Here is a 72,089-nt window from a genome sequence, read left to right as displayed (position 1 = left end):
CTCTCAAATAATATTCTTCACATCTATGGCTTCTCTTGCTTCTTCAACAACCAAAATTTATTGTAACAAGATCCTTCCTGACATGTTTGATCATGGCAAACATGAATCTCATCTTGGATCAAAGTTGAAAAACAACGAAAAAAACAAGAAAAAATTGGACTTGAAATTGGTTACAAAGGTTGCTAGCCAATTGCCTGTAATAGTTCCACCACCAGATCAAGAGGTGATTAGTAAGGAGAAAAAGCTTGCTGCATGGACTAGCGTACGCCAAGAAAGATGGGAAGGAGAACTCGTCGTTGAAGGCGAGTTACCATTGTGGCTGGTATGTTATTGTTTGTGTATATAAGTTAAATATGAACGTTTCGTGTTACATCCATTTTTTTGTTTTAATGTGAAGTTTTTCTTTTTTGGAATCACTTATATATTATGATTTTTCTTCACCAAAAAGTATTGAGATCAAAGATGCATGTGTACCTAATACATGTTTTTCTCTCAAGAAAATATGAAGTATACATATTGAAAACAAAGGTTTATGAACTTAATTATTCTGCTATTTAGTACACTACTATAGACCCAAAGATTTTCCTCACTTGATAATCAGTCGGAAATTTTGTATTATAAAATATGATTTTCTGAGTCATTTTCGGCCGAGTTAGCTTACTGAAAAAAATGTGTGACGGAAAAGAGATTCTCACTAAAATATATAGTAGAAAAGTTCTAATATTTCTCCATGAAAACATTACTACTTTTTCTTTCTTATCAATTCAATTAGAAAAATCGACGAAAATAGTCGCTAAACATTTTCAAATAAGAAAATAATGATTTCTTTAATAGTGGGTATAAACACTCGTCAAGAAGCTAATTAATAAGAAGCAATTATATTCTTAGCAATAATCTTGTGATGATCTCACATTCAACAAAGGATATTCTCTTCTTTCAAGATGATAAATAATGTATAGTATTAAAACGACAAGAACTATTTAAGATCTGATTGAAGATTAAAAATAAATAAAACAATCTTTTTCCTTCGTATATAAAATATTTCTTTTGGAAAAATAAAATATTCCTTTATCTTTTGTCTGAATAAATTTAATAGGACGTAGTACATCAGCTTAACCTCATTCCACATCATGTCACATTCATTCCAAGTCCAAATTTGAGCACATAAAATTATTTTATTTCATTATTTTCTTTGTCTATGTAGAATGGCACGTACCTAAGAAATGGTCCAGGACAATGGCACATAGGTGACTACAATTTTCGTCACCTTTTCGATGGCTACGCTACCTTAGTCCGTCTTCATTTCGAAAATGGACGATTAATCATGGGTCATAGACAAATCGAATCGGACGCATATAAAGCAGCAAAAATCAGTAAGAAAATATGTTACAGAGAATTTTCAGAAGTACCTAAAGCAGACAATTTCTTATCCTACATAGGTGACATGGCAAAATTACTCTCCGGTGCATCCCTAACCGATAATGCTAACACTGGAGTCGTTAAACTTGGGGATGGACGCGTAGTCTGCTTAACTGAGACGATAAAAGGTTCCATTGTAATTGATCCGAACACCCTAGATACAATTGGGAAATTTGAATATAGTGACTCGTTAGGTGGATTGATTCATTCAGCTCATCCAGTGGTTACGGACAGTGAGTTCATAACGTTGATTCCGGATTTAATGAACCCGGGATATACGGTGGTGAGAATGGAGGCAGGGACAAATGAGAGGAAGTATATAGGGAGAGTGAGTTGTAGAGGAGGACCAGCACCAGGATGGGTTCATTCATTTCCTGTTACAGAAAATTATGTTATTGTGCCTGAGATGTCACTAAGGTATTGTGCAAAAAATTTGTTGAAGGCTGAGCCAACACCACTGTATAAGTTTGAGTGGCATCCTGATTCTAAAGCATTTGTACATGTTATGTGTAAAGCCAGTGGCAACATTGTAAGTCATTCCTTTCTCATCACTTAATTCTTTTATGATGTAAGAGTAATCTAATGGTGAGAGACTATCTATTCAAAAGGTGGCAAGTGTAGAAGTGCCATTATACGTGACATTCCACTTCATCAATGGATACGAAGAAAAAGACGAAGATGGAAGAGTTACCGCTGTGATTGCAGATTGCTGTGAGCATAGCGCAGACACCACCATCCTTGACAAGCTCCGCCTTGAGAATCTTCGTTCCTTCAACGGCAAGGATGTCTTACCTGATGCAAGGTACAATTGAAGGAAATGAGTATTACATCACTTCAAAAGTACATTATTAATGGTGTTTGGTGATATATAGGGTTGGAAGATTCAGAATACCATTAGATGGAAGTCCATATGGAGAATTAGAAGCAGCATTGGATCCAAATGAACATGGAAAAGGCATGGATATGTGCAGTATGAATCCTGCTTATTTAGGCAAGAAATACAGATATGCTTATGCTTGTGGTGCTAAGAGGCCTTGTAATTTCCCCAACACCCTCACCAAGGTCAGCTTCTTTTCCTTACAATGGTTATTGTTTCATCATCAAGTAATAACTGACAATATTTTGCAGATTGATTTATTTGATAAGAAGGCAAAGAATTGGTATGATGAAGGTGCTGTGCCTTCTGAACCATTCTTTGTGGCTCGACCCGGTGCAACAGAGGAAGATGATGGTAATTAGTTTACCAAAGGTCATTTGGCCCTGTTCTGAACAAGGTGTAACATTTTTGAACTATATATGCAGGTGTTGTAATCTCAATGATCAGTGACAAGAATGGAGAAGGATATGCTCTAATACTGGATGGATCAACATTTGAAGAAATTGCAAGAGCTAAATTTCCTTATGGTCTCCCCTATGGGCTACATGGTTGTTGGGTTCCAAAGATATAGTATCACCCCACATCCAAGACAATGTTATATCATATTAGCCTAATACAATCTACAAGTTATAATAAGATGATATTACTAAATTTTCCAGTTTTTGAAATAGCTATTAGTGTACTATTTTGTGTATATTTGCTCTCAGTAATAGAATGTGTTAAACCATATTAATAGTATGAATGCATATACTCTAAAATGAGTAATTGACATGAGATATCTATGTTAAAATATCAAAGATTCAACAAGGAAAAACCAAGAATGTTCCTGATAACTAAAAAGGTACTGAAAGATATAGTTGAGGTGCACGTAAGTTGACCTTGACTTCACCTTTATACAAACAAAATTGCCTGCTGGAATTGAGGAGTTGCAATCGCTTATGGTATTGAAGTATTCAAACTGTAAGAAACCTTTCCCTCCAAATATGTTCTTTCTAAAATCACCATTGTCGGTGAAGCTCAAGAACAGACTTAAGCTGGGCTTTCTATGGATAAATCATAAAACTTAATCATAAAGTTTTAGAGGTTTTCAACTAGAAAAAGGTATGGTGATCTTCATCTCTAGTTATCTTTTCATCTAGAGAGCCATTCTCAAATATTTTGAAAGAGAAAAATATGATCAAACACTTTTTTCTTCAATCTTCCATGGGTTTTCATTATCCACTAAGCCAGCATCAGTTCGAGTTGTTCTACAGATCCAAGTAATAAAAACTGACATGTTAATGCACTAAACCAGATGCTTCAAAACTTGCATTTCAAATACACATATGAGATCAACAAGAAACCCCACCTCTAGAAACAAGTTCCAAAAAGGAGATTCAGCAACATATTACATACTTCTGCAGCAGAAATTTTGGAAATATAACTTTAACTATAACATAGAAACATTAGTCTTTCTGACAAGTCCATGTGAAGAACCAAGAACTTCGGTAGATTCAATTGATCAAGTCATACATATACAAATAACTCTGAAACTTAGCTCTTAGCCTCTCACTTTACTAACTCAAGCTGAAGACGTTACAATGAGATTCATCATGCTAGCTGTTAAAGAGAAACAACAGTATTGTATTGCCAATATAACTTTAAACTTCAGATTGTATTTTTAAAGCACATTTGTTTTACAAACAAAAGGGAGGCAATATTATTGGGTTACCAAGCATCTAAAGATTCCTCCTATCAGTTGAAAGATCAAATCCTATGATAAAATTGGGCCAAACTGCAATGTGTTCCTAAGATGAGACGATCTGTAGATTCTTTGTAGAAGTAAAACAGCTAGATGACGCCATATATGATTGACTACAGGACTCTAATGAGCTGAATGTCGTTATCATCGTTCAACAGCCTCAACAACCAGCTGTTAGGTGTTCATGCCACTGTTAAGTGGAATAATAACCTAATACTTTTGATCTGTATACACAGCATCAACATCATCAAGTTCAAGTAATTTGGACATTAGTTCTTTGTTCAACTCCATAGCCTCATCATCTACCTGCAGCCCAAAACCAAAATACTAACTACAAACATAGATATGTGTAGTAATAATTGGAAAGATCAAATTCAGCTTTTAACATAAACTGATAAGTAAAGCATTGAACTGCGCTAATTTAAACTGAAAAAAAAACAAGTTGTGGATACAAGGTCCATGTAGTAATAAACCTAGAAAGAAGCTAAAGTAGGTGACCTTCAAAAGTTTGTAAGACATAAGAGAAAGAATGAACTACTCTATTTAAAGCTGATCAATTGCTTGCACGTTCATCCATCAGTCTCAAATGGTGAAAACCAGACAACCCAAGCCAAATACTTCATGGGCTCAGGTTGGCTTGACTAAAATCACTCTAGACTTGAGATATGCTTGAGCTCAACCAATACTGATAAGGCAACTACTAATCTTCTATTGAGAGATTTTAGTCTCAGTTCCCTAATTTCTTTTTTGGTACACACAGAAAAATCCCTGTTGTATAGACGACAGGGGTGGAGCTTGTAGAGAATAATAGCTTTTTGTAATTCTCCGCTTTTGCTATATCTCTCTTGTATATGGCTGTCTTGGCCATGTTTATTATCAAAAATACATTTACTAAGACAAAAAAGTAAATTTGAGACCTTCAATTTTTGGAGCTAAAACAATTGCTTTAGTTGTTGTGCCCCTGATTTGTCCTTGTTGAATATTATAATCAAATCATGTAAAAACAACTGGACTAAAACTTCTTTTTGTATAATAACAAAATGATCTTGGATGTTGAAGTTTGAATATTCACTACTAAATCTATGAGATTTTAGATATTCTTATGTTTTGCAATAAAGATTAGCCTTTTGAAGATTTAAGTTATCAGAAACACAACGCTACATGGTATGAAAAAGCTCATAACCACATCAATTAGTGGAATATGTTATGATTATATTTACATTACAAAAGGTCAACAATTCACACATCAATTATTAGATTTCTTTTCTAATTTCATGGTTAAAACATATTATCTTATCAAAAGATCAAAGATTAAACAAGTGCTGTCAAATAAGAAGAATAAAATTTTGATATGCTGTACTCACAAACCTCAATTGGAGTAGTAGGAAGTAGCTCAGATCCGTTGTCAGGTTTAAATTTTATTCCTTCCTCTTGTAATTTTGATAATATTACTGGATAGTTCTCCGCAGAAGACACGACTTTGTAAACCCTACTAAAGTAAACCAAATAAAAAAGAAAATAGTCAGATGTGCTGATATTAGTACATCCAGCATGACATTAGTTCATCAGCAGACAAGAGAAGGTTGTTTTAGTGGTAAGACTCCTCCACTTCCAACGAAGAGGTTGGAAGTTTGAGTCACCCGGGGGGGATGGAAAAACCACTATTGGCCCGTGGAAGAGAAGGTTTTGGGGTGATGTTTAGAAGATGAAAAGAATTCATTGGCAACCATGAAATTGCAATTGAAATAACATAGGTGTGCCAAATCAAGGCTGCAGTAGACTTGGCAATAGCAGTAACGGGTTGTTGGAGTTTATTTTCAGCAATGAAGAGAATCAACTTATGAATAACACCCAGAGAGGTTTCTTTGACTAAATGTATATGCCTGAAAGAACCATAAAAGTAAACTCTGGGTCCAATCGCAAGAAACTTTACTGCGGGATGAAGCAAATAAGAAGATAATCTTTACCAATTTATTTATCTGCAACAAAGCAGTTAGCATACGAACCTCTCAGATGAATCTGCTTCTGTATCATATTCATCCATTGAAGGTTCAATGATATCTTCAGCACCAGCATCCAAAGCAATTGTTAAGAGCTGGTCGCGGTCGACATCAGTGACTTTAACATTAGCAACCCGAGCACGTTGAAATTTGAACATAATGGATCCTGGATCTGCCATCTTCCCACCATTGTCCTTCACCACCTCTCGAACTGCTGCCACTGACCTATTTACTTTGTCTGTTAAGACCTCAATGATGATACCAACTCCACCATAACCATATACCTGAGTATAGAACAGGAGTTCATAGTTCACTGAATTGCAATAGTCAAGAGAGTTACCAAAAAGGTTTGTGTAAAAATTGTTGCTTATTAGGTAACAAATTCATACAAGTCTAAATGTTCAATACCTCATAGATCTTCTCAATAAAAGCCTCTTGTCCCTTTTCTGAAGCTCTCTTTACATTGCGGTCAACAATGTCTTTGGGTATATCAAGTTCCTTAACTTTCTCAATCAGAGCAGCGAGAACCGTATTAGATATTGGACTTGGACCACCTTTCTTAACCCTGGTCATTCAGGAAACAGTACTCATTCAGAAATGCAAGGTAAGGTTGAGTACAATAGGCCCTTGTGGTTGGGCCCTTCTCCAGACCCTACGCATAGCACGAGCTTTAGTGCATCAAACTGCCACCTTTACTTCTTTTTTTTAAATCATAACAATCACAAAAATAGACTTCTGGAAAAGGGTTCTAGCTGGCAACAAGATAGCGCTCAAAAGTTCCAATGGGACGTTAAGACCTCAAATAGAAGAGAAAAATTCCATTCATTTCAATATTGATTTAGACGAATGCCTACTTTTCATTTCCATAACTTACGCAGAAACAATTTCCTTCCCGATTTTTGAGTACAGCTTTGCCTTCTTAAGATCCTGAGCAGTCTGCATAAAAGAAACATTGACTTAAACAACATCCAAAATGCTAGAACTGTGCTAACTCCTGTTGCTGGACAACCATTTGAAATATAATGATACAATATACATTGCTGATCACCGTAATACGTCAGTATTGGCTACTTATTCCTTGATAAATTAAATTAATCAAGAAACACAACCACAATAATCACATATATTAGAACACCTATAATATTGTGAAATACACGAAAAGAAGGTGTGCACCTTTATCTGCCATAGCAACGCACAATTAAAGACAAACTAGGCTGAGTCTTCCTCACCTTCGGCTTGTGACAGCTGATACCTTATGGAAAAAAGTCTTAGCTTAACCCAGAAAAGGGGACCTAGCCTCATATTTGTAGACTTGAAACCTTAACCTAGTGTGCCTCCCCATTACAGGCTCACTAGTCTCCAACAGACCTACACTCTTTCCAGCCCACAACTATTACATGAAATGATACAGGTTCTTGGCATTAGAGAATGTTACATCGATAATGAACCTTATAAATTGTTCACGAGAGAGTAGTCCGTACTACTGAAATTATTTGTATCACAGTTAAATCTGAAACAAAGCTTGTTTTTCGGCTGTGGATCTGATTGTTGCGTATATGCACTACATTATTTTATTAAAATAATCCTAGTGAATTAAGTTCAAAGTTGATCTTGATTTTGGGATCTTAATTAGTAAGAGGTGTTCGTTTTAACACATATGTGCTTCCGCTAGTAACAACAATCAGATAAGAGTCATTTATAAATCCTCTATTAAACGAAGAGTTTATGAAATTAAAGATCTTGATCCAGGGTAGATAATAAATTATTTTATCTTTGAGACATTTGTGTCAGCGTGTGTGTTTTCAAATTGATAGTCTTCTTGGATCTTTTTTTTCTTTTGATAACCGAGAAATCTGTTTGTGACCAGCTCTTTGGACCACTCACAGCCTTCTAAACTCGATGGATAATGGGCCCGCCCGTCTATCCTTCTCCACTTAAGTATCGGGCTTCACATAATGTGGGGCTTGAACATGCGCTCTAAGCCACAAATCCTCCTTGGGGCGGATCATATTAACAAAGCGGGTCTAGATTTCTTAAATTTATTTATTGATATTTGTTGGCTTGACTAGAATCACTCTAGACTTGATGTATGCTTGAGCTCAACCAATATGGGTAAGGAAACTAGACATTACTCGACTATATTCTAACTTTCAACGCTAATCCATAACTTACGCAAAAATAATTTCAGTATTCTAGACTATCCGTCTCATGAACAATTAATAAGGTTCATAATCTATGTAACCTGCTCTAATGCCAAGTGTAGATTAATTGAGAAACATGATCACATAAAATCACGCAAAAAGAATGTATGCACCTTATCCACCATAGCAACGTAGAACTGAAGACAAACTAGCTGGCCTTCCTCTACTTTAGCTATTAACGACGGGCACCATATGAGAAAAGATCTTAGGTTTAAGCCCTGCGTCATAAGCCAAAGGAGAGGAAGACTCAGTGTAGTTTGTCTTAGTTGTGCATTGCTATTGTGGATAAAGGTACACATTTTTTGTGTATTTCACAATATCATAGGATTTCTTAATATATGTGATTATTGTGGTCGTGTTAATTTATACTTGGCATCAACACATATTACATAGATTATGAACCCTACAAATTGTTCATGCGATGAATAGTCAATTGTATCGCGATTAAATCTAAAATGAAGCGTATATGCACAACATTACTCGTTAGCAATTTTGTTTTAACACATATGAGCTTCCTCTAGTAACAACAATTTGTTAAGTGATAAAGAGTCATTTATGAATCCTCTGTTGAACGAAGATTTTATGAAATTAGAGATCTTGATCTACAGTTTTCAAATTTTGGTATATAATAAATTGTTTTATGTTTGAGATATTTTTGTTGGTGTGTGAGCTTTCAAATTAATAGTTTTTTTTTTTTGAGAAAAAAAAACAATTTATACATGGATCATATTGATAGTTTTCTTGGATCATATTAACAAAGTGGGTCTAGATTTCTTTAATTTATACATGGATTAGCTTGACTAAAATCACTCTAGACTTGAGGTATGCTTGAACTCAACCAAAACGGGTAAGGGAACTAGACATTGCTCGACTACATACTAACCTTCAACCCTAATCCATAACATACGCATAAAGGATTTCAATATTCTAGACTATTTGTCTTATGAACAATTAATAAGGTTCATAATTTATGTAACATGCTCTAATGCCATGTGTAAATTAATTGAGTAACACGATCACAACAACCATATAAAATGAAGAACACCTAAGATATTGTAAAATACGTGAAAAGAATGTGTGCACGTTCTTCCACCATAGCAATGTACAACAGAAGACAAACTAATTGAGTCTTCCTCTACTTTAGCTTATGATGGATGGCACCTTATGAGAAAAAATCTTAGGTTAAGTCATGCATCATAAGTCAAAGGAGAGGAAGACTCAGCATAGTTCGTCTTGAATTGTGCATTGTCATAGTGGATAAACGTGCGCACTTTTATCGTGTATTTCGCAATAATATCATCGGACTTCTTAATCTATGTGATTACTGTGGTCGTGTTAATTTACACTTGGCATCAAAATTACATAGATTATTGACCTTATTAATCGTTCATGCGATATGAATAGTTCGGTTTAATGAAATTAACGCAATTTGTATCGCGGGTAAATCTGAAATGAAGTTCGTTTATAGACTATGATTTTGTTTTGATTGTTGCGCATACCACAACATTATTCTATTAAAATAGTCTGGGTGAATCAAGTTCAAAGTTGATCTTGGCTTTGAGGTCTTAACTCGTTAGCAATTTTCTTTTAACACATATGTGCTTCAGTTAGTAACAACAATATGATAAGTGATAAGAGTCATTTATGAATTCTTTATTGAACAGTGAGTTATGAAATTAGATCTTGATCCACAGCTTTCGAATCTTCGTATATAATAAATTGTTTTATCTTTGAGATATTTTTGTCATGTGTGTTTTCAAATTAATAATCTTCTTGGATCTTATTAACAAAGTGGGTCTAGATTTCTTAAGTTTATTTATGAAAACTACCTATATCACTCAAAATGGATCTTAACCATCTTAAAATGTGTTGTTGAAGAAGGAAAAAATAGACAAGAGAATTCTTTTTTTCCCATGATTGCAAAGCAAGCTCGAGAAAGGGGACCTAGCCTCATATTTATTGGCTTAAAAGCCTTAACCTAGGTTGCCTCCTCATTATGGACTCACGGGTCTCCAACACCTACACTATTGTCAACCCACACCTTTTACATGAAATAATACATGCCCATGTGGAATCTACATAAATACATTATTTGTGTGCTGTCCACCAGCTATTAACATTCAGCCTGTTTTGCTAAAAACATAATAATACACTAATGTATAGTCTCCATTTAATAAATAAATTTAGTTTTCCTTCTGGGTCACACTGAGCTTGCCTAGTGCAGATTACTTCTCTGTGGTTTACAAGCTATTGCATAGGAGCAGGGCTTTTACCAAGTACGCACCCAAAGGGTGGCAACTGTGGGTTTCTCTTGTAATAAAAATCATTTAAAAAATAAGTCTAACCTAATGAACTATCTAATCTCAATAAATGCATCACTCTATTTCTACTACTACAGTCAAATAGCGTCAAACTTCATTACAGATTTCCAGGATGTTGACTCTACATAACAATGAAATCACAATGCTTCCGCAGATCATTACTACATATAAATTTATGAACACTTCAGAGTTAAGACATTGGGCTGAACATCCGCTCTACCTCTAAGGTAGTAGTAAGATCTGTGTAAACTCTCCCTCCAGACCCCATTTTGTGGGACAAGATTAGCTATGATGTTGTTATTGTTCAGAGTTAGGATGGACCAAAAGACTATTTTTCTTTGATAGATGAAATCAAGTTAGGAAGAAAGATTCTAATTTGTGGTAATCTCTAAGATCCCAATACATTTGAATAGTATTGAATCGGAGAGTTAACAATATTTGTATCAAAGAAAATACAACAATTAGAATTGTTTTAATTTTTTTGCTCAAAGGAAAAGAAACGAGAACTTTATGATTTAAATGTAAACAGCAAGAACATTTTATACCTTTCTACCAGCAATTTTGCAGGAGCGCCTGCCCATACAGAGAGGAGAGGAAGTCCAAATCTTTCTCACTGAATTGCTCGATTGAAGTTCTAAAGGCAAGACCTTTATATCAGACGATGAATACGATGAAGAAGACGAAAAATTCCCACTCAATAAAAAAATACCTACAATGAAAATAAACAATTTAGGAAAATAAGGTATAAAGATTTGATTTTTATTGATGTGTGGAAGTACTTACTTCTGAGAGTGCTAGAATGGTGGGGTTTAAGATAAACCCCATTTGAGATTCTGCAGAGAAGTGAACCAAAAGCTCGAATTGAAGAAGATGAATACACCATTGCTATTCTATAAACTTCTAATTGGGTTTCAGTGAATTTCTACTTTACCATCAGAATTCTAGTGGATGCATTTGTGCTGCTCAATCCTCAATACTAAACAATCTAGATACAATAAAGTTTTCTTGAATAACGGTGCCAGATGAAGAGGATGGAGCGCTATATAAGCAGCCGAGTTGAAACTAAAACCCCTGAAAAGGAAAATATTTTATGTTGAACCAGGGTACTAAAAGAAACCTATAAAACTTTCACCAAATTGAAAAAATTAAAAAAGAATTTACTTTATGTCTACAAATATTGGATATCCTCAAATAGAAACTATATATATAATGCATTTATTTATTTTTACTTTACAGAAATAATATGTGATTCTAACGTGGATCCGGAATAATGTGGTGACCTACGTGATGGACAAAAAAAGAGAAGTAAGATTGAGATAGTTTAAACATGTGAAGAGGAGATGCATAGATATACCAATGATGAGGTGTGGAAAGTTGGCTATAGGAGGCACGAGGAGAGACAAAAGTAGGCTGAAAAAATTTTGGGAAGAGGTGTTAAGAGGGGATACGATGCAACTTCAGATAACCAAGGATATGGTTCTATACAAGAGGATGTGGAGGACTCGCATTAGGGTAGAACGGTAGTAGGTGGTGTAGTATAGTGTTGTCTTACTTAAAGTTACTGGTGTTTGGATACTAGTGTATTATGGTAGTTTTTTACGTGTATCATTGTTGTTTATGGTTTGTCATTATCAGAGACTCATAGAATGTCATAAATAGTCCCTTAACTATAGGAGTAGGTCTAAAATGATCTCTTAACTATATTTTTTTATCGTATTTAGTCCTTTGATTATATAAAAACTTATTTGTTTTGGTCTATTAACTATACACTTACCGATTTTAATTTTTCAAGTATTCAAAAACTTATCAATTATGATCTTTTAAGTATACAATTATCAGTTTTAATTCTTTAAGTGTTCAAGAATTTATCAGTTTGGGTCTTTCTCCATTTGTCTTTATACAAATAGCTTAGTTATATTTATGGAACTCTCCGTGAAATGAAATCTTTAGCTCATTTTTTAAATTGTTTCTCTATCCCCGCTACTTTTCTTCAAATTGCTCTTATGAAAAGAATAATAACCACAATGAAGCAAAATAAAATTAATGAGGAATAAGATGTAAGTCTTAGTTTTATTCAATGGAGGATAGAATAAAGCAAATATTTGTTGTTAATGACTTAAATATGTTGTGTTCTCTTCTTCAGCGATCAACGGTTCATAATCGACACAAATTTTTTTAATTTTATTTTTCATTCAAAAAAATAAGAGATTTGATTTTATCACTTAAATTTCTCTACATAAAATAAAATGAATAGAATAATAAAGTCGTTGGAATACAAATTAGTAATAGCATGCTTCATTTTATCGTCTAAAATTATGATTTATATTTCTTTCCTTGTGAATTTTATTTTGAATAGTTAAGGTTAAGGTTCCTTACACAAGGGTAATTTGAAGTAAAAGTAGCGGGGGGAGAGAAACAACCCAAAAAAATGACTAAATGATTAATTTCTTGAGACATGAATTATGCTATATAAACCTAAGTAATTTATATAAAAATAGACGAGACCAAACCTGATAAGTTTTTAAATACTTAAAGACTAAAACTGATAAATACATAGTAAGAGATGAAAATCGACAAATGTATAGTTAAAAGATGAGATAAGTGTCAAAAACACACCTAAACTATACTTTTTTTTTGAGTTTCATACCTAAAACTATTGAAAGTTTGAGTTTTGTACTTAAACTATCACTTTTTAGTTTGAGAAACACACACCACTCTCTTTTATACCACTCTCATCATGGTATGTATAATACACTCTCTCTTTTATTTTAAAGAATTTCCACATTACACTCCACATGAACAAAATATTCAACCTTGACACAAAATAAATAAATTACTAGTATTAGCTAAAATTAAAAATTAAAAAAATATTATAAAAAATAATATTTTCTTTATAAAATAAAATGTAAAATATTTTTCTTACCCCACACCATTTTTTAAAGTTTTTTATTTTGTTTAAATTTCTTTATAAAAGATTTCATTTTTTACTTCATCTCCTCCTCCTCATTAATACTAATTTAGATATTATTTTATTTTTTAAAAAATAGAATTTTATCTACGGAAAAGGGTCTAAAATACCCTTGAAGTATTAAAAATGGTATAAAATTACCCTTCATCCACCTATTGACTCCAAAATGCCCTTTTAATCCACCTATTGACTCCAAAATACCCTTGTCATCCACCTTTGAGTTCAAAATTGACCACTTATTTAATAATTTTAAATTTAAACTATTTAAATATTTCTAAAATACTTGATGTTCAACTATTGGTTATAATTTAATTAATTTGTATTATTTATAAACCAACTCACTACCCACCCATTACTAACTAAACTCCACCCAATTAGTAATCCAACTATAATATCAAAATCGTCATAAACACTACTAAAAAACGGTGAAATTATAGATTAATGAAAATGACATCCAAAATTATTCGAGTCCGAATCGAAACCCCAATTAAATTTATGTTGAGCTGCTTAAGGAGGACACTTTCAATTTGATTCTCTTTCAAGATTGAATTAGAAATTTATGATTAAAGGTAAAGAAGTAATACATCCCGAATTAATTCATGCACTTTTTTAAAATATAATTTTATAAATATTTATGATTTGCTTTAGAACCTTTAATATATTATTTTGAAAAAAAGTTACCTATGAAGTAACATTACATAATTGGGACGTAAGAATAATTAAGATGAACATAGTCAGACTTTTGAGTTTATCGATAATTTTTATTTAGACACTTGAATGTATGATAATTTACTTCTATAGATATTTTCGTCTCAAATTTTTAAAAACACTCAATTGGCAGTAGCTTTTCTGTCGTTGCATTAATAATGTGAGTGATTTATTAATCCGGAGAGTTTAATTAGTAATGGGTGGGTAGTGGATTGATTTATAAATTATACTAATAAGTTAAATTATAACAAATAGTTGAGCGCCACGTATTTAAAAAAATATTTAAATAGTTTAAATATAAAACCGTTAAATAAATGGTCAATTTTGAACCAAAAGGTGGATGACAAGGGTATTTTGGACCCAATAGGTGGGTGGGAAGGGTATATTGAACCCAATAGGTGGATGGAGGGTAATTTTGTACAATTTCCAATACTTTGAGGGTATTTTAGACCATTTTCCGTTTTATCTATCCCACTTAACCCTCGGCTTTCAATTTTTTTTTCAGTGTTTAGATATGCATATCGAAAATATTTTTTACTTGCCACCACAAGACTTTTATATCTTTTAGTTGTTTATGTCATATTCGATACACTACTAGAAATTTTTTTTAAAAAAATATATGTACATGCATATCTAACACAAAATAAAAAAATGTAAAAAAAAAAAATAGGAGTGGAAAATTAAATAGGATGGGGTAGATTTTTTTTAAATAAAATAATATCAATTTCTGTCGGGAAAAGGCGAGGACGAAATTTGAAATTTTTAAAAATATTTTATAAATATTTTTTTTAAAAAAAAAGGATGGGGTTGTCGCGGGGGAGAGCGGTACGTGGAGGAAGTGGTGGAATGAGATAAAAAAAATAATTAATTTTTTATATGGATAATAATCTTTAATTTTTAATTAATATTAATTTTTATTTATTTTTTATCTATGTAGAATGTCATGTGTTAAAGGTTTTTCATATAAAAGAGAGAGTTCACTACATACACCACTCATATATGTTTCTCAAATTAAAAAGTGATAGTTTAGGCATGAAATTCACACTTTCAATAGTTTAGATATGAAACTCAAAAAAAGTGAATAGTCTAGGTATGAAACCTACACCTATTTGCTATATTCTCTACATTGTATCCTTTTCTATATCTAATTTGTTGCACTTGAGCAGAAGGTCATTCGAGAACAACCCTCTACCTTGACGAGATAGTGATAAAGACTGCATACATTCTACCCTTATCCAAACATCCCTTGTGAAATTTCACAAACAAAGCATATTATTGTTAAAGTTTCATAGATTTAAAAAAATAAATTAAACCACACATATAAGTAAGGCTGACAGTGGTACCGGAACCGGGAGAACCGGACCGGTAATTACCGGAATCGGTACTGTGTGTACCGATAACGTTCCGGAACCGGAATCGGACCGGTCCGAAAAACCGGTAAAATTAGTAATGTTCCGTCTCGGTCCGGAAGTGAACCGGTAGTATACCGGACCGGATCGGTACTTAAAAAAAAATTTAATTGAATCTAATTTTTATTATAATAATTAAGCAATTTAAAAATTTAAATTTCAAACTTTAAAGTTATAAATTTAAATTTTCAAACTTTAAATTCAAACTTTTAAAGTTTGAAAATTTTAAATTCAAATTTTAAAGTTAAATTTAAATTTCAAACTTTAAAATTATAAACTTTAAATTTCAAACTCTTAAATTTTGAAAATTTTAAATTCAAACTTTAAAGTTTTAATTTAAAATTTTCAAAATTTTAAAGTTTCAAATTTAATTTTTCAAACTTTAAATTCAAACTTTTAAAGTTTGAAAATTTTAAATTCAAATTTTAAAGTTATAAAATTTAAATTTCAAACTCTTAAAGTTTGAAATTTTTGAATTTAAACTTTAAAGTTATAAAATTTAAAATTGACTATATTAAAAATTAAATTTAATACAACAATATTAAAAAACAAATTAAGGCGAATAGCCTATATTTTTATTAATATATATTTGATATTACAATTACATCTACAAAAATATTAGTTTGAATTAAATCTCGAATTATCATACTTTTACTAATAGTTGGTGCCACCATATAAATCCCTTCGTAAATCATTCAACATTTCTTTAGTAACATGTTTGGGAATAGGTTGAATAGAAAGATCTTCCATTGGTTCAATCCCGTCGTCACTATAATCCTGCATTACTTCATCTACGTTATCTTAAAATTTGGTCGGTAGTGGTTCACGACCCAAATTTCTTCTCTCGGCATTAATCCAATCTCGAAATAATACCGATATCTCCAAGATGTCGGCTGCTAGTGAATGCCTATGTTCTCCAAGTTGAAACCTTGCTGCACTAAAGACGTCTTCCGAAGCTACCGACGACGCTTGCATTGCTAATATATCTCGAACCATCGGTACTAGTTTTGGAAATCCTTTGGTGCGATCTCTCCACCATTTGAGAACATCTTTAGTAGGTTCTGTAATTTGATTAATATATGCATCAAAACCATTTCTATTATCGTGAAAAAGTTCAAGATAATCCTCTAAATAATTATCAATATTATTTTCATCAAATCTAACCCTAGAGCTTTCAGGTTCATTTTCACTTGATAAATTTATATTAGCATTATATAAATCATACAATTTTCTAGCTTCAATTTTTATGCTATCTTTAACTTGTTGACAGCTAGGAATTTCTTATAATTCATCATTAATATCTAAGTTAAAATATATTTTTTCAACCATTCTTAATGAACCGAAATCTTTATACTTAGGGTGTAACAAACATGCAGTCAAATAAATTTGAGGAATAGGAATATAATATTTTTTTAAATTTTATAATCATTTTTTCAATGGTTTGTTGAAATCTTGGTTTATTTTTAAATTTATATAATTTAGAAGAAATCATACAAATACCAGGTAAAACCGTACAAATTGATGGACTATAAAGTACACAAATTCTTTTTGTAGTTAAGTAAAAAAACTTTTAGGAAATCTATAAGTTCATTTATATCACGCCAATCATTATCATCTATTCTATATGTCATATCAGAATTATGAGCATTTCAAACCATTTGTAAGGGTATTCGATATTCATAAGCGACTACAAGCATTTCATATAAAGTATTCCATCTAATAGCCACTGTTTTTGGAATTTTTCTAAGTGGAAGATTATTTTCAAAACAGCGATTTTGAAAATCTTTACGCCGAGACTTAACTTGACATTTAAATATAAAATGACATGCATTTTCAACTTTCGTACATCCGTTATCATACATATTTACACCATCTCTAACCATCAAATTATATATATGTGCAGTACACCTAATATGATAATTATCACCATAGAAAGGACAAAGTGTAGTTTTTAAATATTGAACAACAGAATTATTACTTGAAGCATTATCTAAGGTTATACTACTTATTTTATCACATATTCCATAACTTTGTAAAATATCTAAAATAGTTTGAGCAATATAACTACCGATTTTTTGCATTTGACAACATTTATAACCTAATTTTTTTTTTGCATATACCAATTTTCATCAATCCAATGTGCAGTAACAGTCAAATAATCGTTACCATACACACTACGACCCATATCAGAAGTAATAGTTATTTTACAAGTATTATAATAAAATAAACAACGAAGATATTGAAAATGTTGTGCATGATAATAAATATAGCCTTTTTTATTGTATTTCTAGCAAAACCTTTAAAATTTGGATTATATACAATTTGAATATAATGTATAAAACCGAGATTTTCAGCAAAACTAAATGGCAAACCCATAACACATATCATTTTAGCTAGTTCTTCAAGATCTTTTTCTCTACTATATGAAGGTAGTGAACTAGAGCCAGAAACATTAGACGGATTTAATTGTGTTTGTACCATTTTAGAGCCGCCTACTCCTACATTTTCAGGAAGGGGGGTACCGTTTTTTTTTAGCTTCCGCTACCGCTTTAGCATGCAAAAATTCATTTTTACAACAAAACATTATATGACTATTCAAATGTCCCGTCCCGCCAGATTTGCCAACAGTTTTATGATTTAATATACGTTTACATTTATTACAAATAACTTGTGTTTTATCTTCGTTTTGTGTCATAAATTGCCAAACAACCGATTTTTTAACACGTTGTACCTTAGGCCTAGGATGTACTGAGGGAACTGGGGCAGAACAACGAAAGGGAGCGGGACTGGGAGTATTAGTAGCCGCAGGTGGCTCAGTTTCATCATCATCATCATCAAAAGTAGGCGTATCAGTATAATTATCAATATCATTATCATTATCATTATCACTAGGCAAATCCTCATCAAAATTACCAAGGCGACGTTGTAAATGTTCATGATAAGGATCTAATCCTGAATTACTATCAATATTAAAAACCTTATCATCAACATGTGTATAATCATCCGTATTTATTCTTAATATAGTAGATTTTTTAGTTTTTGATTTAGAAGAACTACCGGTTTTTGCATTATCGGAGGATGTAAAGTTACAAATATTTCTTACACGCTCTAATGCACTTTTTTTCCCCTTTCCTTTTTGAACAATATTTTTGCCGAAATCCATATTAAAAAATTAAACGTGAGATTAAATATAATATGAAAAATGTTATGCAATTATGCAAATAATAAATCACAAATAAATAAATAATTATTTAAATATAAATGAAACGTAAAATAAAAGTTAGAACAAATGTACCGAACGTCTACTTAAAAAAGTAGACGTTTATGACCGCCGAACGTGAAAAGTTGAAAATTGAATTTTGAAGCTCCAAATCTAATTTCCAAAGACCAAGTAAGGCAACACCAGAATTTAAGATATTATATATTATAGAATTAGAGATTAGAGATAGAGAGTAGAGAGTTGAGAGAGTAGAAGATGAATAGATGATATTGTGATTTAAAAGAATGAAATTTAGGGGTATTTATAAGTAAAAAATGGGTTAAAGTGTACTTTTTAAAACTTTAGGGTATTAAAAAAGTTAGGAGTGGGATAGGGCCCTATTGGATGAATTTCTATTCAAACGTTGGGGGGGCCACTAGCCGTTACCCAACGGCTAGTAACGGCTATATTTTTTTTTAAAAAAATTTAATCGGACCGGACCGGTAATTACCGGAACCGGTAAATTCCGAAACTTACCGAATTCCGTCCCGGTACCTGTTCCGAAACCGGAAAATTCTGATCCTAATCGGTACTAACCGCTACCAAACCGGTACCGAACCAGACCGGACCGGAATCCGGTAGGTACCACTTCCGCTGCCACACTTAACTCTAACCTGAGTCACATATAATGAAAGATTCACTTTTTCAAAAATTTCGTGTCAAATTAAATATAATTTTAATATTGGATGGAATTTTGTCTTTAGCATTTCTTATTCAGTAAAGGTTTCTAGCTCTTAATTATAGTCAATCAGTTTTGATGTAAATATAAGATGCAAATAATTTATATCTTAATACTAAATTAATTTGAAATTTGAATATAAAAAATTTGCATATATAGTTAAATATTTCTATAACATGTTATAAAAATGCCAAAATATATTATCAAGTGCAGTATTAACAATATATTTATTTTTTTCTTATTTCATTTTACCTATTTCTTTTAAAAGTAGCTTTTTGTATTCAAAATTGAGTGGATTCCAACTGCAATTAGTCACAACCATAAAACACTACACACCTATCATTTCTCCATTAAGTTTAAATTTATAAATTATTATTCCACTAGTGAAGTAACTATCCAAACAAAACCAAAGGACAAAAAATTGGTCACCATTAATGATCGATTCAGAATTAAAAGATTGTGAATATATATCTATAAAGATATTATGTATCTTAATATTTTACGTCAAAGCAAAAATATCTATCAATCTTTTTATTTAATAGATACTTATTTACCATACAAATATACAAAGTTCGTATTTGAGTCAATGGATGATCGAGTAGTAATGGCGCAGCTAGCAACTTTGTGAATGGTGTGCAAATTTTTATGTTAGTTACGTTAAAAGCGTGCAAAATTAAATACAAATTCATAAGAGATAATTTAACCTCGATTAACTAAGACCTCAAGATGTTTAGTTAAATGAACGTTACTTGCTTACTTGCAGCATGAAGGGGATGTAGCTCAGATGGTAGAGCGCTCGCTTAGCATGCGAGAGGTACGGGGATCGATGCCCCGCATCTCCATTTCTATTTTTTCGGTAATATTCCATCATATTTGAATTTTGCTAAAACAGTATATTTATCTTTGTTTGGTAATATTTTATTATATTTGAATTTTGACGATATCTTCAGCCAACACCTTTGTGAATTCACTACCTTGTTTCAGATTGATTGTTAGTTTTCTATTTTTTTCAATCATGTTATACTCTGGACATGAACACTTAAGATATGTTAACCATTAAATTGGTGCTACTTTGACGATTGATATAGCCCGTTGGCATCAACACACGATAAATCTGCTATATATCAAAAACATTAGTGCACTCTAACAAAAATAGAAAGATAAAATAATGACATTACCAATTACCATACATACGTCCTATAGGAATCTAACCCTAAATTTAGAAATTACCAAAAAGAAATAATAATCATATTTCTACTAGGTTTAGAATTAGGTCAAATAAAATACCTAAAAATGTGTACTCTATCGTTAAGTTTCTAATATGTAAAAGGCAAAAGTGTTCTTACTTCTACATACTTTTTTTTTCCTTTTCTCTTTAGCTCAAAAATGGCAATATATGTTCCTACTGCCAACAATTGGCACTATGTCCATTTTCCCCTTTTTTGAATACGCAACTCATGTTCATCGTGTTCAACCTTGCAAAATTTTTTTGATATGGATCTTATACTCATGATCATGTTCAATCATAGTTAGACAGAGAGATGCACCTAGCTACATTAGTAGGCCATTCCCTCCGTCCGGATACATTAAGATCAACACAGGCATTGCAAGAGACGATAAGATTCGTGGGGTGATTAGGTATGGTAACAACGTCATGCCTCACGGCAGAACTGTGGATCATACATGGCGGACTGACCTTGGCGAATAAAAGCCCTGACCTATTTCTCTATGGAAAAGGAAACAGATTTAACAGACTCAAAAACATAATAGTTTCCAAAGCTTGGAAAAAGATACAGAAATATTACTGGTACATCTTACTCAAATCAGCAGGTAGTGAATATCGAGAAAGGAAAATGAAAAAAAGGGGCAATCACATTTTGGACAAGTTTTCACATAACCTAACAATATTTCATGCCTTTAGATGCATCAGTTTGGTATATCTCATTTTGACAGAGCCTATCATTTCATACGTTAATACATTACATTCACCATATCCTCAACTAAAACCTCTTTGCAGTAGTACGAGAGGACACAGTTAGGTCTAAAATGGACACAAAGATACATATCCATGAGCTGACTAAGAAAGTAGAGAAAAGAACCACTCATGAGCATGTACCAGACCAGACGAAGCTTATGCACATGGAAAATGAGCTCAAAAGTGCATCAATGCAACAGGTGTTCACGGTTTAATGAAAAACCAAACCAAACCAAACCAGTCCGATTAAGAAAACCAGCAGTTGGTTTGCTTTGGTTTTAAGCTTTAATTTACCTACTACATTTGGTTTTGTTATGGTTTTACTAAACTTTACTGAAAAAAATGACTGAACTGATAAATTCTATTCATAATTTTTCAAACTATTTGAATATATGATAAGAGTATTAGTTTTTCATTAATATTTACAAATATTACCTTTTAATCATTAGTTTGATTTTATTCTACTTATTTCACATGCATTACAACAGTTACAAATTTTATTCTTGAAAAATATGCCCGAACCCAACACGTCTAATTGTCTATATGTGGTGTGGTGTAATTGCCAGTCTTAAATTTTCTTTGCTTAGACATCCATCTACTCTTCAATGGCTTGCCCCTTTGACCATCCTATTTAAAAGTATATATTGCTTCTGAGGATGTTAGGACATGTAAAATGGAGTAAATCAAAAACCAATCAAAACATAAACATTAACAGCCCTAAATGCAAGCTCAATTTTCTCAGGAACGAGGTTCCAAGATATGTTTCTATTAACAGCCCAAAATGCAAGCTCAATATTCCTACCTGAGTTTAACCAGCTTTTCAAGAATTACAGAAATATCCTGATCATGTCAAGCATTACAAGAAAGCTATACCAGAACATAGTTCATGATACCGCAAGCCAATGGTATAAATTATTTCCTTTTCTAGAGAAGAATTACATTTATTCAGTGTACAACAGGTTAACTTATAAAACTGAAGCAGGCCACAGATTAGAAGTGGTCTTACTTTCAATAAAGCTTGGAAACTTCCGTTCATTTTTTTGCTTAGTTCCATTTAAGGAAGCAATTCTTGGATTACCCTTTCTCAAATTTTGGCTATATCAAGATCAAAATTGCAATGTCTATGCACAAGGTTAAGCATCCCATGGGCCATGACAATAGCAGAGTAGCAAAGTTAATTAAAAAGTACCCTGGACATTTGTTTTACTAATACAACTACTTCAACAATAAATAATGGGAGCTAGACAGGACATGCACCTGAGGTAATGATGGGGAACTGTGAAAGAAAGACCACGGGTATCCATAAACGAGAGAACACTGAAAACATATTAATCCATCCGAAACGAGACATTCAACTCCCCTTTCACCCGTTATTTCCAATCTATCCAACAGTGTTCTCTCATGATATTATCCTGCACTTCCATAGGTACCCACATCCTTAATCTTCTGTCAACCACAATGTATTCTAATGTTTGACATCCTAGTACTAACTCTTCCAAATCATATCCACTAAGCTTTTCACAACTAGTCAAAATGAGCTCTTTCAATGACCCATGCTTTGTCAAAGTACGGACGCCTTCACCAGTGACAAATTCACAGCCAGTTAAATTAAGAGCGTCCAGATTCTTGCAACCTTCAGCTAGAGCAATAACAGTAGCATCAGACACATTAACAAGCCATGACAAGTTCAACCTCTTTAAACTCTCACTTGACGCAATAGCCTCACCAGCTAAATCAGTCACATTCGGTCCACATTCTGCCAAATCCAATTCCTCCAAGCAACATAATTGCATCAAACTCAACACCCCACAGTCTGTAATCCTATCACATTCAGCAAGAATTAGTTTCTTTAAGGTCATCCTAAGAGGTCCTCCTGCTAATGATTTCAAACCTGCATCAGATATCAACCAACACCCATGTAGATTCAAGTTCTTCAAAGAGCTGACACTTCCAATAACTCTAAGTGCTTCATCACTAACCTTGTCACAAAAACTCAAGTCTAAATCTATCAACTTAGGCAAAAAGCTAACAAGAGAAACAACCCCAGCATTCCCAACTCCACTTCTCTTTCTCAAAGACACCGTATTGAGATGAGAACAACCCATTGCAATGAAACACAGACCATTTTCATCAAAATCATCCAAGGCTAGACTTTCATCCCTTTCATCGTAAAATCTGTTTTTTTTCTTGAAATTAAGGTTAAGAATTTGGATCCTGGGACATTTTTCAGCCAAAATTTCAAGATGGGCATTCGTGATTTTTTCAGATGTATCAAATTTTTGCAAATTTGGGAATCTTGGAAGGAAATTAAGCAAAAGATTGGGATCAAAAACACGTACAGATGATCGAGTTAAGCCTTCAATTCTGAGCCACTGCTTACAAACTTGAGAAATGGATCTTCTACTGGCAGAGTCATGAACCCTAATCATTATCGAAGCTAAAACATCATCTCCCAAATTCTCCATTTTTCAATTGTAGACACTGCAGATTACCAGCTTTATTTGTAGTGATCCTCTTTTTTCATTGTTCATTTGCATCATTTATAATATGCATATTAAATACACAAATATTGCATCAGCTTATATATGTTTTTTAATATTAGACGGGTATAAAATTAAATCAGTAACATATGTTACATGTATATCCCATATAAAATGCATGTTGCGTATTAACGTGTGTTTGGTATAAAAGAAAAATCTTTTTTATTAAAAATAAGTTAGTTTCTTGATTTGTAAATGAAAAATACATTAGAAAGCTTGGACATGACTTGGATTTGACATTAAAATTACAATGCGATCTTAATTTCGATATATGAACCGGGATAAAAACTTTCATCAATTTAAGACATTGATTTAAAAATATTAAAGTTAACCAAACATGAGAAAAATTTGTAAAACGTAATTTCCATAACCTTTAATCTGCTAGAGGACAACACCATTCTGGACGAAGGTTGTTTGTTGGTCGGATTTTCATTTATTTTTTTTGCCTTTAATTATCACATTGATATATAAATAAATAAATAAATCATCAAAAGTGCCTTTAATATATAAGAGTAAAGTGATCTATTTTATCATAGAATCACTTGTTCTAAACAGTAAAACTAGTAAAAACTATTTCAATTATGTGGAATACAAGATGAATCACTTTTTCTATAAATAATTAAGAATTGATTTAAGTCATCAGCGCTCTCTTAAACACTTGTTCTAAACAGTAAAACTAGTAAAAACTATTTCAATTATGTGGAATACAAGATGAATCACTTTTTCTATAAATAATTAAGAATTGATTTAAGTCATCAGCGCTCTCTTAAAGTTGTTCGTATAATTCACTTAGACACTTTTACTAATACTAGTACCAATGGAATATTTTTATCTATATAATAATCGTTTCTATTAAATATTTTTGATAATCAACAAAAAATGTGAAGAGTGTGATACACTTGCGATGACGTGGCATAATGATTAATTAAATAAGAGAAAATTGTATATAATAGCAAATTAATAACCTAAAATAAATGGAATAGTTAGAATTTGATTTAATTGTGCTCCATAACAAACATTTGCAAAAAATTGTCAGGCGCCTCTCTCCCAAATATCTCGCTCGTCACTCTTCTCCAATCTCTCGCTCGCTTCCTCACTTTTTATACAAACACAAGTGTATAAAAATTGTTTTTAATTGTATAATGTAGAGAAAAATTGTATAAATACATATATTTTTGTTTGGAAAAATTACATAAACAAAGACCTTTTATTTTATAATTACCAATTTTAAGTACACTTTTTATTTATTACTATTTTTGTCAACTTTTAGCTATATTAACTTAAAACAATTTAAAACCCATTTATTCCTTTTTTATACAAATTTTAAACAAAGTAAAACATATTATCGTTCATATCCTTTCTCGCTCTTTTTTTTTCTTTCTCCTTCTCCTCGTCAAAAATTAGGGTTTCTGTTTGCTTTTTTTCTCCATTTTTCTGTACGAATCTTAATGGAAGAAGGTCTTAGAAGAAGTCCGCGTCTAGTGACGGCTTCGAATCGAAAAGTTTATCGAAGAAATCGAAAGAAGCTTCAAGTTTCGTCTTCTAATTCTATGGATGAAATTCCAAGTTTTAGTTTGGGTATATCACAAATTTCGGGAGAGAAGAACAATGAGGAGAAGAACAATGAGGAAGAAAACAAGAAGCAAAAGAAAGGTAAAAAACGAGTTAAAGAGGTTAAAACAATGAAGAAATAAAAAAAAATATGTGTTACTTTGGCATCTACATCGAAGAAAATCGTTGACAGTGATGATGATTTTGAGGATTTACCTCCTCAATTTCAGTCAAAAAGTTTGAAAAATAAAGATGGATTGGAGAAGAAAAGGCCGGTGAATGATGGAAAAACACGAAATCGTTTACCCAAAAGTGTCATTCTACCAGAGAGTAGATATCCGGTATGTGCTAGTACTTCTTAGTTATTTGTTGTTTAGCAATGGGTTGTATGTTGATTGCTGCTTGTTTTTTAGATGTAGTATGTGAAATTATCTTTAATTCAACTTTCATTCAACTTTAATTCATATTTAATTCAACTTTAGTTGAACTTTAATTCAACTTTAATTCATTTTTTATTCATCTTTAGTATGTAGTAACACATTTTTAATTCATGTTTAATGCATATGCAGGATCGTAAATTCTGGAAACATCCTGATGTTGTGTATATTTCGAGTAGGTGGTCATGTTACACTAATCATAGTGTCATTGAACAAATCAAACTATCTTTATCTGATAAACAACTTGAGATGTTTAGGAATACATGTTTTGGGTACTTTCTTGACCTTCCAAAATCAAGCACACAACTACAACTTATTCATTGTCTTATAAATAGAGAGTTAAAACACACACCGGATGATGTGTTTGCTATTGAAATAAATAACAAAAAGTTATTTTTTGGTCTTAGAGAATTTGGGATAGTTACAGGCTTAAATTGTGTTGGTGATGGCACATCTATCAATGTTCCCAATTCTAGATGTAGTTTGATGAGTAGTTATTTTTCGGAAAAAATCACAGTTCCAAAGAGTCATCTACGTGCACTGTTTTTAGCTAAAAAATTCATAGATGATGACTCGGCTGTTTCATTGGCTGTTCTATACTTCATTAATGATTTTTTATTTTCATATGAGGACAACGAATACCAAATTAGCAATAGAGATTTTTACCTTGTGGAAAGTGGAAAATTCAATTCATATCCGTGGGGTTTAGATGTCTACAAAAAGTTGTCTGATTCTGTGAGGCATGAGCTTAAGTCAACACATAAGTACTATAGAATTGGTGGCTTGCCTCTTGCTCTTCAAATTTGGATATTTGAGTGTTGTTCAAAGGTTGATGAAGATATAGCTATTCGTGTTGCTGATTCTATTTCAAGAATCTTGAATTGGAAGACAATTGCAGAAAGTCCATGGTTAAAATATATTGAGAAATGTCTCTTCATGCCTACAAAAAACAAGGTATTTGTACAAAGTTAATACATTTTATTACATTGTTTATTTGAACTCAAGTTACTATATCTAATGTTATTTTGTGTATTTGGTTTTTCAGTTTGAGAACATAGTGGCCAGTGAAGATGAAGTATCCAAATTCAGGCTTCCTGAAACTCGTGATTACCATGCTGAAATTTTGAAATTGGAGCCTAAAGGATCAAATCATGGTCTAGACATTTTGACCAATGAAGTCATAGAATTGAGAAAAGAGCTTGTAAAAGTATACACAAACTAAACTTTAGGCTTTTTATTTTAAAACTGTTATTTTTTAATATTTTCGTTATGATTTAATATCTATTAGGTGAATGAAAATAACAAAGCGCTTGAAGAGAAGATTGATTTAGGATTCAATCAAATCAAAGAATTTGTGGTGAACTCAAACAAACAATTATTGGATGATATTTCTTTGCTGTTTGCTAAGAGTGGTGGTAGCAGCTCTGTTATTCGAGAAGTTAAGGAACCATCTAAGAAGCATGCTGACGAGACATTTTCAGGTGGATTAGATTTTAATGGAGGTTCGTTTATATTTTCAGTAAATTTCTGTTATATTCATAATATAATTTTAATATATAGTTTAGTATTTTCTTCCAGTTAATCTATAAATGACACGAATTCGATATTTCATTTTTCAGTTAACTTTGATATGTTTTTTTTAATAATATGTTAATTACATATACAACATTTTCTCCCCGTGTTAATGCATCTGTAAATGAATCGAGAGGGAACGATGCTCATGTTATGGGATCAAATCAAAATGAAGAATCTCAAGTGCTTAAAGCTACAGTTAGATTTGCTGATGTTGAAAATCTTGAAAGAGTATCAAGTAAAATAGGTAATGAAGGATTTTATACAAATATATTACATATTTCATATATTTTAATTCAATTCTGTTTTTTTAAATGTTCTTGTTATGTACAGATGAAGATGTTGCAAGAATTGTTATTGAAAAAGTTCTGTCAGAGGTTGTTGCTGATATAAATGGTATTCATTTTCTTAACTTCAACTAAACTTCTTTCGATTTATTTTGATAACATTATTAAAATATTTATTTTGCTTACAGTCCAAGAGGCTGCTGATGTGAATACAGTTGGGGCGAAACCTGATGGTAATGTAGTAAAAAAAACCAACATAAATAAGTGTTGCATCTGTTGATTGTAAATTAATCAATATATCTATTATATGCAGATGCAACAGAGGATTGTCAAAAACCTTTGCATACTTTAGATGACTTTATTTTACTTGATAAAGATCTTTCTCAGATCAATAGGACTGAAGAATCTTATCTAAAAAAAAGAGCCCAAGTTGATCAAAACAAAAAGAAAGTGTCACCGAAGAAACGTGGCAGAAAGAAAAATCCAGGAAAGTTAATAACATCTCCCTTCACACAACATTTTGAATCTGGAGGAACTTTATGTGTTACACGTCAGGTTTTTGAGACAAAACATCCTTTTTTATATGCAAGCGGAGGAGATGATGAATCTGATTTGATCGATTCATTCACTAAGTGGCTTTATATGGGTACAAAAAAGAGGTAATTTATTTTGATGTTTTTGGGATAATTTTCCTAATTCATAATATATACAAGCTTAATTCAACTTGTGGAACGCTCTGTACCTCTTTTTTAGTTTCGTATTTGCCTCTTTTTTAGTTGTTCCTGTCTCGGTTTTGAGTATTTGCTTATTTTTGTTCTGTTTTGATAGGGGAAAGAAACCTTATACAGATGCTCTTAATGTTATCAATCCAGCATTTGAATTGGGTTTCTGTACAGTAGATGAAAGACTCTGGTTTTTCAAATTGGCACATTCTGGACAACAATGGTGTGATGAGGTTTGTTATATAAATTTTAGTTGGACGTTAATATTTCTTTGATTCGTTCTGTTTCTTAATCTTGAGTTTGTCTTTGTCTCAACTAAAATTCTTTCTGTTTAGTTGTGTAGATAGATTGTATTTTTCATCTATTGAAGCTCTTTAGTTGTGTGACATTGTAATTCTATAGCTTGCAAGTCATTTTTCTTTCTGTTCTTGTTCCCTTTGTCTCTGTCTTTCAAGAGGGACAAAAGCTCAGGATATTGCGAAAAGAATGAAACTTGTAATCATGTTCTTGTCATTTTAGCTTCAATTCTTTTCTTTTGAGGTTCATTGTATCATTAAGAATCCACATATATGCATATACATGAGCTAGAATATTATATAAAATATGTCAGCTTCAGTAAGTTACTGTTGTCTCTAAGTTTTTTCTGGGTAGAAATTGAACATCTTCATAAGTTCTATCACTGTTGTGTTTCACCAATATGTGATGAATGAGCCACACTTGGGGCGAAAACAGAGTTTTACCTTAACTTTGAGTTGAAATTTCTGCACTGTTCTGTCACTATTCTGTTTCATAAGTTTTTTTTTTTGCAGCATATTGATGTCATTTTCTATTACCTAAGAAAGAAAGGAAAATATGAAACCAACAGTAATGTTCGTTTTACGACGACTGATTGTGTTTTCAAGACAAAGATTACCAATTCTTTCTTTAAACTTTGTGATGCTCATGAGGATAAGAAAAATTTTAAAGTTTTAGATTCTGATGATATTGCCCGGTATATCAGTGGACGTCGTTTGTTGGCAAGTACCTTGTGGGATAAAGTGGATTTTGTTCTTATTCCACTAAACATTAAAGAGAATCGTCACTGGATTTTTGTGGTGTTTGATATTGGGCAAAGGTCATTGGAGGTGTATGATTCATTTTCGGTTAGGGGTGGGGTGAATTTAGAGGTAAAAAATATTGTTGAGATGCTTTCGGTTGTTTTACCATATTATCTAAGTGTGGTTAAGTTCTATGATAAGCGTCTTGAATTGAAGTCAACACCAAAATACAGTGAGATAAATGAGTTCGAGAAAATTGAGTTTCATTTCATAACTAAAGATGTTCCCAGACAAAATGAGGATTCACTGTAAGTATTATCAAATATGTGTTTTTTTTAGTTATTAAATTGTTTTTTTGATAATAATTTTATATTGAATTTTGTAGGGATTGTGGAGTTTTCGTTGCTGCATTTGCGGAGTTTGTAAGTAATGGCCAACATATTCAAAATCAACAAGTAAAGGCAGACATTGTCCGAAAGAGATTTGGAGCTATATTATGGGAATATGCAAGAAGGAAGCAAGCGAGTGACCTTCAAAGTGAAGACGAAAGACCAGTTAGATAAAGGAATATAGTTATATTAGTTAGTATGACTATGAAAACTATATAATGTAAAACAATTTGTAGTTACTATGGCTATGAAAAATTGTATTGGTCTATTTTGTAAGTCTTGATATTATATACCTAACTGTGTTGTTTATATGTAAGTCTTCTATTTGAAGTTGTTCCTTCTTTGTGTCCTTATTGATCCTTTCTGTTTGTACTTCCTCTAAGGAATTTTGTCTTTGCAGTTGGAATGCTACATATGTTAGTTTGTTTGGGAGCAACAAGCTGCTGCCCATGTCTATCCAGCTTGCTGGAAGTATGCATGATTGAGTTTAAAAAAGTCAATGCTCCTCATACTTCTGTTTGAATGACACTATGAATGCTTATGTAAAACTGGCAGGAAATGGTAGTAAAAAATTTTAATTAGGTTGATTTAAAGTTATAGTTTTATTTGAATATGTAATTTGAGTAGTAAAAAATTGTAATTTTCGAGGTGAACATGAAACCTCAATAAGTTGTGAAAACTATAAAAAAATCATGTATTTTTTTTTTGTTGCAAATATATGAACTTCTATGTTACGAATCGATACTATTTATTTTTTTGAAATCCTATTTTTCTTTATAGAATTAGAACAAGACATTAATCTTAAAATTTCCACAAGTGAATTAAACCTGAATTAAACTTGAATTAAATCTATATTATGGTAACAATTGAATTAAACCTGAATTAAACTTGAATTAAATCTATATTACACAAATGGTAACAATTGAATTAAACCTGAATTAAACCTAAGCTAAAGTTGTATTACACAAATACTAACAAGTGAATTAAACTTTGAATTAAAGCTATATTACAAAAATACTAACAAACCAAAAACATACCAAGCATCACCCAAATTCCCCAACCTGACAATTATACTCAGCAAGACATTTCCAAGCCTCAAGCTCAACTGAGTTATTCCAGTAAACTATATCATTTCATCTATATATCATATAAAATGTAACTATACACATAGAAACATTCCAGTAAACTGAATAACATGAGATTGCACAACTAAGAAAGCATTCTATTAAACTGAATAACACGAGATTGCGGAACTAAAAATATAAACCATATAACCGAACATGATCCAAATTCGTAGAGTCAATGAGCTTCTAAAACAAACTACTAAACAAATTATTTTTTTATTCTTGATCATAAGGCCTGACATTTTTGCAAGTCTTCCTGTTGTGATCATGTTGTCCACAATTGCTGCATGTAATTTTCGCCTTCTTGAATCCATCTTCTCTCAGTTGAGTATGTCTTTTATTTTTTGGCCTTCCCGGAGGTCTCTTTCCATGAGGTGGAAGTACAATATCTTCAAGAACATGTGTTGGTGTGTTCCATGTACTTTCATTTGGCAGGGGATCCATTTGAAATTGATATGTCAACAATAAATTTTTTCTTGTATAGTAAGCCGAACAATATTTCTCATAACCAGCGTGTTTTATTGTTAAAACGGCCAAAGCATGTGGACATGGTAACTCATCCAATTGAAATCTCCCACATGTGCATGTACGTTGGTGAAGACATACTGTGAATTGTGTAATACCATCAAGTACGGTATACACATATTTATTTGTCTCTACAACCTATGAAAAAAAATATATTCAAGAGAGATGTTAGATATGAATCCGAAGAAAAAATACTAGCAAACAGATTAGGCATACCTTTAATTTCTCTGATGCAGTTTTATTGCGCCGCAATATATTTTCATACTTTTTTCCAAGGTGAAAACCTGAAAATGTCGCCTTTGATCTGTTATTGTTATTCCATTTCTGTACAAGTTGTCTCATGAATTCCAAGAGTTGCAAGACTGTAAGAACTTTGGCATGTCTTGTTCGTGAATTGACTGATTCTGCTATATTTGATGTCATCATCCAAGTTCTGTTTACTTCAGCATGCACACGCGATCATTTGTTGTATCCAATGTTCAACAAGTAATCTTTGATCCTCTTATCTATCTTCTCAACCATTGTCATACATTGATTAAATTCTGTCATGGTGTATGTTTTTGCCATAGAGTAGAACAACTCAGTGACCCTTTGTTGACTTCTTCTGAAATTTTTCATTATGTTTTGCAGTAAGTGCCACATACATGCAAAATGAGGTACTTCATCATAAACTGTTGAAACTGCCTTAATAATGCTTGCATGCCTATCGGAAACGATACACATCTCTGGTCTTTGACCAAATGCATCTCTGAATTGCTCAAAAAACCACCCCCAAGATGAATCATTCTCTGAATCGACAATAGCATAAGCAAGTGGCAATATACTCCCTGCACCATGTACACTTTTTTTAATACAAGTTTAATACATTTTTACTGCAATCATAATTCAATTTTAATACATAGTTCAAAAATTCAATATAAAAAACAGTATCATATTCGAAAGTCTGACCTGCTGCATCTAAGGTATTAGCGGTTAATAGTGTCCCTTTGTATGCTCCTTTTAAGAAAGTTCCATCAACAACTACAATTGGTCTACAATATTCCCATCCTTTTATCGAGGTGAACAAAGCTACAAACACATATAAAAAACGGTCATCCTCTGATTTGTGAAATCTTATATGAGAACCAGGGTAAGTCGCCTCTAGTATGTGAAAGTAGCTTGGCAACTTTGCATATGATTGAATTGGATCACCCCGGATTAATTCAAGAGCTGCTTCTTTAGCTCTCCAAGCTTGCATATATGTGAGTCGCACACCATATTCAGCTAACATGTCACGTTGTATGTCTTTTGGTGTGTAATTAGCATCTGGTTCAGCATATTTACCCACAATAATACTCCCAACAACACTCTTAGTTGCTAGCCTTTCCGATAATGAATTATGTAGCAACAAACAAGTGTGTTCGCTTTCAAATTCTCTAATCTTGAACATTTCAGATTTGTTCAAGCTTGAAGCTCGTAAACTCCAACTGCAGCTTTCTCCTAGGCACTGTATCGAATAGCTGTAGAAAAAATATTAATACACAATTAATAATTTAAAGTGACTTGAATTTAGGTCTTACCTTATTGCGCTTGATCTTGTTGTCTTGAATTGAAAATGATTAAGAATGGAATGTCTTTTTAGTGCACTAGTGAGGACATATTTATTCTTATACACCTGATCTTTTTCAAATAAAGAGTGATTGGGATTAATAATGATGCCTGGTGCTAATTCTTCCAGCTCATCAACTTCCTCACATGATCCGAATCCAATTAACCCTATTGCTTCATCAATACCATTAAATGTATTAGAGAAGTATGAATTGTGTATAACCCTCATATCTCCTGAAGTGTCTGAACACAAAAGTGGAATGAGTGCAGCATTAGTCTCCAAGTTGACTGGTTCAGTTGTTGTGACACATAAAGGGTATCTTGTCATATCTCGATGTTCCTTTTTAGTTTCAAGATATACCTTTACCCCCATATCATTATGAATTTGAATTGGAGGAGACCTTTCATCAATTTTATATCTGATTTCAACTTTACTTGTTGATGTGTCTATTGACAATTGAGTAGCAATTACAGAAACGAGGGTGGCAAACGTTGACTCTGTGTGTATCAACACACCATCTGCCAAGTAGTTAATATATTTGTTGCTAGGATCCCATCGTCCATTGAAGTAAAGCATCACCGCTATATTAGTCATATTTTTTCTGCACATCATTAAAGAGTGTATTACTATTATTAAAAGACTAGAGAGAGACATATAGATTAATCTGCTAGAAGAGCATCACTTTGCTAACAACTGAATTAAATCTTAATAAAATCTAAATTAAAAATTTATCACACAAATCCTAACAAGTGAATCAAACATGAAAATAAGTTGTATTACACAGATGCTAACAAGTGAATTAAAACTGAATTGAAGTTGAATTACACATATGCAAACAAGTGAATTAAACCTGAATTAAAGTTGTATTACACAGATGCTAACAAGTGAATTAAAACTGAATTGAAGTTGAATTACACATATGCTAACAAGTGAATTAAACTTGAATTAAAGTTGTATTACACAGATGTTAACAAGTGAATTAAATCAGAATTAAAGTTGTATTACACGGATGCTAACAAGTGAACCAAAACTGAATTGAAGTTGTATTATACAAATGCTAACAAGTGAATTAAACATGAATTAAATGTGTATTACACAAATGATAACAAGTGAATTAAACATGAATTAAAATTGTATTACACAATGCTAACAAGTGAACTAAAACTGAATTGAAGTTGTATTACGCAGATGCTAACAAGTGAACTAAACCTGAATTAAAGTTGTATTACACGGATGCTAACAAGTGAACTAAAATTGAATTGAAGTTGTATTACACAAATGCTAACAAGTGAATTAAACATGAATTAAAGCTGTATTACAAATGCTAACAAGTGAATTAAACTTGAATTAAAATTGTATTAGACAGATGCTAACAAGTGAACTAAAACTGAATTGAAGTTGAATTACACATATGCTAACAAGTGAATTAAACCTGAATTAAAGTTGTATTACACAGATGCTAACAAGTGAACTAAAACTGAATTGAAGTTGTATTACACAGATGTTAACAAGTGAATTAAACCGAAATTAAAGTTGTGTTACACGGATGCTAACAAGTGAATTAAACATGAATTAAAGCTGTATTACACAGATGTTAACAAGTGAATTAAACTTGAATTAAAATTGTATTACACAGATGCTAACAAGTGAACTAAAACTGAATTGAAGTATTACACAAATACTAAAAAGTGAATTAAACCTGAATTAAAGTTGTATTACACAGATGCTAACAAGTAAAATAAAACTGAATTGAAGTTGTATTACACAAATGCTAAAAAGTGAATTAAACATGAATATACAGATGCTAACAAGAGAATTAAACATGAATTAAAGCTGTATTACAAATGCTAACAAGTGAATTAAACTTGAATTAAAATTGTATTAGACAGATGCTAACAAGTGAACTAAAACTGAATTGAAGTTGAATTACACATATGCTAACAAGTGAATTAAACCTGAATTAAAGTTGTATTACACAGATGCTAACAAGTGAACTAAAACTGAATTGAAGTTGTATTACACAGATGTTAACAAGTGAATTAAACCGAAATTAAAGTTGTGTTACACGGATGCTAACAAGTGAATTAAACATGAATTAAAGCTGTATTACACAGATGTTAACAAGTGAATTAAACTTGAATTAAAATTGTATTACACAGATGCTAACAAGTGAACTAAAACTGAATTGAAGTATTACACAAATACTAAAAAGTAAATTAAACCTGAATTAAAGTTGTATTACACAGATGCTAACAAGTAAAATAAAACTGAATTGAAGTTGTATTACACAAATGCTAAAAAGTGAATTAAACATGAATATACAGATGCTAACAAGAGATCATACTTATTAGAGAAGAGAACTGAATACCAGACACTCACAGGAACTTGAATCAAACAAAATCTCAACATAAATCATCAAACAAAAAGGCACACAAGTAACGTAAACATAAATCAAACGAAATCTCAACATAAATCCACACAAAAAGAAGAAAGGCGTAACGATCTGGGCACTGTCAAGACCACAATTGCAAGCTCACATTAAAGGATCAGTTAAGTGCAAAGTAGACCAACAAAAATCGCAGAATGCAGTGCAAGTAACCTAAATTAACAGATCTTACTCAACACTAACCTTTAAATTGCAATGGCGAGAGAAAATTGAAGTCGCCGGAAAAAAATTGCAGTTGCGAGAGAGAGAAAAAATTGCAGTCGCGAGAGAGAAGAAAAAATTGCAGTCGCGAGAGAGAAGAAAAAATTGCAATTGCAGGCGTGGGAAAATTTTGAGGCGAGAGAAAAAATATGAAGTTGAATATTCAATTAAATTGACATTTATGGTTAAAAAAATAATACTGACAAATATGGTAATTATTTTTTAAAAAGTAGACACACAAGTTATTTTCCCTTTTTGTTTCCTTCTCTCCCCTCTTCCAGATCTCGCTCGCCACTCTCCCAAATCTCGCTCGCCACCCTCGCCTTTTTCACTTATACAAACAGAAGCGAAATGTATAAATTGTGTTTCTGTTTGTATGAAGCGTGAGAAAATTGTATATACACATGCAAGTACCTATATTTTCATCCTATACACTTATAATTATACAATAAAAATATTCTCCTGCCGGTTTCTTTTGTCTTTCTCTCTTTTTTGTTTTATACAATTTTAAAATTGTATCTAATTTCGCTCTTTCTCGTTTTATACAATTCAATTCAATTGTATATTTCTTGTCAAGTCTATTTTGTCTTTCTCTCTTTCTCATTTTATACAAATTCAAATTGTATATAATCGTTCTCTACACTTATAATAATACAATTCGTTTTATACACTTCATTTTTATACAGTTCTTGCCCAAGTGTCTTTCTCTTTCTTGTTTTATACATTTCTTTTTATACAATTTGCTTCAAGTGTATATGTCTAGCGAATTATACAGTTTCTATGTTTGTTATGGAGGCGCAATTATGCAAACTTTGCTATAACATATAAATATGAATTTTTTATTTGCTATATGTGAAAGTTGCCCATTAAAAAACAACATTTGACATTGGGCCCGAAAATTAAAAAAAAACACATATTTAATATCTAATTTTTAAAAAAGAAAAAGAAAAAATGAAAATGTCAATCTATTCTACGCCACCTTACCCCACCCCACCCCAACCCCCTTTCATCTTCATCTTCTTCCCCAAAACACATTTCTTAAATTACAAAATTTTATTCTTTTCAAATAACTTCAAGATTAATTTTTTTTTCATACTAAGAGTGAAGAAGAAAGAAAATTTTGTTGGCGGTTATTCAGCTCTACATCGATGACAAAATGAAATTGATAGCTCCAAAATTATTTCTTTCAAATTTTTTTATATCATTTTTGATAAATTTAATGACAACATATGAATTTGAGTAAAAATCTTTGTTCAAAAGTTGTGATAAATAAATATCGCTAACTATTTTTATACGTGTAAATCATTTATCTTTTTTCATCTTCTTCATACTTGTTCCTTGTTTTTATGAGATTTGAAATAAATCATACCAAGACTTTCTTTCAAATCTGAATCTTTATAGTTGATTTCATTTATATTCATATTTAGAAGATATAAATTTTTTGTATATAAAAAAAGAAAAAAAAAACAGTGTTGGAGCTAAAATAAAGAAAGTTTTGTAAACTAAATTATGAAAAAGATGATAGATAGGAAGTGGGGTGTTTTCTTTTTTGAAAAAAGTGTAAATAAAGAAGAAACTATTTTTTAAGTTAATTATAATGTCAAGTGTCAATAAAAGAAGAAAAAATGTAAAAAAATTAATAAAAAAGACATTGTATTGAGTTTTTTCACGCGCTTCAGGGAAATGCAATACACATTTTTTGTCATATCAGTATTTTGTATCTAATAGGTACACATTTTGAACAATTTAGGTGTTCAATACGTGAGGTGTCTATGTGAATTGTGCGGACAACTTTGCGGAGCGATATATGACTTTAAGCCTCAAGAATTATTTCAATGACATGGTATATATAAGAAGTAGATGGATCAGTTTTTCTATACATTAAAAAACTATTTCAGTTTATAGATGATGAAGATCACTTTCACTATACATCAAGATCTATTTCAATTACGTGACATATACGAAGGTCTAGAATAATCCAATCCCATACATGTAGGACCATTTTGATAGTTCTTTTCCCAACAGTTAAGTCTAGTAAAAGTGATGTCCAAAAAAAGTAAAATCGATTACATCCCTTCTCTGGTGTTCAAACCCAATCGCCATTTGCCGCATCCAAATACCACTAAACATTATAGACCCAACAAGACTTCAGACCTTTATCCATAAAGAAGTTCTGTCCTTTCCATACACCTATGTTCTCATGAAGTTTCAATTTGCACATGCAAACTTGTCTTGTGATTCATCACCACACGGCAAGTCTTACTGAGAGGTTCCACGGCGAGAAGAGTTTCCAACTCATCATGTGATTACTCGCCACATAAAGGCACAACCGTGTACCTGGAAGGAGGTTCTAGGTTTAGCATGATTACTGAACTATTGGAAGATAGTCAATTCAAAGAACCTACAGAATGAATACAATTATCACAGCTTTGGGAAGAAGATTGCGGACACCACCAGATAACTCCGTCAGAGTGACCAATTGCTTCGAGAGAAGAGTAATGAATCCATGCTTATGTCAACCAACCTCTTGAGAGCTAGACCACTGTTCATGGTGCAACAAAAAATATCGACAATCAAGTCACCCTCAAAGCTTCGTAAACAGAACGGATCTAGCAAATAGTAACAAGCCAGAAGACTAAAAAGCAAGCAAAATTTAATACCTGTTGTTCTCTACACGCAACACCATCATTTTAGTCCCTCTTAAGCAAAGCCAACAATCAAATGGGACTAAGCCTGCACCTTCTGCATTTTGAAGGAAATAAATGTTCTTTGCCCAGCTAATCTGAACTTCACATTCGGTAAGAAGGGCAGGCACTATATTCAGAAAAAGTAGGTCATGCCTGCATACGGGGGAACTTATTATATGTAGCTTCATCCTAGTAAAAAGGCTGCAATTTAAACTTTACATGACCTCAGAATACAAATGTCAAATGTGCAATACATTAACTCGACACCACAATATCTGAGCAAGATTTGTCTGACGAAATGTAAATTTACTTGTATGCATTGGGGTTAAAATTCCTGAGAACCTTCAAGTGATTGAATCTTTTAAGAGAAATGACCTAGCAAGAAGGTTACATAATCTGTCACCTTTTAAAAGATATGTATGTTTAGAATAATATTTGCATGAACTCAATCTGTTTCTAAGTAAAACATGAATTTTGCAATCCAAACTACTATTGTTTAGAAATTTCCAGTTTTCCATTGAGGTAAATTAATAATTTTGCAACAGACACTAAGTACTTGAAACTTTAGGTAACTGAATCTATTAAACGAGCTTATTATAAGAGGTTCTTCTTCTTCTTCTTCCACTACAACAAAAAACAACTTTTAGCGGCAACAAATATGCCTATTAACAAATGACGCTAAATCCTTTACCAGCATTAGTTAATTGTCATTAGATCATAATGTCGTCACTACAAGCTTAGTGGCATTTACAAAGAGTGCTAAAATGTAATTATTTTAATTGACACTAGTAATTGCCTCTAAAAAACATAGTTAGCAGCAATTAAGCTATTGCTGCTAAGGATTATTTTTGGTGTAGTGTTCTTTTCGTCAATCGGGGTAATCTGATATTTTTGGCAATGAAAGCAACTCTAGGGCACTAAGGATGATGAGAAAGCATATGATAAGTATAAATCAAGCCATGAATATATGAAGAAAAACCTTTCTCCTATGACAACAAGGACGCCCCCCATCAAATCACAATGGCCAGATATAAAATTGGCTGCTGAATGCATCAAAAATATCTGAAAAATAGCAGACCATTTAAGATAACAAGTACCTCGAGAATGTTAACAGAAGAAGGTTCATGTTACCAGAACAAGAAGTATCTGCAAACACCTACTGCAAGGTCCAAAGGATGGGACGGTACAAGGGACATAATACTGTTATCAACCAGTACAAGAGACCCGTGTGAGTAAGCCATCTCAGCTATTTTATGAAAAAGATCAGAGAGGAAAACAAACATACAAAAAAAGGAAGTCATATCAATTGAAATTCAATAGACTTCAACATATCAGCAGCCATGAAAGAACAGAAACAATATTTTGTAATCCAGGAGAACTGACATTTGCTTGCCAAATGAACAATAAACAGTAGTGCACAAAAGAACGACAGTACGTATATTGAGTTTTGGGTTATTACATATTCTTGTCTTCCAGGCTTTTGGGTTTACTCCAACATAATTATTACCAAATCCACCAGAGAATGACAGTATGTATATTGTAGAAGTGAACCAAAAGGTAAATTTTTCATCAGAATTATAAAGAAATGTCATTTTCTGAGTAAATAGCAAAGTATTACAACCCTCGCTCCACTAAATTGATCAAGGCACTGAGGTGATGCTAAATACTCCATCTCAACCACATACATACAACTATATGCACATAGTTGGGTACTTGTATATAAGACCAATTAAAGATAATCTAAAGCAGACCACTAGAACAAAATTTTATTAAAAATAGAATATCAACAAAAACTAAAATAGACAAAAAAGGAGAAAAATGAAACCAAGCCTAGGCCTTGAGTATGTAAGCCGGAGACCATCAAAACTGACGAGAGGCAAGGTTGAGAGCTAAGGCAGAAAGAGAGCCATCAACAATAAAGAAAAATCAAAACTGAGGGAGAATAGACAGAGATAGATAGAGTGCGGGAGAGATGATTCGGATTACCTGGTGACGACAGCCGTTGATTGGATATTCATCAACTTGAGAACTCCTCTTTTTGATGCCATACAGGAAGAGTCTTCCTCTTCTACAAAATCTCATAGAATCACTGTGAGTAAGGTTTTTCATATTACTTGTTGATCGAAGGCATCATGCCGTCTCCACCATTGGCTTTCTTCGCCGACGCCAACAATTCATCCACCACATCAAACACACTCACCTTCCTCTTCCGCATTGTTCCTATCAAGAACATCTAAAATCCACCACAAATCCAAAATCCCCGACGAAACAATTGCAGATGCACTGAATAATCGGAGATTATGTGACTAGGTTTTTAGATTTCCGTCTGTTCTAGGTTTACAAGGAGGGAGGGAACATACAAAAAGATTTTGTACTACTCTATTTAGTACCAACATTTTGAAGCTAATCTCTTCAATGGCCAACGAAAAGGTCTTCATTCCCATTTATTGTCTAATAATTGTTGAGCAAAGGAATACATCGATATTCAATTAATTGCCACTAAAGACATTTCTTTTGGTAGATAGGTGGATGGCTTGTTTTCTCAATCTTGCCAGAATTGCAGGTGTATGACTTAAGTTATTTTGGATGTTAAATAATGTAACATAATTTGCAGTTACACATCTAGTGTAAGTTAGTTTTGTTGCTCATTGCTAAAGCATGTTATATTTTAACTACTCTATACACAAGGTGGAATTGTTATTGTTACTCTATTTTAACTTTAGCTTGTCATATTTTGTTAGCTAATGTGAGGCAATGCAATCATGTTAAAAAATCTCATCTCTCTTTACAATTACAAGGTCACCATTTTAGTCTCTTGAAAGGTATCTTCTTGTAGTAACCTGAATCGCTACGGGCATTGTTCGAGGAAGTGATAATGAAGGGGTGGAAATGGAGCAACATGCAAATTAGTTTGAGACTGAAACATAGTTTTGTTGTTTTACCAAATGAGTAATCATACACGTGTTTCATAAAGAAGTCATACCTATGAGCATTATTCATGCAATAAATATAAGGGAGGAAGAAAAGCAATCTTCATGCAATGAATAATACTACAATCAATACATTAATATTTGCAATTGTTTCAATTCATTGTTGTCTCTCTTTTCATATGTAAAATATGTGATTAATGAGTCAAGATAAAAGGACTTTCTATATCTAAGATACTTTTATTGTCAATCATTTTTCTCACCAAAATGTTCATTTACTAAAATAATATTATGTCATTCAAAAATCACATACTAATACACATACTAAGCGGTCATCTGATTGCTGGTTAGAATTATATTATTCATGTATTAAGACTAGTATAATTAGGAGTACTCTGTTTGGTAGCATTTTATTTTGTGATATATAAATTAAGCGCACCAAATACGAAGTTTAGTTACTTGTTTGCAATTTTTTTCATAACTAATACATGTATAAGTTACGAGGAAATTTATGAATTATTTATTCACGGCACAAGATGTAATAACTAATACATGTATACTAATATATGGATAACTCAATACAATTAACGGCCTAAAGTCAAAACTTAATAAGATATCTCAAAAATTTATTTAAAAAATCCAATTTTACCCCTTTAACTTTAAGTCATAGAGTTAAAAATTTATCCTTGTAAGGATTAATTCATTCAAATAAATTTGGCAAACGCGTAACATCTTTTCCAAATTAGTAATGTGGGATTGCAAACATGTAACTAAACACCGTACTTGGTATTGGAATCTTTAGCAAATGTAACGCTTATGTTAATTTTGATATATGAATAATTCCACATTGTAATGGGCATCCAAATGACCCATTAGTTTGTGAATTTCTGATGACACAATATTAACTTAAAAAATGAAAATTTTGGTGAGTTATGATTGACAACAAAAATATGTTAACTATAGAGATCTCTTTTATCTTTATTCATCAATCACATAATTTGCATATGAAAAGACAGACAACAAGAAGTTGAAACAACCACAAGACTTAATGTATTGATTGTAATAGTATCTTTGATATAATTCCACTAAGAAAAAATCATTAGTTTCTTATGCCTTTTCCTTCCCCTCCATATTAATTGCATGAAGATTACTTGCAAGTATGACTTGTTTGTGAAGCACGTGCTTATCATTATTCATTTGATAAAACAACACAAACTACGTCTTAGTCTCAAACTACTTTTTGAATATGCTTCCTTCATTATCCCTACCTTAAACAATGTCCGTTAGCGAAACAAGTTACTACAAGAAGTCCCCTTTCTCAAAGCTAGAACATGTTCTTGTAATTGTAAAGAGGAACGATAAATTTTGATCCAACAAATATTTTTGATAACTCAAAGGAGTTTTTTTGAGCTTTAACAGTAACGTGATCACATTGTTTCACAATATCTAACATAATACGATAAGCTTAAGTTAGATAGTGGTTGAGCAAACAGTAAGAATTTCCCCTTGTACATAGATCAGTTATAATACGATATGATTTAGTGATGAACAACAAAGCTCACTTACACTAGATGTGTAGCTGCAAATTATGCTACATTTATAACATCCAAATAACTTGAGTCACACGCCTGCTCTTCTAGGGAAGATTCTCAATAATCTTATGAAAATCAACAGATTTAACTGGATTTGATGGATCATGCAGATGCCTGTCAAAAAAGTGTGATGGTAAATAAACGGCCAAAAACAATGATAAAGGGGACATAACAGTTAAAAAGTAATATCTTCCTCATATCCTATTCTGAAGAGTGTTATTTTGAATTTCAGATTCCGTGGATGTACTCAAACTAAAGATCAGAAATTCCAGTGTACAAACTTCCATAGTCACCGGAGAGTTAAACATGCAAATTGTTGACAAGACACAAGCAAACGGCCAAAATCTTTAAATCAAGTACGTCTATAAATATTTGCTAGCCTGTTATTTTCTAATGACTGTGACTTAACCAGTCACTTCAAAAAGGGTGGTTTCTTTATCAACACAGCATTTATTGTTGGCACTAAACAGAAAAGCAGAAATGGACCAAACAATTTTGTCTCAGGTCACACACATTGAGGGTCCAAAACAACAATAAACAATCTACTTCTTACATTTAATTGTTTCTCCGTCAGTATATTCGTCACATTCTTCTTAATCTTAACATCACCAGTGAAATTTGGAACCTCCTAAGAGGCTTCCAAGTAATCCAATAGACATCACATAGTTCCATTATTTTCAAAAAGAAAATTAATTTACAAATTTATTAAACATTTTAATTTTATAAACCCTTCAGCCATTTCTTTTTCAGAAGGCAGTAGTGCATTCCAAGACATAACCTTGAAGATGCATCAGCCAAGTTTGAAGGTATTGACATGGTGTAAATTCTCTTTTAAGAAATCTAGTTGACTTCCAGGTTAAAACAAGAACATATAGAATAACAAAAGAGAAAATGTAGAAAAAGAACTCGCTCACAAAGGATTTGGTGTGACCCAGATTGGATGACAAACATGACTGAGGGAAACACCATCATAATATAGCTGGACATTTCCATCTGCTAATTTAAGACCCCCATGTCCAAGCTACCACCTTAAACTAGAGGTAAGCACCCAAACAATTATCTGTAAAATAAATATGATTGGGCTTGATTCCCCGAAAGCTCTACTAAATCCTAGTTGGCATAGTTTTGCAAGCATCTAAATCAATCTGGAAAACCAGTGTCCTATAAGAGTAGGACTTATTCCCTCATCATCAGCTTCAACTTGGACGAGCGTTAGTGGAATCCTTCACAATCTTCTTTGACCTACCTTAAATCAACACCTCATTGCGCAACCACAAATGATGATCCTAGTGATTCTAGGATGTAATACTTACCATAAATCTATGGTTCTATCTGCAGTATGATATGACTTTTACCGGTTTCAAAGCCACCGACATCACAAACTTTGTTGCAACTACTATAATCGATTGCACTAAAGTTGCCATTGAAATATAACACATCACTGATATGTCCTTTTCAGGTCAGCTTTCTAATCATGGGCCATGAAAAATCTCTTGGTCCCCTTTAACTGAGTAACCGGAAGTTTCCCTCGGTGACCATGAGAATGTGATCAGATGTATAGGAAGGATTAGCTGACAGAACTGCTTTACGGATAAAGGTCCACGGTTCTGAAGTCTTCTAGGGTCGATAATGTTTGGTGTTATTTTGATGTGTTAATAGGATTTGAACACTGGAGAAGAAATGTAACAGACTAATTTCACCTTCTCTTTTCCAACTGTGGTAAGCCATCCCATAGACTCCATACATCATTTTCCCTCGGCTCCCGAAATCCTCTTTTACAAAATCATGTCATTACACAGGTGTTATCATCCTCATCCTTAGCTAGTATTAGTCATGGAACGAACCCTAGGCAAATTACTAATAAAATTGTCCTGGAGGCCAATAGAGTGCTAGGATTTGCAAACAGTATCAAAATTCAGGTAGTCTTCAATAAAATTTATACGTCTAACAATTAGAACCAAAAGATCACGTTGAATTTCCGATCAATCAAATTTATACGTCTAACAAATGATTTAATAATATTGGGGAAATGATTAGAAAATACCTAATTAATGTGAATCGATCTCCCTACAAACACTGGTAAGACGGAGAAGCCCACCGGAATCTTCATTAACCAACCTTTCCGGCAGAGATGGGCGGAGCTCCCATGAACACTCATAAGAAGCACACTGTTGAGAGTAAAGCAATTGTCACATATTTTTCTTTTACATTTTGGACTGATTTTACTAGACTAAATAATTGATGAAATGCTCAAAATAGTCTATAATTTATTGGGATTGGATTATTTTAGTCCTTATATAAAAATAAGGAAAAATTGTATAAATTAATACATATTAAAAAATAATTACGAATTTTAGCGATACTTTTTATTTATTAATATTAATAGCAATGCTCTGTTAAATTTATAATATGTATTAAAAGTAAATTATGCATGCAATATATATGAATTATAATTATTTTTTGAAATATATCATGTTGGTTTGATAAAAATTCGTCACATTGTATTATAAGTGTATTAAAATATGTGATAAATATATTATTCACCATTAAAATTTATATTATATGTGAATAATAAAATATAATTTATAATATCATTTTAGTCCATACATATTGCATTGTCCTTCATTTGCTCATACATTTCACTTTGAAAAAAAAAATGGGAATGAAAATCTCAAAAATTCAAAAACTATCAAATATTAATTTAATGTATAGACAAACTGATCCATATAGTACTTCATATCTAGCATACTAGAGGAAGGAAATGGCCCGTGACGTGCGTCAGATATTATTAAAAATTAAAATTATTAATATATCTTTATCAAAAACTAACATATATGAAGATAAATATGTATATTTATTTTGGAAAAAGGCTTATTTGTGCCGTTGAATTTTCAAAAAAGGCTCATTTATGTCATCAGTTAGAAATTTGGCTCAAAAGAATGCGAAATGTAGAATCATAGCTACTGGAATTGAGGTTCATAAGAATATTATTTTGGTCTCCAATTTGCAAATGGTTACAGATATCTTCTGGGCTTGAACAAATATTGCCCCATGTGACCTATTCCAAATTAGATTCGAATTTATTGGGACCACACTTTCATGTGCCACTTGCAGTGGTTCCCTTTCTTCTAAACTCTTCTAAGTTTTATCCCCCACTTTTGGTACATCACATTTAAGTTTCATATTATTTTGATAATTTGTATTTGATTATACCGAAAAATACACGCTAAATTAAAATTTTAAATTTATAAATAGTAATTTTAAAATTGGATAGAATAGTAGTTTGTTTCGGCGGCCTGTTTAAAGAAAAAATATGACATACGATTGCTCTGGAGAAATATCAGTTCTGAGCACAAAGGAATCAGCATATCAGGCGCAGTAAATGTAGAAGTGAAAAAGAAGATGCAAAAATGTGTTTTTCCATTTGAAGGAAGAGGAATAATGATTCAACATTACACTATAAAAAACAAAACAAAATTCAAGCAACCCGAACCAGAAAAAAAAAGAAGATGAAAATTTAAAAATAGGGTTGTTCTTGTAAGGGTGCTGCTGGTGTGTGGGAATTAACGGTGACAAACACATTTGTAGTGATAAGGACTATTCATTGGGTCATTCCCTTCGACTGGAACTTGTTCTGCTCTGCATTTGTACTTGCATCCTCTGCATTCATTGTAAGTGCAAGTTGGAGCCACTGATCCTATCATCAATCTTCTCATATTCTTTTTCACCCATCTTTTTCCGCCACCCTTTTTTCACCAATTCAAACTCACAATCAAATTCAATTCACAAAATCCAAAAAATTGACTTAATTTCGTTTTCCTACCTCATAATGTAACGCCCTTTGAGAATGAGGAATTAACGCTTGAATTCCTGAACCTGTGAATATAATTGAGAAATGAAATGTTATACCAATAGAAAATTGAATTGAATGAAAATAATGAATTGATAAATGAATGTGACCTCGTAAGAGTGGTAGTGATGAAGAAACTAAGATGAAAAGGAAGAGGAAGAGTATAATTTTGGGCATTGTGGAGGCAAAAGAATGGGGATAAGTTTAGTTTTGTGAGGGTCAAATAGAGTATGGAAAAGATATGATAGGATGTAAAAAGGGGAAATATTGTGGTTGAATTATGAGTAGAGTCTATTAAGAGATAGACTAGAATGCCCAAGTACTAAGGATTTTGTATAAATATGTACGGTTCAGTTCATGCTTTGCAAATATACTAATAATATAATACGAGAGAATACTAAGGATTTTGTATTCTTTAATTTATCGATCAAACTTGTGATTTTGTATTTTTTTTAATAATTATTTATTCACTTTATTTTTTATAATATCCCTTATTATTTTTTTATTTTGATAAATTATAAAAAAAATATAATTAATGAAACTCCTAGAAGTGTGTAGTGATTATGAAGCACACGTTGAAACCTCACAGAATCTCTCTCCTATATTTATCATTTTGTGCTCGCTAAGTCACTAGAAACTGCACTGCGCCCTGATATCTACTTTCTCCATTTTATTTTATGTCATATTTTTATTGTAAATTTAGATTAAGAAAATGATATAAAATGTTTTTTATTTTTAATTCATATTTTTTCAAATTAACTTTTATAATAAAGGATGAATATATTTTTAAAATTTATTAACTACTTTATTAAGGTTATAATAAGTAAAATCTAATAATTTATACATAAATCTATAAAATAATAAGTATAGCGATTCAACAATTTATGGAAAGGAATGACATATAAAATAAGACGAAAAAGTAATTTGCTCTTCATTGTGTAAAATTTATTCGCACCGAATATTTTACATGAATACAATAGATACATGCTACATGTTTAAATTTATAATTCATTTTACTTAACTTTAATTAAGTAATATAAATTTTACTTTAATAAATCACATAATAATAAAAATTCTATTAAATTAACGTAAACACTATATATGAAGTAAATTTTTTTCTTAATTGACAGATCAAAAGAGAATAAAAAAGTCCACACTTGGGAAATGATCATTTCTAAACTACCCGGTTTTGCAATAGTTTAGTTCAACTCCAGAAATATGTACTCCCTCTGTTTCATACTCCCCTTCTGTCATTTTCTAGTTCAATTTTAACTTTATAGTTATTATTTTTTATAAATTAAAAATAATAATATTTATTTATTATATTTTCAATTTATTGAGATTCAATATTTTTTAAAATAGGTAAAATCTCTTTAATTAATAAATTAATTTTGAAATATTATCAATTAATAGAGATAAAATGATAAATTTATTATGTTAATTATTACTTTTGTAAAAGGTATATCAAGTCAACTATGAAAAAGTAAATACAAACAGAAAGAGTATTAACTGAATTTTTGGGATTCTTTTCATTATTCCAAATAATTAGATTTTTTTAAGTTCAAGATGAATAGTTTTCGTATTTGTCCTTTCTGTTGATAACTTTTGATATTTTTAAGAAGATAAATTGAACTACTTACAAAATTTATTATGTTAAAAATACTCTTTAGTGACAAGTAATTAAAAAGTAATAGCTTCATTGATACTTAATATGTATTTTTAGCGGCCATTTACTCTCTTTTTAAATATTTTTAAAGTTTATAACAATTGAATCCAATGACAATACCTTTTATGGTTGAAGACTTTATCACTTTTTGTTAATGTGTATATTTATTATTGCTAAAATATTTTTATTGTAGTAGTTATGTTTATTTTTTCACAAAAAACAATGGTGAAAAGTATAGTTTATAGAATATCACTAGTCACATGCGCCCGTGCTAGCACGGACCCAATATGTGCTATTTTTTATCTCACTTTATGACATAAATAAAATTTTGAGAGTTGATTAAATTTTAATATGATTTTAAAATTATTTAAGTTATTAATTGTTGTAATTTATAGTATCTTTACGTAATTTTTAAATAATATATGTGATTTTCCTTGTCCAAATATATGTGACACAAATAGAATTTCAAGAGTGAATATGTTGTTAACTATTACGTGGAACCACACATGTGAAGAAGACGTATTGGCTGTCTCCTGTATTGTTAAGATGGAATAACTAAAATTTGAATAAAAAATATATTTATATATTTCACGTATACGAAATTTAAATCATAAATAAGATGAAATTAATTAAAAACATCTACTAATTAAAACACAAATTTTCAATGTGAAAATCTCATAAATCAATTAGTAGATGTAGAGGTCTTTAATTATCAAAAATAATAATTCATGTTAAATAATTTTCTCAGTTGTTTGGATGCATATTCGTTAAAATTAAGAAGCTTATCAAAATTAACTTATATTAATTCATCTTATTTATTTATTTTGACCGAGTTCACCAAGTAAATTCAATTGTACTAATTTTCTAATTTTTAGACAAAGCTTTGGACCTCTTTTTTTTTTTAACTTTTTCAGCAGTCTATCACCTCAATTTTAATTCTTCACCCAGATGCAATTCCCAATCCAATTCGCGACCCAAACCTCTCCAATTCAGCCCCCAGCCCAAATCCCTTAGCCCCGACCCGGCCCAATTTCCTTTTCCTCACAAAAGAAACCCGAGAAAATTGAAGGAAAGGTATCCTTCAAGTCCGGAATTAACTATTGGTGACAATGTTGATCGAAAATTGGTTAAAGATACTTAAATAGTTGATTAAGTTAATTGGGGACTCAATTAACATTTTCAAAATTTACAATCTTTTTATAAAATACAAAACAATCCCCACTAAATAAATAAACTTTTTCACTCCATCTCTCTCAAACACACTTTTTTCTCTTGACTGGGCAAATGAGTTCTTCTTAAAAAATTTAAATTGCTCCGTTCATCCAATCAGTTCTTTGACAACTTTCAATTTCCAACACCTACTTTTCAGCTTTCGATCAACTATTCTAATCATCCAATGAAACATCGATTTGCGGGTAAAGCTTTATTTTTTAAAAAGAAAATTAGGAATTTTTAGTTTTTACAATTGATTTGGTATGTTTTAGTCAATCCACCTAATGATATAGTAAATCTTCTATTGAATATCTTTTCTTAACTATAATGAAACAATAGTTTGATCCACAATACTATACAAGTTCATGACATGTCTACTGTAAATCAAAAATTATTTTTATCAAATAATATATCTACTTATCAATTCATGATCTTCTAAATAGATAATTTTATGACATGTTTATCATCTTTTCAAGATTCATTCTTATTCTTAAAGATATCTATTTATTATTTACGATCTTGTATATAGACAAATAAATTTTTGACACACTCATCACGTGTTAAAAATTATTCATATCCTAAAAGATATTTATTTATTGATCCATGATTTTTTAAATAGATAAATTATTACACGTCTTCCAGAATCATTCTTATCCTAAATGATATTTACTTATATTAATTTATTATACCAATTAATAAGCCCAAAATCACATATTACTATAAAAGCCAATCAACCTTTCTCTTTTAATCAAGCCTTGAAGCATAATATATTCAACGATTGAGAAATGAGGATATGGGATCATTGCATTATATTGGTGCTATCAAATGTATTCCAAAAATTGGAAAAGAAGATTTTGATGCAATGACTACATTTTCTCATTTCTCTGTTGTTGAATTTTCTCTATAACGAGGCTTAAATCCTTTATTTATTTTGAAATGTTTGTTTTGATTAATAATCTTTTGTTTTATGAGATTAAAAAACATAATATATTTTTCGGTTATAAATATATATTTTTTAGATGTGGAAGAATTTCAAAAGAATATGTTTCTTCAATCATTAACCGAAGAAATTCTTCACATTAATTTTTATGCAAGGTTTCAAAACAATATTCCTCCATGCATCATTGATATCCTTTGATTATTTTAAAAAATATAAAATTTGGAGAACATTGGTAGTATCCAGGGCGGACCCAGTAAGCCAGACGCGGGTGCTCGAGCATTCATTGATTTTCGATTTTTTTTTGTATATATATAGAAAATATGATATATATATTATTATAATTTAAATAAGCACCCATAGAACAAAAACAGTGGTGGGTGAGTTGGTTTAAACCTTTGCAATAAGTGTTATTCTTACAATAACTTGTATTTATGAAGTTAATGAACAGAAACAGAAACAAGATGAAGCAGAAAAAATTTAAAATACAAGAATTAATCCGAGTCCACAGAAACTACTGTGTGTCTTTAAGAAATTTAATCCCCTCACTGTACCCAAGGTTATGGATTAATTTCTCCTAAGATAAAACGGATTAAACCTGTTAAAGAAATAGCGGTACCTCAAACTTCTTTAACTTCAACGAACTGAAGAACAACAACAAGTCACACAGACTCAGTCGATCGACACTTTGATTTTATTTTGAGAGAAAAAATAAATGTAGAGAAAGAAAAATTTTCAGTGTTAGAAAAATAAAAAATTGACTTCTTTTTATAGCCATTTTCTGCAAGGAACATGTCTGTTCAGTGAAATCTGTTCAGACCCATTTTATCCATAAAGTTGTGTCTTTTGAAAAAAATAACAACTTTTCAAAAAAAATGTGTCTGTTAGGAAAATAACTACTTTTTGGAAAGTAACGACTTTTCGAAAAAGTAACAACTTTTCAGAATGTTACAAGAGATAATATTAACAGGATTTATTTGATTTAACAAAAATTGATTAAATAAATTTTGTCCAAAAAATTTATCAATCAAATCATTTGCCAAATCCAAATCCAAAGCCGAAGCCGAAGCCGAGCCGAGCGAGCGAGCGACGACGACGGCGCGAGGGGGCATCTTCTTCTTATCTCTTTTAAGAAGTAATGGAAGTGTCTCCTTCTATAAGGACAACAATTTCCATTTCTTTTGCCGATATGGAAAAAATGACTTTTCATTTGTATTTTGCAAATGACTTTTCATTTTCCCTCCAATGTAGTTCCCTCACTTTTCATATTCTCTCTTTTCTTTTCCCATTCACACTTGCTAAAACCCAACAATCCCCCACATGAATGAGAAAGGCTATTGTTAAAACATATGCATGAAAAAACTTGTGTGTTTTGTAGGTAAAGGTTAATCGCATCTGGATAAGTAGGTTTCCCTTTAAACTTTCCGTAATGAACATATATCGGATATACTCGGTCAATCGGTAGATTTGATATCTTTGAACCGTCGAGCTTTGGTGTACACCTAGACAACATATGTCACACAATCAACCCTTAAATTGTTCTTAGTTCTCATTGTTTTGTTCGTTTCAGCAATAAACACATCTTGGATAGTAAGTGCTTAAAGAACTGGCCTTACCGGATTCTCCTTGAAGCGGCTTACACTTCACACTTACATAGGTGATTTCTAAACGTGTTATCCCATAGATACACCATTTGATATTCCCTGTATCAAACTTAGAAACCATTAAAAAGTCCTTATGTCTTTATCCTAGTTACTAAACATTGTCTCGTCATGAGAATGGACCATAAAATAATAATAATAATTTTTTTCCTTTGACAATGTTGAACCGTCATCAATGACTTTGTTTTATCTCCTTGAACCTAGATCTTGGGATCTCCAGTCTTCTAGGTAGAGTTACCGCCACGATGACTTGTTCTCGGCCATAGTCCCATTCCCGTCGATGATTTCTCAACTCCCTCTCTATTTAGGCCTTTTGTAAGTGGATCCAACACATTATCTTTTGACTTCATATAGTCAATTGTGATAATTCCACTAGAGAGTAGTTGTCTCACAGAGTTATGTCTTCGTCTTATGTGATGAGACTTGCCGTTATACATAATGCTTCCAGCCCTTCTTATTGCAGCTTGACTATCACAATGTATGCATATAGGGGCCATTGGTTTGGGCCAAAATGGAATATCTTCTAAGAAATTCCGGAGTCATTCAGCTTCTTCACCTGCCTTGTCTAAAGCAATGAATTCAGACTCCATTGTAGAGCGAGCTATACATGTTTGTTTGGATGATTTTCAAGATATTGCTCCTCCACCAATAGTAAAAACGTATCCACTTGTGGATTTTGTTTCAGTTGACCCAGTAATCCAATTTGCATCAGTACATCCTTCAAGAACGGCTGGATATCTGTTGTAATGTAAAGCATAGTTTTGAGTGTCATCTAAGTATCCCAAAACTCTCTTCATTGCCAACCAATGATTATGATTAGGATTACTTGTGTATCGACTCAGTTTACTGATAGCGGAAGCTATGTCTGGTCGTGTACAATTCATGACATACATCAAGCTTCCCAATACGCTAGCATAGTCCAATTGAGATTGACTTTCACCTTTATTCTTTGCAAGATGAAGATTAACATCAATTGGAGTCTTTGCCCTTTTAAAATTCAAAAATTTTAATTTTTCAAGTATCTTTTGAATATAATGAGTTTGAGACAATGCTAGACCGTTAGGAGTTTTAAGAATTTTAATTCCTAATATCACATCAGCAACTCCTAAATCTTTCATATTAAACTTACTAGCAAGCATACGCTTTGTAGCTTTTATATTAGCAATGTCTTTGCTCATTATAAGCATATCATCTACATATAGGCATAAAATAACTTCCTGATTTGGAGTATCTTTAATGTAAACACATTTATCACATTCATTGATCTTAAATCCATCTGACAACATGGTTTGATCAAACTTTGCATGCCATTGTTTTGGTGCTTGTTTCAGCCCATAAAGTGACTTAATAAGTTTGCACACTTTCTTTTCTTTACCAGGAACTACAAAACCCTCAGGTTGTTCTATGTAAATTTCCTCTTCAAGCTCTCCATTTAAGAAGGCTGTTTTCACATCCATTTGATGAATTTCAAGACTGTATACTGCAGCTAGTGCAATTAACATCCGAATTGATGTAATCCTAGTCACTGGAGAATATGTGTCAAAATAATCAAGACCTTCTTTTTTTCTAAAACCTTTGACAACAAGTCTTGCTTTATATTTGTCAATAGTTCCATCGTCTTTCATCTTCCTTTTAAAGATTCATTTTGAACCCAAGGGTTTGTTCCCTAGAGGAAGATCAACCAACTCCCAAGTATGGTAGTTTAAGATTGATTCAATTTCACTATTAACAGCCTCCTTTAAAGAGGTTGAGTCGCTAGACAACATTGTTTCCTTGAATGTTTGAGGCTCACTTTCAAGAAGAAATGTTACAAAATCTGATCCAAATGAAGTAGATGTCTTTTGACGTTTACTGCGTCTTGGACTTTCTTCATTTTGTTCATTCTCTTTTGGTTCTTCTCTGGGTTGTTTAGATCCCCCACTAGATGACTCAAGTCTAGTTTTATACGGATAGATATGTTCAAAAAATTCAGCACTATCTGATTCCATTACCGTATTATCATGAATATCCGGATGTTCGGACTTATGAACCAAAAAACGACATGTCTTACTGTTTGTGGCATATCCAATGAATACACAATCCACAGTCTTGGGTCCTATTTTTACCCTCTTAGGTATAGGAACTTGGACTTTGTCTAGACACCCCCACACTTTGAAATATTTCAAATTGGGTTTTCTAGCTTTCCATTTTTCATATGGAATTACATTTGTCTTTGAGTGAGGCACTCTATTAAGTATCTGATTTGCTGTAAGGATAGCTTCCCCCCACAAGTTCTGTGGTAAACCTGAACTTATAAGTAATGCATTCATCATTTCTTTTAAAGTTCGATTTTTTCTTTCTGCAATTCCATTAGACCGAGGACTGTAGGGAGCAGTAGTTTGATGGATTATTCCATTTTCTAAACATATTTCTGCAAATGGAGATTCATATTCTCCACCTCTATCACTTCTGATCATTTTGATCTTTTTATCTAACTGATTTTCAACTTCAGTTTTATATTGCCTAAATGCATCTATTGCTTCATCCTTACTATTTAGCAAATAGACATAACAATATCTAGTGCAATCGTCAATAAAAGTTATGAAATACTTTTTTCCACCACGTGATGGTGTTGACTTCATGTCACAAATATCAGTGTGAATCAATTCTAAAGGATTTGAATTCCTTTCAACAGATTTATAAGAATACTTAGCATACTTAGATTCAACACAAATTTGACATTTTGATTTATTGCACTCAAATTTTGGCAAAATATTTAAGTTAATCAGTTTTCGCAAGGTTTTGTTATTAACGTGTCCCAAACGTTCATGCCATAAACATTTAGACTCAAGCAAGTAAGAATAAGCAAAATCTTTATTCATATCAACTGCAATTACATTGAGTTTGAAAAGTCCATCACTAAGGTAGCCTTTTCCTACATACATATCATTTTTGCTTACTATTACTTTATCAGAAACAAATACATATTTAAATCCATTCTGGGTCAGAACTGGAATTGAAACTAAATTCTTTCTCAATTCTGGAACATATGAGACCCTATTCAAAGTCACCACCTTGCTTGATGTCATCTTTAATAGGACTTTGCCAGTTCCTTCCACCTTTGCAACAGCGGAGTTTGCCATAAACAATTTTTCATTTGTAAGTGCTGGAATATATGATGAAAATAATTCTTTGTTGGCACAAACATGGCATGAGGCACCAAAATCTGTCCACCATTCTCTTGGATTTCTAACCAAGTTACATTCTGAAAGCATTGCACAGAGATCATCCATTTCTCCTTTGGATTCAGCCAAGTTTGCTTGATCTTTCTTTTTGTTGTCCTTCTTAGGACCTCGGCATTCATTAGCCCTATGACCATGTTTACCACAATTAAAGCAGTTTCCATTGAATTTCTTCTTAGGAGGATTGCTTGTTGAACCAGATGCTTTCTTTCTTTTCTTTAATTTTGTGGAATCTTCTTCAACAAAATTTACTCCAGATATCGTTGAATTACCACGTGACCTCTTTTCTGCAGCCTTATTATCCTCTTCGATTCTCAACCTTACTATGAGGTCTTCAACAGTCATCTCCTTGCGTTTGTGTTTCAAGTAGTTTTTAAAGTCCTTCCACAATGGAGGTAACTTTTCAATAATTGCAGCCACTTGAAAAGCATCATTCACAATCAATCCTATATTAAAGGTTATGTGAGTATTAAGGGAAAACTTAATATTTCTAATATAGGCATTAAATAAATTTATACCTTCAGCAAGGAGATCATGGATTATGACCTGCAATTCTTGAACTTGGGTGACGATAGTCTTACTGTCTATCATCTTATAGTCCAGAAATTTTGCCACAATGAATTTCTTCATTCCGGCATCTTCTGTTTTGTACTTCTTTTCTAAAGCATCCCAGAGTTCTTTTGAGGTTTTGGCATTGCTGTACACATTGTACAGATCATCTTGCAGACCACTCAGAATATAATTTTTACACAAAAAATCTGAGTGTGTCCATGTTTCTGTTACCAAGAATCGTTCATCAGCCGGAGTTTCATCTGACATAACAGGAACATTCTCATTGATGAACTTCTGCAGACTCAACGTAGTGAGATAGAAGAACTTCTTTTGCTGTCATCTCTTAAAGTCGACTCCAGAAAACTTTGCAGGTTTCTCAGCCGGTGCTAAGGCAGCATTTGAACGATTATGTACAACCGTTGTTGTTGCAGCACTTACTGTTCCAGCATTTGTTTGACTTGAATTAGTCTCTTTTTTTTTCTGTCACAAATGGCAGATAAATTAAGTATTTAAAATACTAACAGTAAAGAACAAATCTTTACACAAACTGTTTCTGATTTAACGATAAAGTTTTTATGTTCTTTTTATCGTTAATTGAATGAATTTTAAAAATTCAAGCAGAGTAGAAAACCATAAAGGTTTTAATCTCCAGAAACCTCAAATACAGAAACTGTTAAATTTCTTAAGATTGTTATTCTTACAATAACTTGTATTTATGAAGTTAATGAACAGAAACAGAAACAAGATGAAGCAGAAAAAATTTAAAATACAAGAATTAATCCGAGTCCACAGAAACTACTGTGTGTCTTTAAGAAATTTAATCCCCTCACTGTACCCAAGGTTATGGATTAACTTCTCCTAAGATAAAACGGATTAAACCTGTTAAAGAAATAGCGGTACCTCAAATTTCTTTAACTTCAACAAACTGAAGAACAACAACAAGTCACACAGACTCAGTCGATCGACACTTTGATTTTATTTTGAGAGAAAAAATAAATGTAGAGAAAGAAAAATTTTCAGTGTTAGAAAAATAAAAAATTGACTTCTTTTTATAGCCATTTTCAGCAAGGAATATGTCTGTTCAGTGAAATCTGTTCAGACCCATTTTATCCATAAAGTTGTGTCTTTTGAAAAAAATAATAACTTTTCGAAAAAAATGTGTCTGTTAGGAAAATAACTACTTTTTGGAAAGTAACGACTTTTCGAAAAAGTAACAACTTTTCAGAATGTTACAAGAGATAATATTAACAGGATTTATTTGATTTAACAAAAATTGATTAAATAAATTTTGTCCAAAAAATTTATCAATCAAATCATTTGCCAAAGCCAAAGCCGAGGCGAGCGACGACGACGGCGCGAGGGGGCATCTTCGTCTTATCTCTTTTAAGAAGTAATGGAAGTGTTTCCTTCTATAAGGACAACAATTTCCATTTCTTTTGCCGATATGGGAAAAATGACTTTTCATTTGTATTTTGCAAATGACTTTTCATTTTCCCTCCAAAGTAGTTCCCTCACTTTTCATATTCTCTCTTTTCTTTTACCATTCACACTTGCTAAAACCCAACAATAAGAACCATGTCATTAGTGAGAGTTTGAATCCTGTCAGTAGCATTTCTTTTTTTAAATTTTTTCTAGCGAATTTTAAACATGAAAATGAGCACCCACAACCTTTAAATCCTGAATATGCCACTGATAGTATCAATATGATGTAATAACTATATTTTCTCATTTTTCAGTTGTTGAATTTTTCCTACAACGAGGCTTAAATCTTTTATTTGTTTGAAAGTGCATGTTTCAATAAATAATCTTTGTTTTTTGAGATTAAAAAAAAACTTAATATTTAATAGATATTTTCAAAAAAATAAACCTTTTGATTTATTTTTTTTAAAAAAATTATTATTTTCGATCGTTGAAAGTCATGTGTGTGTGCCAATATTTTAAGGTGTTTAGTTGGAGTAATTGCTTTGTTTTGTTGGTATTTCTCTATCACACTTGCATTATGGTGGGGAGCTGTCCTAATCATTGGCCCAACTGACACTAATTTATTTCTTTATCACGCTAAATATTATGATATAATAGTCATTAAAATTAATTTTTATTTTATTTTTATTTGATATTTAAAATTTATATTAGAATTTTGATTAAATTTAGATTACGCACTAAAAGATTTATTAGATGATCGCATTTTTAAGATGAATTTTTTCATATTTATAACTTGAATTTAAGATCTTTAATTAAAAGATGAATTAATTGCACAACTAAATATAACTCATATTAGCATCATAGGTCATTCAATATTATCAAACTAAAGGTTACAAAATCTTTGGTATAATAAATTGTTGAACATAGAAAACAATATGAAATGTTTTCTGGTACATACTAAAACTGAAATAGCTAGATCAAGTGCCAACAATATAATATAATATAATAGTGACTAGAAAATTACACAAGTCACTTTCATTCTTGCTGTATATGATTGGACTTTATACATTTTCCTATTTTTCAATAACCTGCACCAAAGAATAAAAATATATAGTATTTTTTTTAGTTGTATATAAATTTCTGATAAGTTACCTATTAATTTGGAATTAAGTTCTTTATTTTTGGTAATTTGTAACAGCAATCTATCTCCTCATCCCATCACAATTTTGCTTCTTCCTATGAGCAACTTTTACATATAACAAATATAAAATTCATATTTTTATGTTATAATTATAGTTATATTTTGCATAATTATGCTCCATAGCAAATATAAATATGTATATTTCGCTATACATATACAAATAAAAGTTATGGCTATTTCGTTATACGTATATACAAAAAAAGCAATTCTATAATCTGTTTCGGCATACATATACAAAAATATCAATTGTATAATATGTTTTGTATAAAGCGAGAAAGAGAGAAAGACAAAAGAAAATTGGGCAGAAAAAGATCGTATTTGTATAATCATAAGTGTATAGGACAAATATATGCATTTGTATTTGTATATGCAATTTTCTCTCGCTTTATACAAACAACACAATGTATACATTTGTGTTTGTATAAAGTTAGAGAGGTGAGTGAGAGTGGCGAGCGAAATCTGGCAGATGGGAGATAGGGAAACAAAAATATGTGTATATATACAATTTTCTCTCACTTTATATAAACACAAATGCATTTATACTTTGTATAAAGGCGAGAGAGACTGACAGCGCAACACGAGAGTGGTGAGCGAGATTCCACTAGAAAAAGAGGAAAAAATAACAACAATTTGCTATTGGGTACAATTAAATCAAACTATATTTATACCATTTAATTAAATTAATAATTTACTATTATATATAATTTTTACTACCTAATAAAATTTACCTCATTTTTAAGTTCACAAATATCAGTACTTTTAAAAATAATGATATACTTGAAGCAGTATTCATTTAGAAAGGAACATTAGTAATAATTGGATGCTAAACTTTAGGGTTAAATATTTTAGATCATTCAAATACTTTTAAGCTTATATTATGATTGAATAATTAAATAGTATCGGTCAATTCCATTATTCTAATCATTTTCAACTTAAGAGGTCACTGAACATGATAAATTAGAGAAAACATACTCCACATTTCCTGCCTCGAGTATGTTCCTGCAGCAGCAATATTGAGGAATGGATTTTAAAAAATATTCTGAATTACTTTCACATCTTCTTATTGTTGAACGACATAACGATTTTTTGATTAAAAATCATGAAAGTCGACCTGTTGGTTCTATGCCACTCTCGGAAGTGAATCATGCAAATTATCACTAACGAGAAAAAGGTCGTGGTTCCTATCGTGGTCATGGCTCCGATCATGATCGTGATCGTGGTTGTAAAATAAATTACAATCATGATGGTCGTCTTGCACCGAAAAATGACCAACAGTATAAAAGGATGGGTAAGAGACCAGAAGTGATACAAAAGAAAAATTCGTAAAGTGTATGTCATAGATGTGGAGGAATGGGGCAATGGTCGCGTACTTGCCGATCATCTAAGCATCTGGTTCAGCTTTATCAAGCATCCTTGAAAAGGGGTGATGATAATCGAGAAGCAAACTTTATCTTTGAAGATAATGTTGAGCTCATGCATAAGATTGATAATAATGCAAAAGCAAATGTTAAGCCTATGCATCTGGATGTAGCTGATTTCTTTATATTCCCGAAAGGAAAAATAATCAGTGACGATCCTCGATAAATTAGATAGTATCATTTTCTGTTTGTTTGTATTATTTGGTATATTTGTATTTTCTAAATCATTGTAAATATAATAGCCTTGTTTAATAGTATTATTTTACTATGTATATCTGTTTTTGAAGAAAATATGGATATGCCTCAAACTTCGTTTGTATCAATGATCAATCATAAAGATATTTGTGTAATTGATAGCAGAACAACGCACGCCATATTCAAAGATGAGAAATACTTCTCTGACTTGCTTAGAAGAAAAGAAAATGTTACTATAATTTCCGGTAATTCAAAGTTTAGAAGGCTTCGGAAAAGCTATTAGATTCTTGCCTAAGGGGACAAAACTTGTTATAGGAGATGCATTGTTCTCTTCTAAATTCCCAAGAAACTTGTTAAGTTTTAAAGATATTCGTTGAAATGGATATCATATTGAGACAATAAATGAAATGAACGTTGAATACCTTAGTATTACCAAGATTGTCTCAAACCAGAAATATGTGTTTGAGAAATTATCAACTTTATCTTCTGGCTTATATTATGCAAAAATAAGTACAATTGAAACACATTCTGTCGTAAACCAGAAGTTTACTGACTTAAAAACTTTTGTGCTTTGGCATGACTGAATGGGTCATCCTGGATTAATAATGATGAGACGAATCATTGAAAACTCAAAACGACATCCATTAAAGAACCTGAAGATTCTTACATGTGATAAATTTTCATGTGCTACTTGTTATCAAGGCAAATTGATAACTAGGCCATCACCATGAAAGTTAACATTGAATCCCCTCAATTTTTAGAACGTATGCATGGGGATATAGGTGGACCTATTCACCCATCTAGTGGGTCATTTAGCTATTTTATGGTGCTAATAGATGTATCTTCAAGATGGTCTCATGTGTGCCTCTTATCATCTCGCAACCTGGCATTTGCGAAATTATTGGCACAAATAATACGATTAAGAGCGCAATTTTTAGATTATCCCATTAAGGCGATCCGCCTTGATAATGCTGGAGAATTCACATCCCAAGCTTTTAATTATTATTGTTCATCAATAAGGATAAAAGTTGAACATCCTGTTGCTCATGTTCATACTCAAAATGGCCTTGCTGAGTCATTTATTAAGCGCTTACAGTTGATAGCAAGACCTCTACTTATGAAAAGTAAGTTACCCACTATTGTTTGGGGCCATGCTATTTTACATGCAACATCACTTGTTGGTCTCAGACCGACTCATTATAATAAATATTCTGTCACAATTAGTATTTGATCATAAATCAAATATTGGTCATCTAAGAATTTTTAGATGTGTTGTATATGTGCCAGTAGCACCCCCGCAACGCAATAAGATGGGCCCCCAAAGAAGGTTAGGCATATATGTTAGGTTTGATTCACCCTCCATAATTCGCTACCTTGAGCCATTGACGGGAAATTTATTTACTGCAAGATTTGCAGATTGTCGATTTGATGAAATAAATCTTCCACAATTAGGGGGAGAGAAAAAAGAACTTAAAAATGAAATTGCATGAAAAATTTCATCATTATCTCATTTTGATCCACGTTTCACCATGTGTGAACAAGAGGTCCAGAACATCATCCATTTGCAAAACATAACAAATCAAATGTCAGATGCATTTACTGATTTGAAAAGGACAACAAAGTCACATACTCCTGCAGTAAACGTGTCTATCCGGATTGACGTCCCAAAAGGACCATCTACAAGTATCATGGCTTTTGAATCACAAACACGCTTGAAGCGTGGCAGACCATTGGGTTCAAAATATAAAGATCCAAAAAAAGAAATACGAAAAATGACACTACAAAAGAATCTCACGAAGATAAGATACAAGATCTGATTAATCCTGATATTTTTGAAGAGATCAGTGAACCCGAGACTCAAGTGAATGAACAACTTTCAATAAGTTCTAGGGGTGATGAGATAAGTTTAGATAGATCGAAAATCATAGTTGATAATGTTTTTGCATATAATGTTGCACTTAATATTATGCAAGACAGTGATGATCTTGAACCCTTATCTGTCGACGAAGATGTGATTGGCCAAAATAGCAAGAAACAATTAAATCAAAATTAGACTCACTTGCTAAACGTGAGGTTTTTGGACCTGTTGTCCAAACCCCAAATGGTGTAAAATCAGTTGGCTATAAATGGATTTTTGTGCGAAAGCGAAATGATAGAAATGAAATTGTAAGATACAAGGCGCGCCTTATAGCGCAAGGATTCTCTCAACGATCCGGTGTCGACTATGAAGAAACATATTCACCGGTTATGGATATAATAACTTTTCGATATCTCATCAGTTTAGTCGTTCATTAAAATCTTGAAATACATCTAATGGATGTAATTACAACTTATCTTTACGGTTCACTTGATAATGAAATTTATGTGAAGATTCCAGAAGGACTTAAAATGCCTGAAGCATATAGTTCAAAACCTCAAGAAATGTGTTCAATCAAATTACAAAAGTCATTATATGGCTTAAAACAATCAGGACGCATGTGGTATAATCGCCTCAGTGAGTTCTTGATAAAACAAGATTATATAAATGATGTCATTTGCCTTGCATTTTTATTAAGAAAACAACATCAGGGTATGTTATTCTTGCAGTGTATGTTGATGACATTAATCTCATTGAAACTCTCCAGAAGAGGTCCAAAAGACAATTGAATATCTAAAGAACGAATTTGAGATGAAAGACCTTGGAAAGATAAAATTTTGTCTTGAACTACAAATTGAACATTTAGTAGACAAGATCTTCATCCATCAATCTGCCTATACTAAAAAAATCTTGAAACATTTTTACATAGACAAAGTACATCCGTTAAGTACTCCAATGATTGTGTGATCACTTGAAGTGAGTAAAGATCCATTCTGACCTTAAGAAGAGAATGAGGAACTTCTTGGTCCTAAAGTAACTTATCTTAGTGCAATTTGTGCACTTATGTATCTTGCTAATTCTACAAGACCTGACATAGCATTTTGTGTTAATTTATTAGCAAAATTTCGTTCTTCTCCTACACGAAGACATTGAAATGGAATTAAACATATACTGCGATATCTAAAGGGGACTAGTCATATGGGTCTGTTTTATACTAACAGAGGTAGTACATATCTTGTTTGTTATGCAGATGCAGGTTATTTATCTGACCCACATAAGACTCGATCTCAAACAGGCTATTTGTTCACATATGAAGGTACTGCCATATCATGGTGATCTACGAAGCAGTCCATAATCGTTACTTCTTCAAATCATGCTGAGATAATAGCCATTCATGAAGCAACTAGAGAATGCGTATGATTGAGATCTATACATTTTATCAACGAAAAATGTTATTTGAAATGTGATGTCAAGACATCTACGGTGCTTTTTGAAGACAATGCTGCACGTATAGCTCAATTAAGAGGAGGCTTCATAAAATGAGATAAAACGAAACATATTTCACCGAAATTATTCTTTAGACATGATCTTCAGAAGAATGGTGATATTGATATACAACAAATTCGTTCAAGTGATAATCTAGCAGATTTATCCACCAAATCTTTATCAGCCTCAACTCTTGAAAAGATGGTACAAAAGATTGGAATGCGAATACTTAAGCATCTGAATCGTAGTCTTCATCAGGGAAAGTAAAATACATATTGCACTCCTTAGCCTAGGTTTTGTCCTACTAGATTTTCCTAAAAAGATTTTTAATGAGGCAACAAATAAAACGTATTGTAAATATCTATGTATATAATCTTCAACTTTTCATTTACATAGATATCCAAGGAGTGAGTGTTGTAAGAATATATGGATGACATGTGAGCCATCCTTGAAGAGTCATCTCTCATTATATTAATATAATGACATCATCCACACTTGGCAAATTATGGCAAGTTTTACCTTTCCAAGTACTACTATATATAGGTAGTATATTTCAAAATAATGAAGAGAGGGAAAACTTTGGCATATATTATATTAATATAATACTATCTCTTGTTTGTTCTTGATTTAGTTTATTATTGTTATTAATTTGTTAACTACTTATTTTATATCAGTTTAAAGATTAACCTTAATCAATCACGATTTCGTTGGTTATTGTTTTTTTTTGTTGATTCTGACTAAATATGCATCATTTTTATAAATATGAAGGATGGTTAAGGATTTATGTCAAGGGCGGAGCTACAAGTATGAAAGGGTGGCTAGTCAAACAGCCTTCATTAAAAAATTATACCGTGTATATAGATAAAAAATATTGTCTAAAATGAATATATGATTAATTGAACACCTTAAGATACGACACAGGCTAGTGGTAAGCGTGTTCATTTATGAGTAAGACATGTGGTTCGATGTATTTTTTAAAACACTCTTTTCATTTGTCTGTAAGAGGTCTATGGTTCGATCTTCACTTATAGCGTTTTTTTTAAACACACTATTTTCATTTATATGTAAGAGGTTTGCAGTTCGATCCTCACTTGCAACATTTTTTTAAACACACACTCTTTTCAAACAAAACAGATCCTTAGGGCCCGTTTGGATGAGCTTAATAAAAGCAGCTTTAAAAAAGTACTTTTAAAAGTGCTGAAACTTATTTTTAAAATAAGCAGTTATGCGTTTGGATAAAAGTGCTGAAGTGGTTATATCAAACGTGAAGAGGGAAAAATGGAAGAAAGAAATGTTAGGGTTATATGAGTAATTTGGAGATTGTATAAAAATATTAAAAGCAAGAAAATAAAAATGTGGTCAACTTAAAACAGCTTATAAGCTAAAAAAAAAAAAGCACCCCTACCCCAACTTTTAACTTTTGGCTTAAAATAAGTTTTTTTTAACTTAAAATAAGTTATTTTGAGTATTGTCAAACAGTTAAATAAGTCAAAAACCAGCTTTTAAGTCAGTTTGATCAGCTTTTAAGCTGAGTCAAACAAGCTCTTAGTTGCTACATTTTTTTTAAACACAATCTCTTTTTAAATAAACAAACAAAAACAAAACAAAAGAAATGCCTGGCCCGTATCTTCTTTATGTTTCTACCCTTAAATTGATTAATTTAATAATTAAAATTTTAATATTTCGATCTGTGTTAAGTGAATTATTAGGTATACACATTCTCAAAAAAAAAATTTGAAGATAAATTTAAGATATTATCTACTATTATACTTTTGATTATTTCTAACTATTTTCTAGAAAATGTAAAATAGTTAAAAGTCTTACTAAAGCAAAAGATAAATATCAAAAAAAGCTTTGATAATTCTCTTGAACTTTAAAACATTTAGTTATTTAATTCACAAAAAAAGTCTCAATAATTCGTTTAATATGAACTAGAGGAAGTATATTCAAGTAATAGCTAAAATTTATCAAAATGAGTGTTTAAAATTTAAACACCTTTGATGCCACTATCATAAACTATTAAATATCTCTGATTAATCATCAATAAATATTTTATCGAAATGTGTGTTTTAGTTATCGATAAATATTTTAATTAACTGTCATTTTGCTTTAAAAAATAACGTAGATGACTCTGATTAATTAAGTCATTGTGTCTCTGTCAATACTTCAACTATAAGCTCAAATTTAAAGGATGATTTCGGTCCTTTCCCACCATAGTTTATACAAAATTTATTTATACAAAATTTATCTCTCTTTTAAGTTAAAAATTTAGCCAATTTACCGCTTTTTTTTTTTTTTTTAAAAAGTCAACTCCAAATTAATTTAGATTTTAGTACTAAAAAACATATGTAAAACTGTGCTTAGTACTAGTATTATTTAACTATAGCGATTTTATATAATGCCATGTTCATTCATAGTAGTAAACAAATAAAAAATGGTCCTACAACACAATGAGAACATGCCCATATTTTCTGCCACCGCTATCACACTATTAATTAATTAAATATTATCTATGTCATTTCACACTCTTTAATTATTATATTTTTTTTTAGACAAAACAAAATAAGGAAAAATAAAAAGAAATACACACATTCTTGTAAAATTATGTTTGTGTGTGTGCTACTATCCCAAATATCAAGAACTCGTTTAAAGTCCAACCAATATCCTTCACATTCCAGCAAATTGTCCTACATACATGATACACCTCGTTTCGATTTATATGATATAGAATTATGTTGAAATTTAATTTTAAAAATTTAATTTATTTATTTTGATTCGTATAATATAGATTATTTTATGTAATATAATTTTATATTTTTAAAATTTAATAAAGAATTTTTTTTTAACGTTTGTAATTTGAATAAATTCACATAGTTTTTTAATATAAATATCAATTATTTTATTAAAAATAAAGTAATATATTAAAATTAAATTATCATTCAATATAAAAGATTGTCGTTTTCTTTCTAACTAACTAAAAGAAAGACTTGTTTTCAAAATTATTTTTTACACTTCAAGTAAAAAGTTTAGAACTCCCAATTTTTTTTAATTTTTTTAAAAAGAAATAGTTCCACTCATTTTTTCAATTTATTAACTACTAAATTTTATGTCAAATAATGCAATTTCTAAATGATTGGTGTTTATATCTGTATGATGAAACTATATGTACGGAAAAACAAATGTCAGTAATCAATACATATTAATTGTTCTAAAATAAGCTTCGTTTTTTAATTCGTTTTACGTTTATTAAAATAGGTAATAAATATAAAATATAATTTACCCAGTTATTTCTATTTATTGAATTTGTTAACAACTAATATTATTAAGAATGAAATATTTTTTTTTAAAATAAGGTATATCAATACTTATTTTAAGATAAATTTTTTTAGAGCGACACTTATTTTGAGATGGAGAAAGAATCTAATATTTAAGCCGTGTATTCTTTTTCCAAACAATATTAATAAATAGCTTGTTCGACAAGACACAATTTATGTTTGATCAATAAATCTTATAAACAATTTTTAGACAATTAGTGTTTGATAAAAAAAAAATTAAAAATATAGTTCTAAGTATATTTTTATGAAAAACTATACATTTTACTTCTAATAGCTATATTTTTCAGAAAAATTATTTTCATCAGAAAGCTTGATTAAATATTTCACTTTTTTAAATAATTTTTTTGACCTTTACCAAATAAATTATAAGTAAATTAATCACTTAAATTCCTATATAAAAACATTAAATTTGGAAATTAAGAGGATATATATCTAATGAATTCTTCCTAGACTCATTTATGACTGTTTAATCATCAATGTTAAATTGCAAAAATCATTTAACGATTGTTACCTCAGTATATTTTTACTTTTTTTTTTTAAAGTTAAATTTATACTACTAGACATAGTCTAGTGATTTTATATATTATTAATAATAAACCTAATAGATCTTCAATAAAAATAGTACAAGCGGGAGAATAGATCTTACATTGTCAATTTACTTATTTAGTATATTAAAAATATTGGTCTATTTTACCTTTAACGTGATTTGATTTTTCTTCTAATTATATTTCAAAATCTAAAATTATATATAAATTAATATGTATTAATGACAAAATATTCATGCAAATTATTTTTTAAAGCCCAAATTAAAAATGAACAAAAGAAAGGAAGCAATCTTTACATAAATAAACTTCAATAATTATTTTTCCTGTTAAAATATAAATTAGGTCAGTATTATTTTATTTCCAATTCCAAAAGAAAAAGTCAGAAATTTGAAAAGCAAAAAGGAAAAAATTAAAAAAAAGGAAAGAGAAGTACTCCTATATTCTCTTCTCTCTTTACTCGTCTCTCCCAAAATCTTAAGTAGAAATTACAGACCTTTTCTCTCTCTAACAATGGCGTCTCTCTTCAGAGACCGTACTTTAGGCTATTCACGGCGAGACTCCACCACCGCCGCCGCCGTGTCCACCATGTCTTTGGGCAGTGGCGCCACCAGTAGCTCTCGCTTCTCAACTTCCAGCTCTGCTTTATCTCCACTTCCATCACCATTCCCTGACCTTACTCCGTCACTCTCCACTACTGACCTCCGTGAAACTGCTTACGAGATCTTTGTAGCTTCTTGCAGGACTTCCACCGGAAAAGCCTTAACCTACATTCCCTCTAATTCCTCCGATCGATCTCCGTCACCGTCACCATCAGCGTCGAATTCCAATTCGTCTTCACCTTCTATGCAAAGATCTCTTACTTCTACTGCTGCTTCTAAAATGAAGAAAGCTTTGGGCCTTCGATCTAGCTCCAGTTCGGGAATTAAGCGGACTGAGGGTAGCCCGGGCTCTGGTGGAAAGCCCAAGAAGCCTGTAACCATAGGGGAGCTAATGAGGATCCAAATGAAGGTTTCTGAGAATTTTGATTCGAGAATTCGTAGAGCTCTTTTGAGAATTACTGCTGGCCAGGTAGCTTAATTAGAGCTAATGTCTAGTCCCTTTGCTCTATTTAGTGTAAATTCTATATAAAGCTTGAATTTTCTTGTGGAGTTGCATCTTACAAATTTACTATATGACTGAATTATCACTGGTTTATGCATTTTTGTGTGTTTTTCTGGTAAATGAATGGTAATTCTCTGTAAAGTTTGCATTTTTGTTGGTGGGTTGGAATTTACATGTTTGATCTGTTAGAGAATTAACACTACTTTTTTCCATTTTATTTGCTTTTTGGGCATATTAACGTTTAATTGTTGATAAAGTCTTCATCTTGTGGTGAGTTGCAATCTACAAGTTCGATCTGTTAACAAGTTCGATCTGTTAGGAAAATTGGTCAATTTATGTCATTAACGGCAATTTTTGTTTCTGCCTTTAAGAACAGCAATATTATTCAGGTTGGGGTGAATTCCGAGCACCATTTGTGTCCTTGTGGTACCAATTTGCTGGGGTTAGAGCTTTTGACCAGACTGAGGAAATTTTTCGGGGAGTTATTCCCGGAGGATATTGGATTAAATGAATCCAAGCAGTCCTTTCTGAGAGTTGAACGTCTCTTTTATACACAACTTCAGAGCCTCCTTTCCTTTTTGGACTTGTGTATGGGTACTATCCACTATAGAGATGGGTATGTTTTGATCAGTATGTTTTGGGGTATTAGAATTATGGGATCAAATCACCCACGGTTATGTTATACCCATTTGACATGGGCATATTAGGTGAATAATGTGTCCATTAAATAGTCCTTAATTATTCCTTAAAGGTAGCTATCAAAAAAAAAAATCCTTCCTTTAGAGATTGACTCGGAATTTTTTTTAGCCAGATTTTGACTATTTATTGCATTAGCAGTATCCTCATTAACAATATTATTATATTGATTTCGTGATGTGATATTATCCGCCAATCTGTGCTTCTGTGACTGAATTTAGCAGGATGTGTGGAGTTTCAGCTGTATCATTTGTCTGATGATGGACCTGCTAAATGCAGCTAAGGCCTAAATGTAGTGACTAACCTTGAGCATTATTTTTAATGGATTTTTCTGCTCTCTTTTTATGTCATTTTGTTGAATATCCATCATGTTTGTCTTTTGCTGTAGAGTTTTTGTTTTTACCTCTTTGTCCTGTTTGCTCTATGAATCTTGTATTCTCAGACATTTTTTCGAGTGAAACAAAAATCAGTCTTTCTGTTGCTACACTAATCAGTTCGACTTAAAAGTATTGACTTTCTTTCTACACTGTTCTTTTCAACCAATTTTTCATGTACATTTTACGCACTTCCTCATGAGCTTCGCTGATTTGTTAATGCTTAATGAATGGTTAATTTTAATACAATTTTCTAGAACAAGTCATGGTTTAATGTGCACAATACAGGTTGGGAGAAGAATCGAGTCAACTGTTCTCCCCTTGGAGCTCTTACAACAGTTCAAAGCTGCAGATTTTACTGATCAGAGAGAATATGATGCCTGGCAGAAAAGAAATCTAAAAGTTCTCGAAGCTGGACTTCTTTTACATCCACATATCCCACTGGATAAGTCGAATACTGCTGCGCAGAGGCTGCGGCAAATTATTCAAGCTGCCTTAGATCGTCCGATAGAAACGGGAAGAAACAATGAGTCGATGCAAGTTCTCCGAACAGCTGTAATGGCTCTTGCTAATAGGTCATCTGATGGATCAGTTTTTGATTCATGCCACTGGGCTGACGGTTTGCCTTTGAATCTTAGACTCTATGAGATACTTCTGGAGGCATGCTTTGATATAAATGACGAAGCGTCTATCATAGAGGAAGTTGATGAACTTATGGACCTCATAAAGAAAACTTGGGGGATTCTCGGACTTAATCAAATGCTTCACAATATTTGCTTTTCATGGGTTTTATTTAATCGTTATGTCGCGACTGGTCAAGTTGATAACGATCTGTTAGACGCTGCTGATAGTCAGCTAGCTGAAGTCGCTAAAGATGCAAAGACCACTAAAGATCCTGCATATGCTAAGATCCTGAATTCTACATTAACAGCAATGCTGGGATGGGCTGAGAAAAGGCTTCTTGCATACCATGACACTTTTGATGCTGGGAATATTGAATCAATGCCAACCATTGTATCTATAGGGGTATCTGCAGCAAGAATTCTTGTTGAAGATATTTCTAATGAGTACCGGCGGCGGCGTAAGGGCGAAGTTGATGTGGCTCGTAGTAGAATTGACACTTACATCAGGTCATCACTTCGCACTGCATTTGCACAGGCAAGTTCCATCTTCTTTTAACTTTTATTGGGAACATACCAGTTATTAGGCTTGATTTCTTTTAAACAAATTTATAGTTGCAGATTTAATCAGCAAGCAACACTTTTAACTAACTGTTTTCGTAATGTTACATCAATAGTGTGTGAATTTTCCAAATTAGGATAATCAGGCGTGGATTCATAAATTTTGTAACTTCTAATGTCTGGTTTACTTTTAACATTTAAAATTGTATCTCCCCTCCATTGGATAATTATACCGTGCAAGTAGGGCAAAAAGTAATTTTTTATATATAAATTGTTAAATCCTCTTTATATTAGGAGGGAGGATTCTAGTGTAATGACAAGAAGGATTCAAAAATTGGTTCAAGCTTCAGGTTCAAATTCCAAGTGACATTCTAGAACTTTTTCGAATCCCCTTGCACAAATTTCGAGTTCCGACATTTAACAGAAGTATAAGTGCAGTATGTCTGAAGGCATATGAATGTGGGTAGAATACTGCATCTATCTCCTTTACTGGAAAATACTGCATCTATTTCCTTTACCGGAAAATACTGCATCTATCTCCTTTACCGGAAAATACTGCATCTATCTCCTTTACCGGAAAATACTGCATCTATTTCAAATTACTCCACTTCTGTTTGGGCTGTTCCAATCTGATTTACTTTGAGCTCCAATTTACATGATATACTTTCTATCTTGGTCATGTTCTCTCCACTGCTTTTGTTGACAGCATGTCTCTTAAGCTTTATGCAGATTTTTTTCCCCTGTAAGTTATTCCTAAATTCTCATATTTGAGGACATAGGCTGCTAATTTTCTTCAATCCTCACTAATCCATCTCAAACTCGTATGAAGTTTTAGGTCTCTCTAAGTTTTGCCACAATTCTCATCTTTGGGGTATATCTGTAATGATTTGCTTCTACTGTCACCAGTTGCTTATAGAAAGGGCTGTGATTGTGTTCGGTGCAGTTCCTTATTTCATAGCTTAAAAGTCAGCTTAACATGTCATCAGAATGACCATCT

At 31.8% G+C, this 72,089-nt stretch overlaps 7 protein-coding genes and 1 non-coding gene across 20 annotated transcripts in view; 4 read left to right on the top strand and 4 right to left on the bottom strand.

Moving 5' to 3' along the window:
- The window catches only part of LOC101254620 (carotenoid cleavage dioxygenase 8, chloroplastic-like), a 3,177-nt gene extending 107 nt beyond the window's left edge, over positions 1–3,070 (top strand). Inside the window, 6 exon segments of one of the 2 annotated variants that reach the window (NM_001279347.2) lie at positions 26–322; positions 1,205–1,948; positions 2,028–2,221; positions 2,292–2,481; positions 2,548–2,650; positions 2,722–2,867. In NM_001279347.2, coding sequence (NP_001266276.2) covers positions 26–322; positions 1,205–1,948; positions 2,028–2,221; positions 2,292–2,481; positions 2,548–2,650; positions 2,722–2,867 — 1,674 coding nt within the window. 2 annotated transcript variants of the gene reach the window in all.
- Positions 3,071–3,764: 694 nt separating this feature from the next.
- On the bottom strand, positions 3,765–11,734 carry LOC101254321 (probable transcriptional regulatory protein At2g25830). Of its 4 annotated transcripts, none has more exons than XM_069288128.1 (8): positions 11,491–11,659; positions 11,343–11,392; positions 11,105–11,268; positions 6,912–6,973; positions 6,446–6,602; positions 6,044–6,321; positions 5,406–5,526; positions 3,765–4,343 (listed from the first exon to the last, which is right to left on the bottom strand). In XM_069288128.1, the coding sequence occupies exons 3-8, from the start codon at positions 11,138–11,140 to the stop codon at positions 4,248–4,250; spliced, it is 750 nt and encodes a 249-aa protein (XP_069144229.1). In that variant the 5' UTR covers positions 11,141–11,268; positions 11,343–11,392; positions 11,491–11,659; the 3' UTR covers positions 3,765–4,247. The 4 variants fall into 4 exon arrangements, with proteins under 4 accessions (XP_069144229.1, XP_019070953.2, XP_010325089.2 ...); XM_019215408.3 differs by having other exon boundaries at positions 5,406–5,529; positions 11,491–11,658; XM_010326787.4 differs by having other exon boundaries at positions 5,406–5,529; positions 11,343–11,734.
- An 8,617-nt stretch (positions 11,735–20,351) lies between these two features.
- TRNAA-AGC (transfer RNA alanine (anticodon AGC)) lies at positions 20,352–20,424 on the top strand. The gene has a single exon. It is a non-coding gene; the product is annotated as a tRNA-Ala (tRNA).
- A 677-nt stretch (positions 20,425–21,101) lies between these two features.
- Positions 21,102–24,022, bottom strand: LOC104648919 (F-box protein At3g58530-like). Its single transcript, XM_069288527.1, has 5 exons — positions 22,988–24,022; positions 22,815–22,874; positions 22,360–22,397; positions 21,566–21,659; positions 21,102–21,308 (listed from the first exon to the last, which is right to left on the bottom strand). Exons 1-5 carry the CDS (start codon positions 24,020–24,022, stop codon positions 21,102–21,104), a joined length of 1,434 nt encoding a protein of 477 aa, XP_069144628.1.
- A 2,022-nt stretch (positions 24,023–26,044) lies between these two features.
- LOC138338059 (uncharacterized) lies at positions 26,045–30,555 on the top strand. The gene is made up of 10 exons (XM_069288526.1): positions 26,045–27,039; positions 27,131–27,292; positions 27,374–27,587; positions 27,794–27,904; positions 27,991–28,053; positions 28,133–28,177; positions 28,258–28,603; positions 28,773–28,899; positions 29,667–30,011; positions 30,089–30,555. Exons 1-9 carry the CDS (start codon positions 26,206–26,208, stop codon positions 29,700–29,702), a joined length of 1,938 nt encoding a protein of 645 aa, XP_069144627.1. The 5' UTR covers positions 26,045–26,205; the 3' UTR covers positions 29,703–30,011; positions 30,089–30,555.
- Positions 30,556–31,432: 877 nt separating this feature from the next.
- Positions 31,433–33,923, bottom strand: LOC138338058 (uncharacterized). The gene is made up of 5 exons (XM_069288525.1): positions 33,301–33,923; positions 32,690–33,240; positions 32,386–32,568; positions 31,958–32,103; positions 31,433–31,879 (listed from the first exon to the last, which is right to left on the bottom strand). Exons 1-5 carry the CDS (start codon positions 33,921–33,923, stop codon positions 31,433–31,435), a joined length of 1,950 nt encoding a protein of 649 aa, XP_069144626.1.
- Positions 33,924–37,803: 3,880 nt separating this feature from the next.
- Positions 37,804–45,454, bottom strand: LOC101251113 (cystathionine beta-lyase, chloroplastic). Of its 9 annotated transcripts, none has more exons than XR_742823.3 (7): positions 45,227–45,454; positions 40,650–43,296; positions 39,795–39,863; positions 39,643–39,725; positions 38,637–38,816; positions 38,382–38,518; positions 37,804–38,313 (listed from the first exon to the last, which is right to left on the bottom strand). XR_742823.3 is itself a non-coding variant. In XM_010326785.3 (7 exons), exons 2-6 carry the CDS (start codon positions 40,770–40,772, stop codon positions 38,443–38,445), a joined length of 531 nt encoding a protein of 176 aa, XP_010325087.1. In that variant the 5' UTR covers positions 40,773–43,296; positions 45,227–45,454; the 3' UTR covers positions 37,804–38,313; positions 38,431–38,442. The 9 variants fall into 9 exon arrangements, 4 of the variants coding, with proteins under 4 accessions (XP_010325087.1, XP_010325086.1, XP_010325088.1 ...); XR_742824.3 differs by having other exon boundaries at positions 38,393–38,518; XM_010326785.3 differs by having other exon boundaries at positions 38,431–38,518.
- A 22,521-nt stretch (positions 45,455–67,975) lies between these two features.
- Positions 67,976–72,089, top strand: part of LOC101253812 (protein unc-13 homolog) — a 7,095-nt gene continuing 2,981 nt past the window's right edge. The window contains exons 1-2 of the mRNA XM_004245116.5: positions 67,976–68,808; positions 70,200–71,069. Of these exons, the coding sequence (XP_004245164.2) occupies positions 68,251–68,808; positions 70,200–71,069 (1,428 nt within the window). The 5' untranslated portion in view covers positions 67,976–68,250. The remainder of the gene's footprint in view (positions 68,809–70,199; positions 71,070–72,089) is intronic.

The sequence above is a fragment of the Solanum lycopersicum genome, chromosome 8 (assembly GCF_036512215.1).
Source record: "Solanum lycopersicum chromosome 8, SLM_r2.1".
In the NCBI taxonomy this organism is placed as follows: domain Eukaryota; kingdom Viridiplantae; phylum Streptophyta; class Magnoliopsida; order Solanales; family Solanaceae; genus Solanum; species Solanum lycopersicum.
This window is presented reverse-complemented; position numbering and strand designations above follow the sequence as displayed.

Bases quoted from the DNA above. Each gene is read 5' to 3' on its own strand.
- LOC138338058 (XM_069288525.1), bottom strand. From the start codon at position 33,923: ATGACTAATATAGCGGTGATGCTTTACTTCAATGGACGATGGGATCCT. The intron at 33,241-33,300 runs GTAAGACCTAAA...TTTTTTCTACAG, and splicing joins ACAAGATCAAGCGCAATAAG to CTATTCGATACAGTGCCTAG. The intron at 32,569-32,689 runs GTCAGACTTTCG...TACATGGTGCAG, and splicing joins TAATACCTTAGATGCAGCAG to GGAGTATATTGCCACTTGCT.
- LOC101251113 (XM_010326784.3), bottom strand. From the start codon at position 40,772: ATGAAAAACCTTACTCACAGTGATTCTATGAGATTTTGTAGAAGAGGA. The intron at 39,864-40,649 runs GTAATCCGAATC...GGTTGATAACAG, and splicing joins TCAACGGCTGTCGTCACCAG to TATTATGTCCCTTGTACCGT. The intron at 38,817-39,642 runs GTTTTTCTTCAT...CCCCGTATGCAG, and splicing joins CTTGTTGTCATAGGAGAAAG to GCATGACCTACTTTTTCTGA.
- LOC138338059 (XM_069288526.1), top strand. From the start codon at position 26,206: ATGCATATGCAGGATCGTAAATTCTGGAAACATCCTGATGTTGTGTAT. The intron at 27,905-27,990 runs GTAATGAAGGAT...TGTTATGTACAG, and splicing joins AAGAGTATCAAGTAAAATAG to ATGAAGATGTTGCAAGAATT. The intron at 28,054-28,132 runs GTATTCATTTTC...TTTTGCTTACAG, and splicing joins GGTTGTTGCTGATATAAATG to TCCAAGAGGCTGCTGATGTG.
- LOC104648919 (XM_069288527.1), bottom strand. From the start codon at position 24,022: ATGGAGAATTTGGGAGATGATGTTTTAGCTTCGATAATGATTAGGGTT. The intron at 22,875-22,987 runs GTACCTATGGAA...ATATGTTTTCAG, and splicing joins ACAGAAGATTAAGGATGTGG to TGTTCTCTCGTTTATGGATA. The intron at 22,398-22,814 runs GTGCATGTCCTG...TGACATGATCAG, and splicing joins GTTCCCCATCATTACCTCAG to GATATTTCTGTAATTCTTGA.
- LOC101254321 (XM_010326787.4), bottom strand. From the start codon at position 11,442: ATGGTGTATTCATCTTCTTCAATTCGAGCTTTTGGTTCACTTCTCTGC. The intron at 6,322-6,445 runs GTATTGAACATT...TTCTATACTCAG, and splicing joins TTATTGAGAAGATCTATGAG to GTATATGGTTATGGTGGAGT. The intron at 5,530-6,043 runs GTTCGTATGCTA...GGTTTACTTTAG, and splicing joins GAAGCAGATTCATCTGAGAG to TAGGGTTTACAAAGTCGTGT.